Source organism: Gadus chalcogrammus, chromosome 8, assembly GCF_026213295.1.
Source record: "Gadus chalcogrammus isolate NIFS_2021 chromosome 8, NIFS_Gcha_1.0, whole genome shotgun sequence".
Classification (NCBI taxonomy): domain Eukaryota; kingdom Metazoa; phylum Chordata; class Actinopteri; order Gadiformes; family Gadidae; genus Gadus; species Gadus chalcogrammus.
In genome coordinates this window covers 8,260,386-8,312,936 of record NC_079419.1, presented here as the reverse complement: position 1 = coordinate 8,312,936, position 52,551 = coordinate 8,260,386, and the positions used below count along the sequence as shown (strand labels likewise).

Below are 52,551 nucleotides of genomic sequence, written 5' to 3'. Positions count from 1 at the left end.
AAAGTGTTTGTGGAGAACGATGAAAGTCTACAGCTCTATGGGTTAGCCTCCATCTGTGGTTCCCTAGACACGCGAAAAAGACATTGCTGCGTTTGCCTCTTTCATAGATGATGCAGTCTTACTGCTCAGCACAAATAGGCAGATCCTGCTTGGACTGATTAATGAATTGGGGACATCTTTCAAAATACCAGTACAGTGGTAAAAACTAAAGAAGCACTAAGCAGGTTTTCAAAAACGTGGAATATAATTTGTTAACAGGTTTGTCCAATCTACCATAGTCCAATGGATCCAAAACGTATTGCAGAACTATCACTTGGCACAGACTATACACAAAACAAGTTATTGGTAAAGTGCAAAGACGTGGGTGGGTGGGAGGGGATGGGCGAAGGCTCATTCACAATACAGTGTGGCGGGGAAATTTGTAAGCAGAGAGGTCTGTATAAACCCGTGGTTTTATTCGCCGGTGTTGCAACCAGAGACTTCATATAGCTTGCCAAAACAATTAATCGCACAATAGATAATTACAACACTAAAGGTTTTAGGGCATGCCATCATTTATACTGCACACCACAATAATGTAGCACGCAATGATATTCAAGCACGCAAGAGGTTGGTGGCAATACTGACACGCTTACCTGTAGATACTTCTGTCTGACCTACGTGGTACATTAAGGAAGGGAGAGGATTTTCTAATGCTTGGAATGTTGTTTTCAGTGAACAAAACTAGTGAAATACTGGAATAAGGCTAGGTGTCATGTGACCTGTCAATTATTTTTTACACGCATTAACCATATTTTTATTGCATTCCCCCATGTTTGGTCCCATTCAACGGTTACAAGGAAATTACTGCAAACCAAAAGCATGAAAAAAGTGCTGAGGAAGCGAACAATAAGTCTTAAAACCCGCGGCCATTGTTGCAAGACTGCATTACTTTTGAAAGCGATTCACTACTTGAACAAGCCGATCAGTCTCTGGTTGACCCCACAAGAGGCAAGGGACGACCATTAAAAACAAGTTTCATCACGCTTGTAAATACCAATCCCAAAACCGTTGGGATTGATTCAACTCCACTGAACAACATTTGAAGAGCTGCTGTGAAACTAGTTGGGAACCAAACGATGAACGTAGTACTACCGAAGGGACGGAAGAGTGTCTTTGCAATACAATATATTGGACTATTAATTTTTTTATAATCCTGCTCCTCAGGATTCAGTCACTCTCTGTCCTACAGAGGGGAGAAGGGGGGGGGACAGCAAGTGAGGAAGTGTGTATGAACAAAAAGGAAAAGATAAAGGATCCAACGACGGACGCCTTCAGCAGACAAGGACAAAAGAGAGAGGGAAACATGTCGATCCGCCTGCAGCTGAATGATACAGATTTCATGTGTGTCGACTTAGGAGGAAGGGAAACTGAAAGGGAGGGGGGGAGAGAGGGAGGCAGGAAGTGCTGAAAAGGAAGCACAGTCCGGTTGAGTCCAGTATCCTTAAAAAAAAAAAAAAATACGGAGACCTTTGCCCCCTCAGAGCAGAGAGCAGCGGAAGAAGCTGGTCTTTTTTTGGGGCTCGGAGATCTTGACGCCGTGGCCGCCTCCCTGAGCCGTGTTGCCCTCCTGCAACAAGTGGGAGAAGGGAGGCATGCTCAGTGTGTTGCTAGGGACAGATACGGTCATCAGGGTATTATTCACCATAATGGGGGCGGTTGGTAAGTAAATGGTAAGAAATATGAACAATTGCAGCTCTGCCAATTATTGTATGGGGGACAAAATGAATCATCCTGTAAAAAGCGTTTTGTGGTTATCCAGTGGCCGTTTAACACTCACACACTTATAAGGATGCAATGGTACAGGTAGGGCAATGTTTCTAAACTTGTCAGAGAGCACTTCCTCCTTCATCACTAACCAAGTACAGGAAGGATATGAATCAGATAAAGACAAAACGGTTCTGCTCACCAATTTTGTGTCCATCTTTGACTTGATGTCTCTCGCAAGCGTCAAAAATGCCTTTTGAGAAAAGCAATAACACACGTGTTACAAAACAATATAAAACACCCAAGTTCGATTATTATGTGACAAAGACAATAATAGCGCCAACTCACATTTTCCACGTTTATGTTGGCCTTTGCACTGGTCTCCATGAACTTGATGCCATACTCCAGCGCCACTGGAGAAGGAAGAACAACCAGTTACCTCTTAGGAAGTCCACTAAGGTCCCTCCAAAGACATACAATGTTTAGCATGTTAGGTCAACCACTCAACTACTGTTCCACAATGACAAACCAAAAACGAATAATACATAAAGCAATACCTCCAGGTTTATATTAACCTTGTTACCCGTGTCTCAATCATTGTCTGTGTATTGTCTTGGCCGTACATGTTTTATTTGTGAGGCTGGAGGTTTCAGTGAAGCCATTGTAACAGTAAATGCTCACCTTCTCTCCCCTCTCTTTGGATACTTGACGCTTGTCGTTGATGTCACACTTGTTTCCCAGTACCATCTTTTCAACGTCCGAGGATGCATGCTGAGGCGACAGAAAGGATTAATACAAATGAAAGGATACATGTTGCTTCCCATTATGTATGGTTTAATCTGTAAGCCTAGTCAGGAAGTCTTTTTTGTAGAACACACCTCCTCGATGTTCCTTATCCAATTTTTGATGTTTTCAAATGATTTTTCGTTGGTTATGTCGTAGACCAGCATGATGCCCTGGAAAGGAAAAATACTTTAAATACAATATAATAAAGGTACTAGCACAGGCTGGGCTCACTGCCTTACTAGTATGTGTCATTGTCAACATAGTGAAACAGGAACAGAAATTACATGACAAAATTCACCAAACGAAGTAGGCTGTGCGGATTACACGCAGAAATGATAGTAGGCGTCCATTTTTTGCCATAAAATCAGAAGTTAACATTGCTGATAAAAGAGAACAAGTCAGACTATTATCAAAAACATTGCGTGTGTAAAGACGAGGCTATATGATCAAAGTGACATGTCTGCGTGGGGAGGGTTTGCTCGGGTAGAGTCTGCAGGTTTCAAAGGAGGTGACCCAGAACTTGAAGAGCTGCAGACGCCTACCATTGCTCCTCTGTAGTAGGCGGTGGTGATGGTTCGGAAACGCTCCTGACCCGGTGTCCCTGGAAAGGATCAAGATCACTTTTGTTAAGACATGTAAACCATCCAGATATTGATCTCCAACAGTTCCTATCAAAACCAATGCCTTTACGTGGTACAATGGGGATAACTTACCATATTTGTAACTTGATCTTCTTCCCGTCTAGTTCTATCGTTCTTATTTTGAAGTCAATTCCTGAAAAGACGAAAAAGCAGAGAAACTAACGTCACCAGTTTACTCTCCATGAAACGGTATGAATACTGCGTCTTTAACACTGCACAAACACTGAAAACGTGGTTAGTGCTTTATTTGGGACGTGCCTGTGTGGTGCGATCCTAAACAATATAGAGAGCTACACATCTAACGGATATGTGAGGTTGTACATGACGATGCTAGCTAGCCGTTAGCTACCGGCCACTCATGTGGACGGAGGGGAAGGCTAACGGCTATCTAGTTACACCGCGATACAGCAGACCAGATAACAAATTAAATAAACCACATACAAGTTACGTGTTGATCGCATACACACGATCAGCGGTTCAAACTCTCTTGACAGACGGCTTAAGCGACAGTGGTTGAACCCAAGTCGTCTGGCGTCCGCCAGCAAGTAGACATACCCAATGTGACTTGTGTTGTCAACACAAGACACAATAACCCGTTCAGAAGAAGACAATCGTACCTATGGTGGAAATAAACGTGGAGTTAAAAGGCATCTTCTGAGAACCTGAATAACACACAGTCTTTCCGACACCGGAGTCCCCGATTAACAGTAATTTAAACAAATAGTCGTATGTCTTCGCCATACTTGATATTGCGGAAATCCCGCCCGGCAAACAGAGCAAGCGAAACTGAATATAAGGAAATGACGCCCCCTGTCAAGTGGGCTCTGGACGTCACCGGGCCAGCCCATTGTCCTGTAGTTAACGGGTTAAAGTTTAAATCAAGGGCCTTATTTGTGGATTTTTTACTCATGAATTTTATTATTAGTTAATGATTAGTTTATTTATAGCGCAGTAAAAAATATTAATCTAGTACTGTGTATGTATTAAATGTGTATGTGATAACATTAATTATCCAGGAGGTGGCAGTAACTTACTCTTAGAATAAAAAACGAACTAAAAAACAACTTGCACAGGGTTGGTTATGTTTTGTTTTTTTGGTGGCCAATCCCAGGCATCATGGAAAGAGCCTGGACCAAAGGCGGGGGCCTAGACTTGTCTTCCTGATGTACCAATTGAATCTGCTAGATCGAACGATAGTTGCAACAAGGCCAACAAACGGTAGCTATTTACCAATCACGACCCCAAGATATCTAACAGACTGGTTCTTATCATGACAAATCTGAAGTTGTGGTGTGCGGGGTCTGACTGGGATGAGATTCATCTGAAGTGGCACGCCTTAATCCAGAATGAGATATCTGAGAGAAACTCTCATTTATTTAAAACTGTTATGGTTCCCTATGCGCCCATTAGAGGGCAGTGTTGGTTTATTAACAGGCAGCTTGATACTAATACATCCAAATCATAAAGCATATCTTAATGATGCAGTGCATCGAACAATTTCACATTGTCTTATATTATCCTAAAATAACTTTTTGTACGAGGAAAAAAATCTAGATTGTATCTATAGTTATATTACGATATATACACCAAAACAAATATATCACAAAAAGCCCACACAATGCGTACAATTTGTGCATTGTTTGCCCAATATTCCGCAGGTGTGCAGCCTCACCCACCCATGATTTCAATCAGTATGACTCAGGCTGTGTGAGGCTGCTGAAACCAACCATCAAAAACACACCAAAACACACAATCCACAGAGAGGTAAAGAAAGCATGGTTTTGCTCTACTAGAGCATCCTTGTCATGAATCAAATTAGAAAATTGAACACACAAATAACAGCAAGAATACAAACTGCGATCCCTGAAGAACAAAGAGGTGTGTACAGACACACACACACACACACACACACACACACACACACACACACACACACACACACACACACCACACACACACACACACACACACACACACACACACACACACACACACACATAAACATACACACACAGACTATCTTTCTCTCTCTCTCTCAGTAGTACTGGCTAGATCAGACCTCTGCCTTGTGCATACAGAGAAACTGAAAGAGAATGGACACAATAGGGCAGCCGGCCAGTGAATTCAGATAACATTTTTGATGAACAGTACACGTTTAATTAATTGGGCACTAGAAGAGGCTAAAGCTTTAGCAAGTTCAGGATACCAAAGGATACTTTCACTTCCTTTTGTGCGTACTGTCTTAGGGGCGGTAGAATATAAACAAAAGATGACATCTTCAAGCAGAAATGTTTGTAAATGGTGTAAGGGGAATGACGTTGATAGTGGACACTCCAGTTGCGTAGGAGCTCCTAAATAAGGGCTTCCTGCTTTTGTATAAAGATTTATTTCAAGAGTTTCACTATTGCCATGGTGGTTCCTTCTATTGATGCAAGATTTCCTTTCAGTCGGCACTGGTGTCCCAAGTGTCATCCTGCTTCGAGCTAGGTTTAGCTCCCAAGAGCGGGAATGATTGGAGAAAGAGGAATGATTTGTTTTATTTTACCTACTTTTAATTTGTCTACATGGAAATCAGACTTCTTTCTGACGCTGCATAATCACAGATATTGAACTCGTCTTTGGTCATTAAATAAAATGGCATTTATTCAGAGACACAGAACCAAGTAGTTATTCAGTATTAAAGCAGTAAACAATCTGCTTAATATAAGAAGATAATGTAACACCACTTAAGAATGTATACATCGTAGTTGTCAAAGTCCTTAATTAAAAGCATTATTGTGTGCATTACTAATCTTACATTGATATAGCATTGTCAATTTCCTTTCTTTATTCAACAGAGGTTGCCTTTGCATGTGTTCATGAAATGCATCCAGTCATCAATAATACACACCGGATGGAAAGAATTTCATCAGTTTTATTTGTGCAAAGAGTTTTTTTACAACACAATTTCTATAGCACTGAAACTGAAATTGACCCAGACAAATAAAAAATAAAAAGGGTTGGGGAGGGGGTGGGAGGTTCGTGAAGGGCGGTTGCATAACCTCTCACTACTAAGCATAGAATAGTAGAAACCCAATTACACCTAATAGTTTAAATTTGCTTTTTAAAATTCAGTATGAGGGACTGTTTCTGAGTTCTCTTTTTCTTTGCTTTGTTGACATTTTACAAACTGTTCAGCTCCTGGAGTGTTTGGTCCAGGACTTTGTGAGTCTCTGCGTTCTGCTCCATTTCAGCTCTTAGGTTCTCTGAAAAATTTATTTTACCAAACAATAATCAACCACTGCGCATGTAAAAAATACGATATTCCTTTCAACAACAATTTTCTATTGCTTATTAAACATTTACTACAATTTACTAAACAATGCAAATTAAGGTAAATGTAAATGCTCACAATTCAAATGCTAAGCTAGCTACTAGCTTGACCACTACCAAGACTGCAAGAGAACATTAAGCAGAATGCTAGCAGATTGAGAACAGAAAGAGAGAACCAAAGACTGAGTAAAATAGAAACTTTATTGAGCTTCAGTTGAAAGAATCAAAGGGTTAACAAAAACTAAGTGAGAACAAAAGAGAGATTAAGACATTGATGGAGAAGGAAGAAAAGGGGGGAAAAGACTCAGAAGATGGCAAGCTAACCGAAAGTCTACATGGTGTTCATGTCATTGAGGGCATTATCCAGTTCCTCGCTGATCGCCTTGTATCTCAACTTCTGAGTGTACAGTTCGTCTGAAAGGCCAAAGGTCGGCAGACGAGTAGAGGAGAAGCAGATGGTGCATAGACAAAGGGAATGCCGAAAACAAGGCGCACGTCAGAGAAGAAGAAGAAGGAATGAAAACAGGGAAAGTTAAGGAACACCAGTAAAAGAGAAATTCAAAAATGGTCAAAGAGTGTAAGTAACTGCAGGAATAATAAAAGATAGAAGATTGAAATCAGGGAAGTAAATAAAAGCGTACCTTCTAGGTCATCTATGCTCTTTTCCAGTTTGGTCACCGTTCTTTCTGAAAACTCTGCGCGAGTTTCGGCCTTGGAAAGGAATAACATTAAACCCCATTAAATACTATTCAGAGGTGTAGCTAGATATATTTTTTTTTTATGGATTCGAACATGTGATACCTCCTTACGTTGTCACTCGGACCTTGATCTCCTCCTCATATTGTCCTCTTTACTTGCATACTATAGTGGAACAGAAGAAAAAATCAGTTGCTTGTTTTAACGTGCATGGAACTTCGCATTGCAGAATATTATCTCTGAATCGAGGACACTGGTTGGACTTATGAACCACACCTCTTTGCTAGATAATAAACTCCTGGGAGTCTTAATTTACGATGTCTTGTCATAAACATACATCAGAATGTGTGTTTATGTGAAACTGTACATTTCAAACCAGCCTGGGAGTGTAGTAAAGCTGGGATAAATGAAATATGGAACAAAAACAACGTACCTGTCAGACTGTGCCTCTAGAGATTTCAGATCGTGGTAGAGGTCTTGATTGCCTCTTCCAGATCACCACACTTGCGTGTAGAATTGTAAAAAGAATAACATGTTTAGAATACAACGAGCTAAGGTTATCTCACTTGGAAAGAAGGCTAACGCTCCACAGCATTATTACAAATGTCACTATGTGTCAAGGACAACCTTTGGTAAGTTCACAACAAAACATGTCATTGGTGCTTACAGTTCAGACACTTCGGCGCGCTCCTCGGCTCTCTCCAGCTCCCCCTCAAGGATGACCAGTTTACGGGCCACCTAAAAGATCATACATTGATGTTATTAACCGCAACGTCTCCACCGCCTGTATATGACTCGTTTCCCACTGGAGACCAACTAGACACAAATCATTTTTCTTAGTCGGTACCTCTTCATATTTGCGGTTCTGCCTCCTCAGCGATGTGTTGGGCTTCTTTGAGTTGCATCTCCTGGATCTCCATTCCTCCTCGTACCTTCATGGCTCTGTTCTCGATGACCTTCATCGCTCTGTGGATGAGACGCAGAACATCAGCCCCAACACATGTCAAGACCTCCTCCGGGTTCATTGGACGGTCAGGGTTTACACTAACACAACCCTTGGTGAATGCTTGCCATCAAAAATAGGCATGTTTAAATTCAACTTATTTCTGAGGAATTTATATATGAACTTGAATATTTATCTTATTAATTCATATACCATGCCCATACTATCCTACATATTTCTTTTAAAAAAACTAATATAAACAAATATATAAAAATAAATACAGTACATTTGGAGCAATGAAATAACTTAATCCTAAATCCTCTTCAAACTTTTTTCCTCCACATCTAATCCACCGAACAAACACTGTCATCAGAGATGTCTTTAACTGTCACCTTTCGCTCTCGTCGGCAGCCTTCTCGGCTTCCTCTAGTTTCTGCAGGGCAGTGGCCAGCCTCTCCTGGGCCCGGTCCAACTCTTCCTCGACCAGCTGGATCCTGCGGTTCAGAGAGGCTACATCCCCTTCGGCCTAGGAGCACAAAGAGGGAGGTCAGAGGTCACCCTAAAGGTTTAGTGCTGCCAACCACACCCTCCCTCACCACCCTTTCTTAACGCTGAACAATGCCCCCATGAGAGATCTATCATACATGATGTTACTCCTCTAATTATAAGTGGGAGGTTGCATTAAGGCATTGAAGTTCAAATAGTTAAGTGAATTTCAATTTACAAAGAATCCCTCTTCTTTTTCAACTTTTAACTTTTTTTTCTCTGTTGTTGATAGGAAAGGGCAGAACTAAGGAACAACCCTAACCATATAATTGTTAAATAAACAATCTAAGTGCAAACTCTTTTTCCCGGAGTATGAGGCTAAGGCAGTGTGTTGGTGGGTGATTGCGAATTGTCCAACAGCTTCCTGTGAGACCTAGTACCACGTCTGCTCTTCCTGTGTGTAGCCGAAAAGGAAGGAGGATGGGAGCTCCCTTTTTTTCTTTACTCCGGCGACATTACAATGAAAGGCAAAGCCTGCGCTCTGACTCACAAGAGTGAACGTATCCAAAGTATCCAAACCCCCAAAACATGAAAGCATTACAACATTTAGAAATACTCAAGTTCCATATTCTCCCCAAACAACAAATTATGTCTTGTTTAAAGTTGGATTGAGTGGGCTTGTCGATCTCAGAAGATTCAGGGAGGCTACGCCGAGAAAAGTCATTGTATGACTCCTGAGGGCGCAGCAGCATAGCCTACCTGTCCAGACTTGAACCGATAGTCTGTGCAACTATTGTATATCGTTCCCTTAAGAAACACCGTGAAATGGAAAGTGTCCAGTAAAAGCATCAAAAGTGATAAATGCCGAATTATCTCACGTTTTCGCGTAGTTCTACTTCTGTTTCCAACTCCTTTTGTAAAACCAAGGCACGATCTTCTGCATCGTCCGCCTGCTGCTGAAGAGCCTGGATTTTCTTCTTCACACCCTCCATATTAGCCAAACTTTGGTTGAAGAACGTTGAAAAAAATGCCCTTGTTGGATCTCTTCGTTAAATATCGATATGGAGGTGTCTATACTTTGGAGATAATGCTAACTATATCATCCGCTTAGCGCCAAAGTTGCGCCCTACTATTTCGTCAGAGGAAATTTTTGTCAGGGAGGAATTCAAGGAAGTGGGAGTTTTCAGGAAATTTATGGCCAGATCCTCCAATCGTGAAAGAAGCTTCGCTTAAATGACATCATAGCGACGGGGGAAGGCTTCTAACTTTTTTTTTACCCTCAGAAGAGGGTGTGTACTGGTTTGACTCCACTATTGTGGACTTATATGGCAAGGTGTAATGTGTTGCTTTGTCTTCATCGTAATATGTCGGCTATGCGTGAAGAAGTGAATGAACATGAGTCATAGGAATCCTTATCGAATGTGGGTGCAGTAGGCTAAGCATCAGTTATTAAGTTGGTGTTACAGTCCTATGACTCCTAGTAATTTTGGTTTGTGTGTGAGAGAGAGAGAGAGAGAGAGAGAGAGAGAGAGAGAGAGAGAAGAGAGAGAGAGAGAGAGAGAGAGGAGAGAGAGAGAGAGAGAGAGGAGAGAGAGAGAGAGAGAGAGAGAGAGAGAGAGAGAGAAGGACATATACGCTGACACAGATATCTAAAAGTCCAAAGGTTAGCACTCCTGTGTTGGTTTCCTGGGTTGTTTCAGAATGACTCTCTTTAACAGCAGCTGTAGAATTTTAACTGGTTGGAATGTAAATTGATCAAATTGCATATGTGACCTGTAGCCGGTGGGCGGCGACATTCTTGGGCCCCTAGCGTGTACATAGAATAAATGGACCAATGGAGAATCTGCCCCGTGCCAGCACACATCCATCTGCATTGCCATATTAGATACACCTGGATTGTCGTGTAACCTTTTTGGCAGGGATGTGGGATGCACATCATAAATAAATAAAATAGGGTGTAGGTCTCTTCCTTCGGACACATGGGTAATCTGAGACTGCGATTGTTTCTAAACTGACCTTTGACCCGTGGACCCGTGTCTGAACTGACATAGTTGGATTCATTAGACACCTTTCATTTGACTCAAATACTGAAATGTAGTTGTTATTAAAATATAATTTTTTTAACATGCTAAAAGTTATCTAGATTGAGGATGGGGAAAAGCAATATAATTTGAATGAACATTGTAACTAGCGCTCTAAGCACTTAATTTAATATTGTTTGCTTCCCTCAGAATCTCTGTGTCCCTGGAAGGCAAATGATCTTGCTCCAAGGGACAGTCGTCGCGTTGAGCTCCTTATTAATGAATTACTAGCACCTGGATTTACCAGTTTCACAACAAACAAACATCTGTAGGCCTACCGCAAGGAACATAGAAACCTGTATTATTCACTGTCTGGGAATTTCAATCAAAACAAATGATTAATACACGACTTCAACCAAATGTATGGTGGTTCATGACTGTACTTCCGATGAGTCTGAATAGCTGTAACGTCATGGTTGGAAGGCCACTATAGAACATACAGTATTATTCCTGGTGGGAAAAAGTCCAGTGCATTGATTTCATTACACACAAGAGTATGGGCTTTTGTGTTTGCTTAGGCCACATTCCTGGCATTCTTGGGCGGCTAGAGGCTAGCCATGCTTTGTCTCTGGCTGCTGTTTGAGGCAATTGCTCTGCCAATGGATGCATGCAAGTCCATCAATAAGTCAATGCAGTGGTGGTAAAAGTGCCTTTTAACTTGTACTTTTATGATAGGTTTACAATAAGATACTTAGATCAGAACTAGAGAGAGATGTCCCCCATTAAACGCGCAACTCAAGTAAGGGTGTTGAAATCCTTGATGTATAATGCATGATACATGAGTATCAAAAGTAGTAGCACTTGTTAATCCTTGTTACTTCATATGTTTACGTGAAGACACATGCATCAGTAGTGTATGGTCCTGTTTGTTCAAGAAAAGTGTTATAGGCGTTGTTAGTGATTTCAGTAGGTCTATGTATATAATTGTATGATACAGCTTCTTTTTTTATGAAACCTACTCACTTACATAATTTGGAATGGAAAAATACCATTCCCTCAATAGTCTCCAAAAATATGGCATTACTTTATTATTTAAAATGTGTATTTATTGTGTACAATTGTGTTAATAGTCTGCAGCATGAATGTTAACTATCTGATATGAAGAACAGACATATGGAGTTGAACCGTAAGGGATTAGGAAAGGGGCAGCAGGATAGTATCTGCTCTTTGGTTTTCTAATCCTAGCCATCCCAAACCCAAATCAAATGTGTTTGATTGTTGATGCCTTTCATCTGGAGTGTTTTAAAAGTATTGTTATTTCTTAGTAACTTTAGTAGATTTGTTGATAAAATAATGTAATGCCATCAGCTAAACCTAAACCTTCTCATTTTATTGTACAGGCCACTATTGGTTTTAAATAAATGGTTTAAACAATGACTATTCAACTATAAACTATTGACACACATCATTTGTTTAAGGCTAATTTTGAGACCTGTGGGGCCCTTCCAAGGCAGAGGCCCAATAGTCCAATCACAGCACTGGGGGGGTTGGTTTAAGCACTGAATTGGAAATAAAATGACCCAATGGACCTTTTGACCTTTGGTCACACTGTACATTAGTTCCTGTACACCGCTTATATATTTGACCTGGTCTGTTCACATTGTGTGTGTTTGTCTCTGTGTGTGTATGTGTGTGTGTGTGTGGGTGCATTTACATCTGCAGCCTTCTTCTCTGACAGCTCCAGTTTCTCCTGGGCGTCCTTCAGGGCCTCGGAGTACTTGTCCAGCTCATCCTCCGCCCCCTTCAGCTTCTTCTGCATGGCCAGAAGCTCATCATCCAGCTGGCACAGAGAAAATAAACAACACACACAAGGATGAGACCACAGGAACCCCTGCATGTATGGTGCTGTTGGGGCAGAACTAGCCGCCTACTGGTATTGTATTTATTTCAAGACAGGGAGAATTCACAATAAGACATTCATCTTGTACAGCAAGAGAATATGCATTGTGCCAGGTTCTAGCAGATTCCTTTTCTCCACCTATAGTCCCTGGCCTGGTAGTATAGTGGTCTCGCAGAGCCGGCATTTCCGTCCGGTAAGTCTGCGACAGAGCGTTGATTAACTGTGTCAAGAACTGCCGAATTTTCTTGAAGAAGAAGTGCATTGATTGACATGCAAGCACATCCTATCACGGACAATGCGTACGCCAGGAACAGTACCTTGATAATGGGAGAAGCAGACGTTGATAATGGGATTAAAGAACATTTCTCAGCGGCCTACTGGTGGATGAATAAAGGGATGGATGTCACCACACAGACAGACCAGATACAGCTGGTTTACGCCAGAGCTATGTCTGCGTTTCTGTGAAGGACGATACTGGTATCTGGAGTTTCTTCATGGCGGCACGACTTGACTTGCACTTCCATGTACTCGGCGTTCAGGGCGAGTCACACCGTTACTCACACGGAAGAGGCTGAGACTTGTTTCATAGTGCTAGCGAGTCGCTCTCAAAGCTTTGCAGGGAATGACTCACAACTGACAGCTGTTTACAGGAGACATTTGAATGTTTGCTGCTACATTGTTTATTTGATGATCCTAACTAGTAGTTAGTGTGAGGTAAGTCTTTTAATCCACTCTCAGAGGCTGTTATGATCAGGGACGTGTCAAACAAGCCCTGTTTCCCTTTGGTTTATGCTGGCTTCTGAAACCCTGTTGCTCTCCTTAGTATGTGCAGTGACGCTAAGACTCACTGGGTTAGCCTGCATATGTTTTCAGTAGCCGTGGGTTCTGTCAGGCATCATGGTCGGCTGTTGACTCTCATCCCGTCCAGCGAGGTCAAGAATAGCAGAGCGAGCATCCCTTAGTGCAAGGCTGGACCTCGCCATGCCACCCAAAGCAAACCCAAAGTCCCAACATGTACTCCTCAGATTTCACGCTGACCATCTCTTGGCCTCTGAGATCATCGCAACTTACTTAACTGTCACACTGTCACCCCAACACACACACACACACACACACACGCACTCTGTCCACGCCAACGCCCATCCCTTCCCACCCCCCTCGCATCCCCCTTTGCGCCATGTTGACCTTTATTTAGACACCTCGGGCCTCACTTCTCGTCTCCGGGGGCTCTGTTTTGTAGCTCTCAAGGGCCAAAAATTAAAAAGGATCGCCAGAGCATCGCTATCATTAAGGCGGCCCTTGGAGTACTAAACTGTCTTAAGTTTCACAACCCCCCCCCCAATCCACCTGCCCCCCAACATGCATAAACACACACATACACACACACGCACGCCCACCTCCTCAACCCTTTATTCCCCTGACGGCCCCTAAATACGGAGACGATGACACTTAAGAGTGTCCGGTTGAGGCATTCTCTCGCTTCACTATGGAACAGTTTGTATTTCCTCCTGTGGTCCAGATAAGGGGTAACCCGGCACCCCCTTTGGCCACCTCCGAGCAGAGCAAGGCAGAGAAACAGCTGCTCAAGATGCTGCGACAGCACTCAGGGTTGTAGGGCCTAATCCCCTTGATGGTTGATGCGGGGAATGTATTGTCACTGTGTGTCTTCAGCCATCCAGCCATCCTCGTGTGTGTGACCGAAGGAGCATCCCTCCAACCTCCTGTTGCCCGGGCCCCAGGGAACCAGGAATCAGCTGTTCTCTGGTTGTATTTCTGGTTTGTAACATGTGGCGGTGCTTGGTGGGGTGAGACACTGCTATGGGATGGAGCCCACACATATTACCGGTACTGTCGTGTTCACGTGGCAGGTATTACCTTCAATGTTTCCTATGCTCCAATCAATGACCAATGTATCATTCAGTTATCCGTTTAGAATCAAATCAACCCGTTTTTTTCCACAATATCTTTGTTGTTTGTTTGCTCATTTAACCGAGAAGACCAAATCATCCACGTGGAGTATAATTACAATGTATTTTTCAATGTGGTTCAGAAGGCAGGGTCAAACCACAGCAATACCTTCTGCGGTTGCGTCTCACATCAGATAAGATCTTTCTCTGTACCTAGTGATATCTGGGAGCGGAAGCCGTACTCATATTTGAGTCCCCCCTCCCTGCGGACCACCCGGAACGCACCCACCTGTTTGCTCTTGTCCTCCGCCGCCTTCTTGTCAGACTCAGCCTGCTCCGCTCGGTCGATGGCGTTCTCCTTGTCCAACTTCAGCATCTGCATCTTCTTCTTGATGGCCTCCATTGTTGTTGATTGGGTTCCGGTTCACAAAAAGCAAAAAAAAAAATAGGGCAAAGTCTGGGGTTCTTCTTCCTTGTTGGAATGAGCAAACGGAGCCTTCTAGCCTGGAGATCGCTTCCCTACAAGGTTGACTGAGAGTGCAGCCAGCAGATGTAGACGGGGAGTAGGAGGAGGAGGAGGAGGAGGAGGAGGAGGAGGAGGAGAGCGAGAGGTAGCGTACAGAGCAGGCGGCGGAGCAGAGACTGGCGAGTTGAGAGGAGAGGAGGAGGAGGAGGATGCAAAGTGAGCCCTGGAAGTCAGGCTCTATGCGCTTTAAACTTTGCCGGCAGCGGGTTTTTTTTGGGAGTCAGCCCTCAGTCCCTTGTGCCTGCCCTTTCCCACTGCTTTACCCTTTCCGCCACTCCCCACTTTTGGCTACCCCTGCTGCAACTGACTGTACCCCCCTCCCCAAACCCCCACACCCCATCCACCCACCCCCTCCAGACACCCCCCCCCCCCACACACACACACACGCAAACACACACTCTCCCTCTTCGACTCCAAACCTCAGCTTCAGAGTCCTCTCTAAGGAATGAAGTGGTTTAGACACCATGGCAATCTTCAGCCAAACTCCTTATTTGGAACATGCTCTTCTCTACCCTTCTGGATTACAAGAGAGGAGCGCATAGAAGTAAACAAGGGGGGAAGCTCGAAGCACACACAGCCCAGAGGAGTTTGTCCTAAAGCAATACGTTGTTGTTATTAATGAAAAACGATGTCAGATGCAAAAGTATTTTGTAATTGATCTTGAGTGTGTGTGTGTGTTTGTGTGTGTGTGTGTGAGTGTGTGTGTGTGTGTGTGTGTGTGTGTGTGTGTGTGTGACACAAATCTAACTTTATATATACACACACACACACACACACACACACACACACACACACACACACACACACACACACACACACACACACACACACACACACACACACACACACACACACACACACACACACACACACACACACTAACACACATGGGGAGATGTCTGTGTGTTTAATGTGGGATTGGTGTGTGTGTTCTTATTGAGGAATGCTCAAATTGATGTTAATACCAGAGTTGGTTAAACTACATAGTTCTCATTCTACGGCTGGATGAAAAAGAATCTGGATGGAAAATATATCCAGCCCTAAGAGAATGAGAGGAAAAGAACCAACTTCATGGATGCTACTTATTTTTAGATTCAAAAGTACAGTGAGACTGACTGTAGCTCCTCCACAATTAGGTCCCACTTAATTACGATGGGTTTCCCAAAGCTACATTTCAATTCTGTCTCCTATAATCAACGAGGTATGAAATATATATCATTTATGACACAGCAGTGGTGCTAGGGCCCTTAAGGCTGATTAACTGGAAATCAATTCCTCAAAAAAAATCCTCGACCCACCAGAACTTGTTATTGTGCATTTCACCCACTAACCCATTGCAGGGACAACAAACAGCAAAACCTGTGAACCAAGGCAGGAAACTGTGTTGATAATTTGTAGCTCAAGAATGGCCGTTGGTATTTCCAAGAAGAGTCAGAACTGCAGGAGGTCGCTGTTGTTTATTTACATCCCGTATTTGCACATCCGTACACATATAAGCCAAACAACATGCACAATGCAACATCATAGCTAAGGAAACACCCCATGAAACTAAGAAAAAACACAGCATGACCTTTAACAGTACTAAAACAGCCCTAAAAGGTTATTGGAAGATCAGACATTTTGGAACCTACATGGACAAGATAAACTAAAGTTTGGTTTTAGTTTTTTGGCAATTAAAAATATTGAAAGGGGTACATAGAGTAAATTATATAGATGTATCTGTGCCTGCTGCACATGGGTACATAGGTGTTTTGTTTGTGTCAAAACTGACAGATGTGTTTGCTTGGTTTGCAGATCTCTCACTGATGACACCAGATACATTTCCCTGACCAAGAGCCAAGGGAGCATGACATCAAAGACCTTCACGGTGAACTGTAAACTAACCCTAACACACACACACAACCCACACACACACAACCCATGCCCTTCCTCAAACATGTCATCTCCAATCATAGCCTTTGTGGTTCCTGGCTTCTTCAACAAACTGAGCCGCTGTCTTAACCAATTATAATCTGTAACATAGACTATAAGGCTGATCTGAATTAAGGGTTGATGGATGTTTGGTAACACCCTGTTCATAGCAGAAGTGGACAGCAGCACATATCCAACATTATATGATGTCCTTCTCAATCATTCAATGAAATCATGAGATCATGAAAACAAGGTGCGTATTTTGTCTTTAGTTTGCTTTATTTCAAATAAAATAGGGCCCAGCCCTCAACTGTTATTCTGTAGCCGGCAGAGGAGTTTGAACCTATTAAGGAGCATGTTTATGAAATTTCTGCAGCCAGAGATTCGCTGGCTCTACAATCCATGGCGTTGACGGCAGTTTTACTGCGTGAGCGGTGCTGTAATGAAAGGCGACTGGCGGTGGACCTTATTTGGTATGTCGGAGCCCTGCTGGGTTCCACATTGTTATGACAGCGCATTTCTCAAATACAATTCCTCTGCCTTCAGAGCTTGAACTTTCTGTGTTTGCTGCCTGTGCGCGCACACACACACACACACACACACACACACACACATACATCCTTAACGTCATTATAAGAAACGTTCGATCTTCTCTGAAGTCAAGATAAACTCCTGGTTGTTGTTTCTCAGGTTGGTGTATATATTGGGAAGCAGACTGTGTGTGCAACAGTGGAGTAGAGGAAGAAGAGAAGGGGGATGGGGGGAGAGGGAGGAAGAGAGAGAGAGAATGAGAGGGAGGAAGAGAGAGAGAGAGAGAGAGAGAGAGAGAGAGAGAGAGAGAGAGAGAGAGAGAGAGAGAGAGAGAGAGAGAGAGAGAGAGAGAGAGAGAGAGAAAGGGAGAGATAGAGGGAGGGAATTGGAGACAGGAGAGAATCAGACAGAGAGTGCGAGAAATCAGAACCCTCCCACAGGAAACTGGGCTAAAGCGCTCTTCTCCTTGTATGGTAAAAAACTCCCCCAAAAGCCTCAGGATCGCCTTGGGAGTTACAGTCAACGAACTGCTAAGTATAAGTCACAGAGCTATGAAGACGGTGGAGTGGCCGACCGTATTTATATTGTGTTCATGACGCTGGTCGACCTAAACAATACCAACTGTACGATTTTGCCCTGCTTGTAAAAGCTTACTCTTCAATGTTACGTTTGCAAGCAAATTCCGTGCTGCTTGGTTGGTATTCACAACAACACTGTATGAAGACCCACTACTTTACATACAATTCTGTCTACCGGTTTGTACATGAGAAAGGCTTGTCTCATTTAACTCACAAATACTCCACTGGAGGGTGCAATAGAATTGAGTTATCGGCTACCTGCCTGCCTATAAGATCAATCAACACAAGCTCTCTCTCTGGTTCTCTTTCTTTTTGTTTTCTTCCTCTTTCTGCATCTATTATGTTCTGTCTGTCGTTCTAAATATAAACAAAAAGGAAGAAAAAAATAGGAAGAGACTAAGGGAGACTGAGAGAAAAAGCATAGACAGATGGATAGATGGAAAGACATACAGATATATATATATATATACAGTATGCATATATATAGAGATATGAAAATATAGATAGACAGAAAGATAGACAGATCCATAGACTGATAGACAGACAGACAGCCAGACAGATTTATATTAAGATTGAGGCTCCTTGTGCAAACATGGAAAGTTCTTAAACTCTGTTTAAAAGAACAGCAACTTGACGTTAGCATTACCAAACACCATAGGCATGGTTTACAGTGTCCCCGCATTGGAAGATGTGTTGGCTGTTATATTTGGATATGCGACTCACTAGGGCTGCGTCTTGTGCCAGTGATTAAACTTTATCCTGCCTCCATCGGCCCTGGGGACCAGACTTCTCTGTATTTGATGGAGCACTCAACCCTCTCCCATTCCACGATGACAACACTCCTCCAGACCTTCTGTTGAAGGAAACAAACAGGCCGTGCTACTGATACTGCTACCGGTGTTTGCGTTTGTTCTTGTTTATAGATCCTTGCTAATTGGAGCAGGGTACATGTTACACATACATAGACATTCGTAAGATGTAGGATGTATGGGGTTAAAAGTGCTAATTGATTACAATGATTGAGATATTGAATTTTGTGTGTGTGTGTGTGTGTGTGTGTGTGTGTGTGTGTGTGTGTGTGTGTGTGTGTGTGTTTGTGTGTGTGTGTGTGTGTGTGTGTGTGTGTGTGTGTGGGTGTGTGTGTGTGTGTTTGCGTGCGTGTGTGCAAGTGTGTCTGTGTGTGCGGGTGTGTGTGTGTGTGTGTGTGTGTGTGTGTGTGTGTGTGTGTGTGTGTGTGTGTGTGTGTGTGTGTGTGGGTGGGTGGGTGGGTGTGTGCGTGTGTGCGTGTGCGTGTGCGAGGCCATGTACATTCATCTCTGTGTGTTGAGTTGATTTAGTTCCCTACAAGTTCATTACATATCCTTTTATAGACCAGTCGAAGAGAGAGGGGATTTGGACTTTGGCTCACATTAATGGACCTTCTATGTGCTCATAATTTGTTCACAGAACATAACAAAGAAACAAATAATGACCTCTTGTGGAACACTACATATTTGCCAGATATGTCTAGTGATTTGTTTTTAAGCAACAACTTGTTCAATGTTTGAAAGCACACACACCCACAAACACACACACACACACACACACACACACACACACACACACACACACACACACACACACACACACACACACACACACACACACACACACACACACACATATACACATGAACACACACTGCGTAAATATAGCCTACTACGTTGTTTTACATACCATTTGCATACAATAAATTGACAGCAAACACACTACTATGTCAGCCATTATTGTATATATTGTGACTGGGTATGTCAACATCTCTTCTAATACTTTTCCATTGGAGTTTCGTTAAGGCCTGGCCAAAGGCCTTCTCTTAAGGACCCTGCTTCAAACTGTTGGACCCCACCAGTGGCCCCTCTCCCTCTAAGCCTGAATTTCTAATAAAGTACGATGACCCATTGCTGAGGCTAAAACACTACTCGGCACTGGCAGCAGAGGGAGACACAACTCAAAGTGTCCCTTGTATGGCCGTTGAACCCAGCCCGGCTGTGGAAATAATGAATAAACAAAGAATATCTGAATATCTTATATTTGCATTTAAAAAATATATGTATATTTTTTTATTAGTTCTCCTCTTTTCTTATTTTACTATATTTGAATGGTTGTCCTTTAAAAGTATTTTTACATGTGATGCCTTCCTTTGCAAAGCACTATGATCTGCCTTGTGTTTGAATGGTGCTATATAAATAAGCTTGCCTTGCCTTCGGGCATCTTAGCCAAAGCAGGGGCACCTTCTGCTGACCTTGCCTAGGGCACAGCAAGGCTATAGGGCCGGCACTGCACCAGGTGCTCTGTCTTGTGCTAGTGTTCTTACTCCAGCCGGCCTGCAGCGGCCCCTGGGACCAGACTTCTCGCTATTTGACCCAGCGTTCAACCCACCCCATTCCGACGGTGACAACACTCATCCAGACTGCCACTGTTGCTACCCAACAGTGGCCGAACATATACCTCTTGTGCATATTACATATAAATGCCACATATATGTAATGATTGAATCTGGATTCAAAATCATACCTGCCGTAAACTTTGAACACAGGCACAAAAGTGTACGCACAAACAAGGACACACACGCACACACACACACACACACACACTCTCACACACACACACACACACACACACACACACACACACACACACACACACACACACACACACACACACACACACACACACACACACACACACACACACACACACACACACATAATATGTCAATGTAGTGCCTTCTTTTAGTTGATCCATAGCCCGCTTGCATGCTTTGAAGGCAAACACACATTTAATATATTGTGAATGGGTTGCATTGGGGTTACGTGAAGGTGAGGCCGAGGGCCTTTTATTCTGGGCCCCTCTGCAGACCATTTGACCCTCTCCCTTGAGGCCAGAAGGTCTAGTAAAATAACATGAGCCAGTGCTGAACACAGGGATAAAACAAAGTGAGAGTCAGACTCAGCAGAGGGATCAACACAAATTGTGCCTTGTTTGACCGTTGAACCCAGCCTGGCAGATCGAAATAGAAGCAGGTGGAACATTTGTCCTATTGATTGATATACAATGTGTCCCAGTTTGGGACCCTTGAAACGCCCTCAACTGATCAAAACACAAAACCATTTCGGGGCAAAAAAGCAATTCACTTATCTTGGAGCAACATCAATGGTAAACATTTTACAATGGACAGCCTCATTATAATATTTTTATGAGCTGTTATCATAATGTTATTGTCGATAAAAAAAAATGTTGGTCCTGGTTTAGTAAATGTTGGCCCCGCCCCGTCCCGTCAATATCAGGTCGCGTGCATGATCATTACCCCACTATAAAGGTAAAAACCGACAGTTGAATTACATCACTTTTTAATCATTATAAAACAGCGTATCAGGATTTATTATATTGGATTATGCAGGTAAAACGTTTGATTTGGTTGTGTTTGCTTGATATTGCAATATTGCTAAAGTCATGTGCGGCTTTGTTTAACACCACCAATTCTAAATCCACAAGTAAGTTGAAAAGTTTATGATTTTTCTTTCAAAATTCTGCAAAACTGGCAACCTTTTAAGCAACCTTGTTTAGAATTTGACCTGAACTACACTTTCTTTCATGATGCTGGTGTTGTGGGCTTGAGGAATGTCTAACAGCGTGCTCATTTATGCACCGTCTTCCCCCTGGTATTCAGGCAATACCACAGGATGGTTCGTGGACTACGGTTCGATTGACACCAAGTTCTCATTGCGCACAGCCGAGGAGCCGGAAGAAGATGTGTGTTACATTCGGCCCGGGAGGCAGGAGTCAATCACCGAGTGTGGTTTCAACATTACAGCGCAAACATTCGCTATCGTCCATGGCTGGACGGTCGGTAACCTTCAAAGCTATTTCTGTTGCAGCAACATAGCTGAAATAGGTCATTTATCCTATTGACAAAGAATATTTATCCTTATCATATTTATCCAAGTTCTTCTAGCTATATCTATAATTTAAGTTCGTTTTTTCTAAAATTATAATGTGCATTTATAAATTGTAATAAGTTGAAAATCCCTCTAAACAAGATATAATTTGGTTTATACAAAGACCCTGTGCTGTCCTTCAGCACTGTCGTCTTGACATTCTTTTTCGTCTTTCAGGTGGCGGGAATATTTGAGGGCTGGGTGTCGCAGCTGGTCTCTGCCCTGCTCGAGAGAGAGCCCAGTGCGAACGTCATCGTGGTGGACTGGCTGAAACGCGCTCAGCACCACTACCCTAACGCCGCTCAGAACACCCATCTGGCAGGGCAAGATTTGGCCGCGCTGATCAACTGGTTAGAGGTGGGTGGGTGAGATCTCATGGGGACCAAACACCCAAATTGATTAGTTTCGGAGACAAATGCAGTGCCTTTTCAAAATTAAGGATTGTGATGGAAACGGCCGACTGAACCTTTTGTTCTATAACACAGTTACATCGCCTATACTTTATGCTAAAAATAAAAATTACATGCTCTTATCTCTGAAAATATACATCTGTATTGTGATCATTTAATAGTTTCCAATGGTCAAATGCACCTTCTTTCTTTACATCTGAGCCTTTGACTTGCCACTGAACCAATGTCACAGACGTAAACATATTGGTGCCTCATTTGTGTGTCCACCCACGTGCAGCTTGATGTGAAGTATGATCTCTCCAAACTCCATCTGCTGGGCTTCAGTCTTGGGGCACATGTGGCTGGGGTCGCAGGAAACCTCGCCTACAGCAAAGTGAACAGGATAACAGGTTGGATGGGTTCATACATAGTAGGGCAACCAGACATCTGATCCAAAATATTGTTGACGTTGTTGTTGTTGGGCTAATAACATGTTGGAAAATGTTACGTTATCTTACTTCTTGAAGCACGGTGAGGTTTGGCTATTGGGATATAGTCAGCGATTTTAACTCATGAAACATTATGTATTTCAAACAAAAGCATTTAGGGTTAGAGATTAAGAAGCCGTTGATTATACAATGTTGAACCAAATCTGTAATCTGAATTGACCTGCTTCGAGAGCTCAGCTTCAACTAGGGTAAAGGTTTAAATTGTTTTGGCTCAGCGACAGCGTGGAGGACGGAGCTGTCCGCTACACCCAGGCCGGGGTCAACTCTTTGGGAATACAACGGCGGCACTGTCCTCACTGACATTGAAATCCCATGATGTTTCAGATTCAGATTCAGATTCAGATTCAACTTTATGGTCATTGACAAATACATGCATTTGGAGATCTAAATAGAAGTGCAAAAGAGAAGTGAAGGTGCAGTTTGAATATGAATTGTCATATAGTGCATTACAGCATCAAAGGTAAAGTGACCTAGTGAGGTAAGAGCAGCATAGACGAAGTTGACCACTTCACAAATCCCATCTCTATCCCTTTGTTGTTGTCGTCGTCCCCCCCCCCCCCCCCCGTGGGTTGCAGGCATGGACCCTGCGGGCCCCCACTTCGAGTATGCAGACGAGCTGCGCCGCCTGTCCCCCGATGACGCCAGCTTCGTGGACGTCGTCCACACCAACACCAAGGGGAGCCCCGACCTCAGCATCGGCATCCAAAGGCCGGTGGGCCACGTGGACATCTACCCCAACGGGGGCATGGACCAGCCCGGCTGCACTCTGCAGCACACCCTGCAGATGATGGCCACCTTCGGCCTCCAGAGTACGTCGAGAGAGGGACCTGTCCTCGTAAGGCTCCCAGCATGCTGTGCTTAATGGATACTCAGGGCCGCCGTCCTGAGCGACCCATAGCAAAAACGTGCACTCCACTCTCTGCTCCATCCCAAGTTTCTCCACCTTTGATTGACATTCAATAGGGATACCCCTGAACCAATCAGGGAAGAGATGCCCCGATAGGTCAGAATTAAGAGAGTTTATTAATTGGGAATTAATTGGGAGCGGACTGAAACTGAAATTCACTCATTGATAGCCAACTGATGGCTATCCCATTTCTAACAAATGACTCGTAATATGTAAATAGTCTTTTACGCTAATAACATATTGTGTATCAGTGTAAAATCTGTCATAATATAGTGATTGACAAATTTGGAAAATGTTCTCAGGATAACCATAGCGTCATAGAGAGTCACAACTTATGTTAAAACATTTTGTCCAAATAGTCCAAAAGTATGTTACTTGCTCTGTTTGCCATTGATAACGTCTTCTATTAACCATTTAATCAGTAGAACAGAATCATCAGTGATCAACAAAAGAAGACAACCACAACCCAGACTGATGACATTGTTTCTTCTTCTTCTTCTTCTTCTTCTTCTTCTTCTTCTTCTTCTTCTTCTTCTTCTTCTTCTTCTTCTTCTTCTTCTTCTTCTTCTTCTTCTTCTTCTTCTTCTTCTTCTTCTTCTTCTTCTTCTTCTTCTTCTTCTTCTTCTTCTTCTTCTTCTTCTTCTTCTTCTTCTCCCTCTTCTTCCTCTTCTTCTTCTTCATCTTCTTCTTCTCCTTCTTCTTCTTCTTCCTCTTCTTCCTCTTCATCTTCTTCTTCTCCTTCTTCTTCTTCTCCCTCCTCATCTTCTTCATCTTCTTCTTCTCCTTCCTCCTCCTCCTCCTCCTTCGTCTTCTCCTCTCTTCTCCTCCCTCCCAGAGGTGGGCCTGATCATGGGCTGTGCTCACGAGCGCTCGGTGCACCTGTTCATCGACTCGCTGGTGAACCGGGAGCGGCAGAGCGTGGCATACCGCTGCAGCTCCAAGGACGCCTTCGACCGAGGTCAGTGTCTGAGCTGCCGCAAGAACCGCTGCAACACTCTGGGCTACGGTGCCCACCAGCAGCGCACCACCAGGGCCGCCAAGATGTACCTGAAGACCACGGACCGGACGCCCTTCAAAGGTATTGCTGCCCCGGCGCAGCTTAAGGTGCAGCGGGTCAGATTTGAAATGAATGAGCATGAAAAATAACCTTGAAGAATAACCTAAAAAACTAACTTCTCGTGGGCTGCTCCCTCTCAACCTCCTGCTAAGCCCCCTCCCTCCCAAAGCCGTTCTGCCTTTTGTGGAGCTATGATTACGGTGTGGGCGCAAATTGGATGTCCCCAATATAAGCTACACACGTATTAAGGAAAATGGTTAATCATTATTAAAGGGGACCTATTATGCTTTTTCGACTTTTATGACCTATAAACGATTGATAGTCATGTTTAACCATACTAAAGTGTCAAATAATGACGTACATGCATTTCGACGTATTCCCTGCTGACAGTCTGAGGTGGCTGTGCAGAGCGCTAAACACTCGGGACATCGTTTGCGATTCACTTGTTCACATTTCCAGGAAATCATCTACGTAGGTAGAGGCACTCCTGCCGCCATATGCCTGGTCAAATCTGCCCGCGCGCGTGCGCTTCAAGGAAGGTAACCAATCACAACGGAGTTGGGTTGGCAGGAGGGGGGCTAGGGGGCGGAGAAGGACGAAACCGAGCGTTGACAGAGAATGCTGAAAGCGCCCAGATGAGAGGAAGAGTTTCCCGAAAATCTACATCGTTTTTTGTGTACGGTTAAACATGACTATCAATCATTATAACAACGTTTATAGGTCATAAAAGTCGAAAAAGCATAATAGGTCCCCTTTAAACTATGATGCTTAAAGAAGGCTAATTGAAAGGTCCACAGTGTATCTAGACTAGCCAAGTAACTCATTTGGTGTACAGCCGAAGCGAATGCAGTTTGACGATATCAATTGTGAGAATTGAATCTAAGGAGAAGGGTTTCCCCAGTGTTTCACTACCAGATCAAGGTCCATCTGCGCAGCTGGAAGAGCTTGACCTTCAGCCAGCAGTCTCTGCTCGTGTCCCTCCATGGAACGCTCGGGGACAAGGAGAACATCTTCGTAATTCTGTAAGAGGACCCTCTGAAACCTTGATGCATTCACAAATAAATGCTATGATTTAGATTTCCTTTTTTTATGTGTTCTGTATCACATGCTTTTGGAGCCCATCATGTTTATCTGTATAAACATGTTTATCTGTCATCTTGAAGTTCTTAATTTCCTACAATGCATACTGAGTTAAAATGTGCTAATAGTATAAATAAAGAAGAAGGTTAAGGTTACCACAACAACTAGCCATCGCCCAGCTGCTTGAATTAATTCACATTACCACTTAATGTATGCATCACGTCCCTTAAAGTGACGTGATGCATGTCACAGGAATAAAGTCTATAGGATTTCTTTGTTTTTGAGACATCGGAACAGCATTCTTTGTGTTTGGTCTGCCCTCTCAGGGAAGAGTTGAGCGCCAACCACACGGCATCCTTTCTAGTCACCTCGGACGTGGAGGTGGGCGAGCTGCTCAGGGTGAACCTGCAGTGGGAGAGCGACTCAGTGTTCTCCTTCTTCAACACCAACCAGTTCACCGTCCACAGGATGCGCGTTAAAGCCGGGGAAACCCAGGCAAAGTACTGACATTTTTCCTAAACAGATTTAAAGTTTTTTTGAATTTTGTCTTTTTATACTCTCAGTACGATTATAAGCGCCATTCAGATGTGTAGATTCAAATTATATACATTCAATTCTGTGTTTTATAACTGGGTTTTTTCACCCGAACAAGAAAGTCCAGGATTGTGTTTGGTGCGCTAGGCACCTAAGAGTGTGTTCTGAATTGTATGCAGGGGGAGATTTATACAATATGTGTCGAGCATTTTCTATGAAAAACTGTCCAAATAAAACCTTCAAAAAGGCCCAAAAGTAAGAGACTGAACAGACTTAACAGCTTCCGCAAGGTGCTGAAGCTGTTGAGAATGAGCGCACAAGACCAGAAAATATTGATAGTGTACCAGAGTTATCCTGCCCTGCTTTTTTAACTCATGCTCTTATTTCTTCCTCAGGATCAAATTCACAGCAAGAGGCGCAGACCTTGCCCAGCTGGTTCAGGGAGGCGAAGCTGCTGTATTTGTTCGTACAAAAGAGAACCAGACCAATAGGCGTCATAAAAGGTGAGGCTGTTTGGATATTGTGCTGCCACATGAATAGAAGGGTCTGCCAATAAGTGACTTCAGCCAACCCCAGCTGCCTCACATCATAATGTGTTGATACTTCTTTGCAGGTTGCACCTGCCGAAAGGTCAGCTACCTTGAATAAGGCATGAATGAGACCACTCTCAGTGAAACCTCACCATCATCCCCACCCACCATCCTCTCCCTGAACCACTGACATCAGCACCAGCATCAGCACCACGTCATCCCCATGGCAGCCATCGTCATTTTGGAAACTGTCATCGCCATCACCATGGCGATCAACATTATCACCCAGCCATAATAATCCTTATGATGAGAGACTTGGATGAATTGACAGAGCACATCTTCATACATTACTATTATGAAAATTTTATTTTTGCACATGAACGCTAAACACCGATTACATATATTTATTTACAAATTACTTTAAGCTATACTTGAGGAGTTGAGGTGGCCCTTGTTGAGGATTTATAAACATTAAGCAAGATCTGAATAAAGATGACCTGACCCAGGTTCAGCTTGTCATGTTTAATGTATGCACATTAAGAGAGGTATACAATCAGTAAGACATCCTGTAGTCCTCTAAGGTGCTCAAAGTTGAAACTTTATGCAACATAAACCTACCAAGTTGAACGGCAAATAAATCTAACATTAGACAAGATAAGGTTATTTGATTTGTACCTTAACTGGGAAAAGTGTCTACTTTGCATTATTCTACTTTGCATTATTATAAAAACCTGTGAATTTCAACCCCTTTTCCAGCTTTGGGAGCTCTAAGAGTTGCAAATAAAAGACAAATTGTTGAAAAGCGCTTTCTCAGAATTTCTCTTATTTGGTAAAAATCCTGAACATCCCTCATTGCCAGTACTAGGGTCAGGCCAGGGCATGACATGTTCAGACTATAGAGACTTTGGTTAATGGACTCGGATGAGACAGAAGTGGTGAAACATTAGTTGGATTGCACAAAAGGTCACTCAGGTAATCCAAACATGTTTTAACTTACAAATAATTTCTACAGTTTCTCTGTTTCTATTACATTACTAACCAAGAGTAGACATAACAAATATGTATGGTTTTGGAGTGTAACAATGTTGTGATTAGCTATCTTTTTCTTTAATTCTTCATGCACTATGATACACGTGACGACACGCTACAGCTGCCAATAAATGGGCGAACAAATGAGCTGATTTGCTTTTGCAATCGGCCTACATTGTGACGACCTTGATTCTTATGTTTGTGGAACAGAGAGAACGACCATGAAAACGATAGATTACTAAATAAACATATGCAGACCCTGAGCATACACATTGGTAACAAGTTATACAGCAGCAGATACTGGTTGCCGCACCTAAAGGGGCAGTGAGACAAGAGCACACGGGTTGGACATGGTGACGCATAGGGACACACTGACGAAATCTGCTGGCCAAGCAGAGAAGCACACTTGCTTTTGACTTCAGGAAATCAACTCAAGGATTTTTTTCTTCTTTTGTTTTTTCCTGTAATATTTAATTGGTTATGAGCTCTGAGGGCTACCTATGAATTAATGTAAGTCGATTTGACCCTTGGCATTTAACGTCAATGCATTTAACGTCTAAGCAATAGTAAATGTTTTAACACACACACACACACACACACACACACACACACACACACACACACACACACACACACACACACACACACACACACACACGTACACACACACACACACACACACACACACACACACACACACACACACACACACACACACACACACACACACACATATTTATATATATATTGAATAAAGAAATCTGGAAAATGCCTTCTCTGCTTGTGGCCGACTATGGTGTTTAGTGGACTGTGGTCAGTGACTCATGTTGCTTTGCTTATCCTGCTTGCATGAAACCATGGCCTTGGTTTTGTATCCATTTCCTCCCCTGTTCCAAATTATAAGAATAGACTCCACTGCAGACAACCTGTACTTCACTCCTCACTGGACACTGTGGCAGTCAAGACATGGGCAAACAACAGACTCACACATTTATTCAACACAAACAAAGTACAACCACACACATACTTCTCAGTTCAACCTCAAGAGGGATTTGTCTTGGCGGATCTGTGTGACTTTTCCATATTTACATAACATCTGTCAGCGATTACTCGTCCTTAAGTCCAGAAGTACAAGACAGACTTTTCGTTCCGTGGCGGAGCTGAGGCAAGTTGAGCAGTATTGTCCCTCAGTGACAATGCTGAGGCCACTGCTTCTTTTAACCCTGAGACTGGTCCCATATGTGTGTGTGTGTGTGTGTGTGTGTGTGTGTGTGTGTGTGTGTGTGTGTGTGTGTGTGTGTGTGTGTGTGTGTGTGTGTGTGTGTGTGTGTGTGTGTGTGTGTGTGTGTGTGTGTGTGTGTGTGTGTGTGTGTGTGTGTGTGTGTGTGTGTGTGTGTGTGTGTGTGTGTGTGTGTGTGTGGGGGGTGTGTGTGTGTGTGTGTGTGTGTGTGTGTGTGTGTGTGTGTGTGTGTGTGTGTGAGTGTGTGTGTTTGTGTGTGTGTGTGTGTGTGTGTGTGTGTGTGTGTGTGTGTGTGTGTGTGTGTGTGTGTGTGTGTGTGTGTGTGTGTGTGTGTGGGCGTGCGTGTGTGCGTGTGTGTGTGTGTGTGTGTGTGTTTGTGTGTGTGTGTGTGTGTGTGTGTGTGTGTAAGCCTGTAACTAAGCCTGTAACTATTTCAATGCATTTTGAATCTGGGCATGTAGTCCCTCAAGAGTGTCATAATATTCAACAGTACACATAGTTACTCACTGGCACTGGTGGCACCATTATGAGAAATACATTCTCATTAGAAATTCTATGCAAAAAAAATCGAATTTGTTACAGCTGGCCAACATAAAGGTCCTGATAATAATAAGAAAACATGCAATGTGGAAAATGCTGCAAAGTATTTTTTTGCGGTTAGTTTCTAACCGTCTGATGTATCTCCATTGACTCATGGGTCTGATTTCACAGTTCTGGGCTGCAGGGTTATTGAATGGAGACCGGCGAAGCCTTGAGCACGGGGCCTCATAAGTCACCATAGGCCTGATTCATCAGCATGACCTTAATCTGCTTAGCGGAGGCATTTGAACAAGAGTCCTGCGGTCTATCCACAGGTCTTACAATGGAATGAGGAAGGGGGTGTTCACAGCCGCTCCATAGACATAATGAAATGATCAGAATCAGAATCAGAATCAGAAAAGGTTTATTGCCAAATACATTTACAAATACTAGGAATTTGTCTTGGTATTCGTATTCGTTGCGGACAGCACAGAGACACACAGACACACACAAAGACACACACACACACACACACACAAACACACACACACACACACACACACACACACACACACACACACACACACACACACACACACACACACACACACATAAACACACACATCCACACACAACAAATATATGTATGCATCTGTTTATATATATACACAGACATGTGTATATGAATATATATATGTATACACAGTATATATATATATATATATACATACATACAATGCATATATGTATCAATAGACAAATGATGAAACAGCCCCTCCTGTCCCATAGGGGGCGCCAACGGCACATTCAGGTAGTTTGTTGCAAAAAAAGGGAAGGGTCTCTTGCCTCAGTTCTCATTACAATACTATGTCAGAATAAGTGTTACGCTCTACAAGCACCATTTGTTGAATTTTAAAACGCTTACTGATACGCCGCTTTGGCGGTATAAGTGTTGAAGATGTCTGCAAGTGCGGTGTACGTGTTGGATTTAAAAGGAAAGGTAATGTATTGTTACGAACTGCCTTCTGATCATGCTAACTCCTTGCTACCGATAAGCTAGCTTATGCATTCCTTGTTGACAGCTGTTGCAATGAAAGACTACTTAATCAAGTGACGTGGACGCACCAAAGATGTTGTTTAGATCAAGGATTGGCAGAAAATACGCTTATTTGCCTGACCAGTTAGATTTTAGAATGATTGTCCCATTGTTTATGTTTTCCAAGATGAGCATAACATAGTAAGTTAGACAACCGCCCTTACTAGCTGGTCCGACAATTGAGCCATCATGTCACATTGTCATATCTCTGGATGTGTTGATTATTGGGGTAAACTAGGTTCTGGTGTGCCGCAACTACCGAGGAGATGTGGACATGTCAGAGATCGAGCACTTCATGACACTTCTGATGGACAAGGAAGAGGAGGGGACTCTCTCCCCCATCCTATCCCACGGCGGAGTCCGCTTCATGTGGATCAAACACAACAACCTCTATCGTATCCTTCAGCAGCGGGTCGTTTCTAGTGTGTCCGTCAAAATGAATTTATGTTTGCTGCTGTGCGACTTCACTACACGTTCGTTTATATGATTTTACTTAACACTCCCCTCAAGTGGTTGCAACGTCGAAGAAGAATGCTAGCGTATCCCTGGTTTTCTCCTTCCTGTACAAGATTATCCAGGTACCTATGTTGATCAAATAAAACCAGCTTTTATAAGGCACAGAATAAACCCAGTGAAATTGGAACACAGCAGTTGTTGGAGAAGCTTTAACATGCATGTTTTAATATTCCTCAAGGTGTTCTCTGAGTACTTCAAGGAGCTGGAAGAGGAGAGCATCAGAGATAACTTTGTCATCATTTACGAGCTCATGGATGAGCTCATGGACTTTGGCTATCCTCAAACCACAGACAGCAAAATCCTACAGGAGTGAGTAATCTTTACACAATGTATTATTCCAGAGTCAGTCACAGTGAAATATGAGCAGTTCTTCTACCCCTTGATCAAACATAACCTCTTTATTGACTCAATCTCTAATATTATAATATAATATTATCTCGATATTAAGATTGCGTTTTTGTACAAACAAAAAAAGCACACTTTAAGAAAGTGTTACTTGCAGACGATGCTATGCTGATAGCAACATTTGCAATAACCCACATCCAAATATTATAACAAATACAGGGATGAGCACATGATGAAGACATTGCAAAAGTCTCCGTTGCTTTACCTATAAGATATCTATGCCCAGCCTGTCACTTGTATGCACAGCCTTTCCACATGTCTCTAGGACTCTCATTGTCCCTGGGAGCCTGTCTTTTGCTGGTCTGGTGTTCATTTGTGTGCATGTGACCTGCCAGGTACATCACCCAGGAGGGACACAAGCTGGACACCGGCGCCCCCAGGCCCCCTGCCACCGTCACCAACGCCGTGTCGTGGCGTTCTGAGGGCATCAAGTACCGGAAGAACGAGGTGTTCTTGGACGTGATTGAGTCGGTCAACCTCCTGGTAAGTACCAAGCTTTCCTGTACTGGGTCACCTTTCAGAGACTTCGACCTATGGTTTGGCGTTCACAAACACACTTTTTTACCCGGAATTCGTAAGGGTGTTGTCTTGCTCAGCTCACTTTCAGCCCTCACTCTCGGCCTACGTCTTAAGGCTCAGTTATTGTTCCACGTCGACCCAACGTAATGACAACACGTCACGGACGCTTCGACGCAGTCGTAAACCTGTTTTGGTTCTGCATCGCGTTTTTAGTGAGAGGAACAATCACAGCCCTTGCTGCTGTGTCGCCTGGACGCAAGGTTACACATTTTGGGAGGCGCACGTCAGGCCGTTGCGATGGATGCTAGGAGTGTCCACAAGGACGTGATGGGTCCGTAACCCCCTTGTGACGTGGAACCATAACTAAGCCTGTAGTTCATTTGGATGGTGACTTCTGACTCTCTCTGTCTGTGTTTCTCAGGTTAGTGCCAATGGTAATGTCCTGCGGAGTGAGATTGTGGGCTCTATCAAGATGCGTGTCTTCCTCTCTGGAATGCCAGAGCTGCGCCTGGGGCTCAACGACAAGGTTCTGTTTGAAAACACCGGACGTGAGTTCACTCTACCTTGTTCACAGACTACCTTGTTCGCATTTGCGGACACATGTTGTGTGAAGGCCAGGTGATTCTTTGTTATTGTTGTTGTTAAAATAAAATGAAAAGATTAAAGCAGAATAGTTGATAGTAGCAGATATTACTTTGGATATGTTGGTATGCCACTGGCAGAAAATAAAAAGTTCAGAGCACTGCAGCTGATTAGTCCTTGCTATCTGCTTGTGTATTTGTGTGAGAATGGTTGGTTATCATTTGATGTGTACAATTCCAATTTCATTACAAACAGTAAAAGTATGAAATGTACGTTACGAATGTAACATTAAATTGACAAATAACTCTCTGCTGATGAATGCATATCCCCTGGTTTAAGAATGTAAAATATTATATTTATCTGAAAATCTGACTTCCTATTTGGCTGCGAATATAACTTTGGTACTTTTAAACCTGGACCCCTTTTACCATTATTTTTCGTTTCAAGGGACTAATGTCCCTTGGCCGTTCTAAAAATGGCTCCAGGTTTGAGTGAGAGCTCTGCTGCAGTAATCTGCGAAACAGGCTGCAATATTCAGAATCTTTTGGTGACTTTACCCAACACTCCACAAAGTTGTATGAAACAATACGATCAAAATGTCATGTTGACTAAGCAATCGATCCATGCTCAAACAGTATACAAACACAGTATGACAACTGTACTGTGTGTACAGCAGCAGTACAATATAATAACGTCTCACAAAGAACATTTCACCAAATAAAAAAAAAACGCCAAGGATACACTGGTTGTGTTTCTCTGATTGGCTGTCTAATTCTTCTTCTGCAGGAGGGAAGAGTAAATCCGTGGAGCTGGAGGACGTGAAGTTCCACCAGTGCGTGCGTCTGTCGCGCTTCGAGAACGACCGCACCATCTCCTTCATCCCCCCCGACGGAGAGTTTGAGCTCATGTCCTACCGCCTCAACACTCACGTGAGTGGGTCACGGGGTCCGCCCCAACCCCTTCCCGGGGGGCCAGTCCTGACTGATTAGGGCTTAGTGCTCTCTCCCACACCGGTCTTGTGGGGACACGGGCCCTGGCCACTCGTGCTACTTTTGTTGAAGGGCTTTGTTCCATGGGTCTGTGTGTATGAACACTCATGACAATGATGCTTCTGGCTACTAATCCTCTGCTTCCACACAGTCGATTTGATTCGGTTTTTAGGCAGATTCACAGAGTCATTAGATCAGTCTACCAGACAACCTGGTGTACAATAGCAACTGTAAAGCTTATTCATCCATCACACATATAGGTGGACACTTCCACTTGTGATGTCACCTAGTCAAAGAGGGGCAGTTTTTTCAATGGCTTGTAATGGCTCATCAAACTCGCACCTGGTGATTAAAGAGGCCTTTTTAAGCTCCTTACATAAAACTGATGTCATGCGTTTCTTGGAATGTATTTTGACACATTGTCCACTAGGGGGCGACGATGTTCTATGTCCTTTGCTGTAAAAGGCGGAATGCTGGATGGACCGTTTCATGTTGCTGGATGTCTGTTGCAGGTGAAGCCACTCATCTGGATCGAGTCCGTCATTGAGAAGCACTCGCACAGTCGAATCGAGTACATGATCAAGGTTGGTTGCGTCGATTTACAAAGGACATAACATGTCTTCTCTATTTGAGGAAGGTATACACTGCACCGTGACCGTATAGTGTATTCAAATCCTTCTGCCTGAAGCAGCAGCTGTGCCATCAAGTGAGGCTATCTGAGGCCAACCCTGCGTTTCCTGATGCGTCTGGCCTATTTGTTGCATGAGCTGCAACACAAGCTGAAAGGAATTCCATTGAACGCCTCAATTAATTAAAAAAAAAAAGAACAACGTTAGATCTTCCCGCCGCAGATCAAGTTCAACCTGACCGGCCCATCCCCCTTTGTCTGGCCTTGTGTTCTGCTCTGTGTTTTTGTCTCGTCTCAGGCCAAGAGCCAATTCAAAAGGCGGTCGACAGCCAACAACGTGGAGATCCACATTCCTGTGCCAACGGACGCAGACTCGCCCAAATTCAAGACCACGGTGGGAAGCGTCAAGTGGGTGCCGGAGAACAGCGAGATAGTGTGGTCCATCAAGTCCTTCCCCGTGAGTCGCCTAGTCCCGCAGCGCACCCCCAGCGCCCCCCCAGCGCCCCGTCCTGTGTGGCACTACATCAGGCCCGTCACTCTTAAAGTGACGGGTCACTTTAAGAGTGTGCCGCAGGGACTCTCTGACCGAGTGCGGCGTGTGTGCTCCTCTCTCTTCCCGGCAGGGCGGGAAGGAGTATCTGATGCGCGCCCACTTCGGCCTGCCCAGCGTGGAGGCCGAGGACAAGGAGGGCAAGCCGCCCATCAGCGTCAAGTTTGAGATTCCGTACTTCACCACGTCAGGCATCCAGGTCAGCTCTCTCGTCCTCACACCCACATGCGCACAAACACATGCACACCCCCTCACACGGGCGCACACAGACAGCACACCCGTTCGCACACGTACTCACACGCCCACACTTGCGCACGTAAACAGCACACCCGTTTTGCACGCACGCACAAACAAACAAACAAACGTTCACAAACAGGCCGTCCCAGGACATGCCGAACCTTGTTGCACAAGTATGTTGCCTCTGACGATTTTTGAGGAACTCGGTAGATGGCAAGAGCAGCGGGTATTGCAGCGCTAAAGTAGTACTCATCCCTGTGTGACGCAGGGCGAATTCAGCCGTGGGCATCAGGCCTCTACCTGCCGGGTACGGCCTCAGCCACGTGGGCCACTGATGTGTGGCCCGTGCTGGAAAGCAGGTTAGGGGAGCCGCAATGTACGACTGCGTGCACCGCATAAGGGTTTAATCCACGATCATTTATCGTGGATTGCAACAGTGGTCGCTTACAAGGAGAAGTGGATGCATAACAGGTTGGAGTGTGGCAAGAGGTTGCCGTGGAGGCTTTCTGCGGTGCACCAAGACTATACTACAGTATTTATGTTACTGCATCGTTGTCAAATTACACAACATTGAAGTGGGGAAAGGAGACGTTGCATATGGAGTTAATGCGGAGGATTGTTGTGTGCCGGTACAAGGGCATGGTGATGCGCGATAGTTGGGCACATGCTGTTTTTGCTATTTGTATTACGTGTAGTTCCCATGGGTTCATCGAAGCGTTCACAAATTTGGATGAATAAATTCCTAGCAAGTAATGTGTAGAACATTTAGGAGGTTTCTGAAGGCTTATAGTGGAGATTGTGTTATTTGAGATTCAAGTTTGTTAAGGCACGCCATACCAATGATAAAGAATACATGCAGAAACATATTCTTAATGTCGTATATTTAACAATTATTTGCCGAAGGCGAAGTGAAATGTGGGGAATAGGGCTATTCCCCACAATTCACGGACCCTGAGGTGAATAATTGTTTTAGTATATACTACACGTGAACGCTCAAGACAAAAATAAAAAAAGATTAAACTTTTTGCCAGGATTTATTTGTTTTTATTAGCTGTTTATTTTTCTCAGCGTGACGACTTGCATAATGGGACAGTTTGCAAAGAAAACAATATCCCGAGTTTGAGTTCTCAATCATGGGATATTGCCCAATGTCCCGAGATAGCGAGTCAAGCAAATTGCGCCATCTTAGAAGGTTCATGTGTAGCATATACTGAAGTATAATATTTATTGGTAGAAAATATATAATGTAAACTATGATAAAGTTTTAAGTATGATAAAGTAGTCATTGGTGCAGGCGTGGGTGTGGATTACTCAAGCAGAACTGGCTGTGACCCGGGCTAATTAGGGAGCTTAACTTGTCAGGCAATGCCAGCTAGGTTTCCTCTGTGCAATTAATCCTTATGCTCAAACATTCAAGATATCAATGACTTATCATCAGACTTGAAAATCCAGTTTTCTAGAACAGGTCCCAGCTGTACCAAGCCCACACAACTTCAGGTAAACGACATGTTTGAACATATTCTTGTGTTGGCCAGAAGGGGCAACAGATCTTCAAAGATCAGTATCTAGTCGTTGGAGGGCAGTTGTTTGATTTAGTCTTGAATCATTTCTACTCCTAATAAACTGTTCTGTTTTTAATTTATAGGCGACACCAGTATCATCTTTAGAGCTTTAAGAATCCTAAGGTCTTTTCAATACCAAAAGGTTATTTAGTAATAAAGAAGCACCTGTTAACTGGCGGACGGGGTCTGGATGGCTATGGGATGTACAACTGATGTGCTAACCATTTCACCACGTCCTATCGTTATATTTGCAGCACATGGATTCATGTGAATGTGGAGGAACTGGCTGCCAGTAAACGGTGGAGCCTCAAAAGAAAAGGGGAAGCCTTTCTTGTCTCTTTTTCTTCTTCTTTGCTGACTTTGCAGAGATGGAGAAGGTCGAAAAAGCAATGAAGAGTGAATTGGATTTGCATATACGCTGTATAAAATACGGCAAAATGTTTCCCAGTTTTTCATACCTGATAACATTTCACCTCAGAATACTTTTTTTTTTGAATAAATATCAGCCGATGTGGGTAAAAGTAATTGAGGTATATCATTTATTTTGTTAAATACTACAACATTGCTTGAGAAATGAGCTACACCGTGCCATTTTGTGAACTTTGTCTGCGACTACCATTTTAAATGTCACCAGAATATGAGACTTTGAGGGACGGTCGTTTCCACCGTCATTTCCCTGGACGGGTCGTGAAAACCGGATTAAGGCGGAGCGAGGACGCTGCACAGCCCACTCGGAAAGGAGCGGCCCCCGTCCCGGAGCTAATTGAAACGTACGCCGGTTGTCCTAGGGGCGTTTTTACTGGCGTATCAGAATGCTGCTCATCACTCACGCTAAATGGGCAGCTGACAGAGCGTAATCTACTTTTCGTTTGATTTTCTCCCTTTTTATTTCTTCCTTCCTGTTTTTTTTTTTTTTTTTTTCATCTTCGCATTTTTTCCCAAACCGAATCAACCAGATGCTTTCGGAAAGCACATACCGCGTCGTGGGCTGGGATCCGTCGGCCGGCGAGATGTTCTTGCGAATAAATACGGCGGTTACATTCTAGCAGGTGGTCAGAGCGGGCCCAGCGTCTGAACGTCGGATCTTTTTAAAGAAAGTATCTCAGGGGCTGGAAGGCATTCTTTAAGAAGTGGTGCGCGAGGGACGAGGTGGCCACATTGTTTCCACACAATGCAGAGGAAATAGACCCTGTGGTCCACCGTCCCCCGGAGGGGGGGGGGGGGGGGGGGGGGGGGGGGGGGGGGGGGGGTCTACACTTCACGGCCTGCGCTGGCGTCTTGTTGTGGTGCTGCTGTGGCTCCCTTTTTATTTGTACGTGCACCGAGGTTCCCTTTGGATGCAAGCCCTCAAGGTCCATTCACGTTGAGGTCAAGTCCCCGGTGTCTCCGGGGAAACCGGCGACACACACACACACACACACACACACACACACACACACACACACACCGGGTTCCCATGGAAACCTCCCGTGGAGTCGAGCGGTCGCCTCATGTCGGAGCGGTGGTGGCGGACTAGGGGGACGGACGGGGGGGAGAGCCGACGGTACCACCACACTGTACGTGAGAGCCGGGGGGGGGGAGTGGCTGGGGGTCTCGTTAGTTTAATTAAACGCATGCAAATATCAAAGCCTGAGAAAGTCGCTCTTAACGGCCACCACTAAGTGTAGGGGTGCGCGTCTACGAAAGCGCGTGTGAGACGGAGGCTTAGCTCCCGCCCTCAAGAATTTAACAAGGAGATGGGAAGTTTTAAAGCGTAATGAACTTTTAAACACTGCCCACTCGGTAATGAAAGCGCTCCAACTTCTTATTCGATTTTTCTTTTTTAGGAGAGGGGGGGGGGACAAGTCGGCATCATGTACTCCATTGGTGGAGGGGGGGGGGAGGGGGGATCGCTAACTGTGAGATAAGCCCACGCAGGCCACAGCTGTAGTCTGTAGTTAGCGCAGATACACGCTAGCATCCTTTACTTACCCTTCTCCCCTCGGCCAGCCGTAATTTATATTTTGCGGCGGTTGCTGCGTTTGATGGCGTTGTGCTGACTCGGGCCCTCATTGCCAGGGCCCTCCTGCATGTTTAACTGCCGGGGCTGAGCACGGGGAAAATGCTGATCCCACGTCTGTGTGTAGTTGTTTTCTTTCTATTTTTCAAAGTTGTTTTTTTTCGTGCGCGTGCGTTTTTTCTGTCGTCATACGTCTGGTGGCTGTGGTCTGTCTCTCTTTCGCTCACGTTCTCTCTCTCTCTCCCTGACTCTCTCCCCCATCACAAGCCCTCTCTCTTTCTCGCTCTCTCTCACTCTCTCTCTCCCTTGCTCTCTCTCTCTTCCCTTCTTTTGCTCTCTCTCTGTCTCTCTGTGTGTGTGTGTGTGTGTGTGTGTGTGTGTGTGTGTGTGTGTGTGTGTGTGTGTGTGTGTGTGTGTGTGTGTGTGTGTGTGTGTGTGTGTGTGTGTGTGTGTGTGTGTGTGTGTGTGTGTGTGTGTGTGTGTGTGTAGTGGAAGGTAATAACAAGGTAGTGGACCAGCAAGGACTCACCAGGGAACTGGCCTCGGGATAGGGCCAGCACTTCCCATCCATTTCCAACGGTTACCGCAAAGCCGTCCCCTTCTGTCATTATAAACCCACCGGGAATAAAAAAAAAAAACGAAGCAAATAATGCTTTCAGGGAATACTTGGAAATTATTAATAAGAAGGCAGCTTTTTAACATCGCCTCATTATTAACATCAACTACGACGAGATGTCACAGATCCTCTAACGGAGACCAAACTGTGGCGCCAAAGGGCGTTGCGACAGCGGTTCCTGAGCACCAGGTTCTCACAGTCAGGATGGGGAAACGCACTCGGAGCCTGCTGGCACCAGGCCTCCACTAGTTCATATTCTCGGAGCGTATTTCTCGTATTCCCCGCGATGTGCTCACACTATCGGTTAATGGCTTGCGAAAGTGCCAGGTTGGTTGTGCTGACACAGGCTTTCTCTTCTTCTGCGGCGAGTACAGTTATGTAAATGAGTTGCAGGCAGGCGCTCGGTGAAGGCGTCTGTTTTGGGGGAAGTTGAGCTTTTTTTATTTTCACGGCTCCTACGCTGGAGCTTCCTCCCCCGCGCTACTACGCTGGCTGTACAATTCGTGGAACGTGTCTTGCTTCACACGGCTGGAGTTCCCCATTGGGACTAGCGGCCGAACAATAGCCGCTCCGTTAGCCGTAGTGCAGCGCCTTCGTGTCTGGATGGAGCTCTGAGAAACGCAGCGAGAGGGCCAGAGGGGCCGTTGATATAAGGTGCTGAGTACCCAGTCACATGTGTTGACCTCGGGTTGAAGTTGCACTACCTGACTCGAAGTTGTGAGTTGAAATTCTGTGTTTTTGAAGATTCCCGCCCCCCCCCCCCCCCCCCCCCCCCCCCCCTCCCCTCCCATGGAGAACGATGGCGGGAATATCGTGGAAAAGAAACAACTATTTTATTTAGGGGTGGACACGTCTTATTGCCAAACACATCATTGCAAATATTTTCAATCAAAAGACATTGATGCAAATATAAAATCATTTTAGTGTACATTTTGTGAATTTATTGATGTCACGGTGCCTGTATGCATGCACTTTTTCACCATTAAAAAAACCCAGATGAAGCAGAAGCTAAGAAAGACGAAACAAAGTACTGATCCAGATGTTCCCTCCCACTTTGTACTGACTAACAGATGCTTCCCCCCCCCCCCCCCTCTCCCTTGGTCAGGTGCGCTACCTGAAGATCATTGAGAAGAGTGGCTACCAGGCCCTGCCCTGGGTGCGCTACATCACCCAGAACGGAGGTAGGTCAACAGTTCACTAGGTACCCCTAGGTTAGGCAACCATTGGGCAACGCAGTGCGCAATGTGCTGGGAACTCAACTCCATTGGAGAGGGACACGTGCCAGCAGCCCGCTGTGGCAACGTCCTACAAGGTGCAAGGATGCCAACTGATTTTAATATTTTTTTATTTACATTTCTATTGTGATCAAAATATGACTACATTATGCAGATCAATATGTCGTCATAGTGCATCGTTTTAGTTTTTTGTTCAAAATAAAAATAAAATAAAAAATAGTAATAAAAACGACAACATCTGAGTAGCCTAAACATTACCGGGAAGTTAGCGTATAAATCAGAAGATCTCAAATCAAGTAAAGTCTGATCTAAGTGTGTGATATGGACAACCCACTCAACCCAGGATGCCCAACAGTTTCCAAACTTTTCTTGTTCTGTTTTTTTCTTTTTGTACTACTGATTGTAATATCAGCAGTGTTGCACATGTAAGGTCTTTTTTTTTTGTGCTAATGCCAGTAATTGCTCAAACATCCTCCTCTCATTTCCCTTGTCCTCGGCTCATTCTGGGCGTGAATCCTCAGCTGCACTCACCACTCAATCTGTCCCTCCGTCCTCTCCCTCTCCCTCCCTCTCCCTCTCCCTCTCCCTCCCCCTCGCTTTTCTTTTCTTTTCGGTCCATTTGATTAAATCTGTCAATTTCCTCTGCAGATTATCAACTCCGGACCCAGTAGGCGGGGCATGCCCGCCCCTCAGCAGGTGGAAGTCAGAGGGGGCGGAGTCTCCTCGCTAACGAGCCTAGAAAAAAAAAAAAAAAAGCAAGTGTCCGTCAACCACAGACACGGTGAACCGTCAGTATCCTGTTTCTTTTTGTTTTGTTTTTCTTATAGTCGTGTTTATTTCAAATCAATGAGAGTTTGAGACGTTGTGAACTGGCCCATGCGCTCCGTTCAGCCGGGTTGGACCCCCCCCCCCCCCCCCCCCCCCCCTGGGATGGGAGAGCGGTGTGTGGGATATGTTTACGTCAACTCCACACTCCCACCTCCCTAAAGGGTCTGACCGTCGGAAAACCCTCATGTTACAACGGTGTTTCATTTCTACAGGTTTACTGTGATGTCACGCATCCTTGGTCAAAAATGATGATTTAGCTTTCATATATATATATAAATAAAACAGTATTTTGTTTTGTTAACGGCTGATTATCTGTATATATTTGTTACGCGTTTTGTTTATTTAGTGGATTCCGTGGTCATGAACGGTTACTGTCATTTAAACCAACGCTCCCTTCTATGGTCAACAGCCAATGTGCAGCGCTGTAATAAACGTCGCTCGCTTGCCTGCTTATCCATTTTGCCTTTTAGGTTTTGGCCCTTTTGTCCGCATGATATCTAGATAGCCAACGAAGAGTACAGTGTTATTCCGCACATTCTAAACGAAATGAAAGGTAGGTCAGAAAAGTAGCCCTCTATCCAAGGACACAGCCGTCTCCATGTATTTCCTTGGCTGTGTCACCCTAGGTCTGTAACAACATTGTTTTAAATCATTAAATATCTATTTAGAGAAACCCGTCATCTCGTGGTCATTCCATGCCTGATGTCATTTGGTTATTATTGTGTCTGTGACGTTGGCTACATGACATGATGTCATCCTCTCACTGTAAGGTCGGGGGGGTTGGTGTGCCTAACGTCTAGCCCTGGACGGGTCTTCTTCTTCCCACTGAATCCTGGAGGTCTTTCACCATTGTGGCTTTCCTTTTTCTTTTCTTTTTTTTTTTTTAATATAATGCCAAGGTGCTATGATGTCATGGGCCATTGAGCACCAGCATTCCATAGCGAACACACTGGCGACCTCAGGAAGGATGTGACTCAACCTTTCGGTCAGCGGTACACACACACACACACACACACACACACACACACACACACACACACACACACACACACACACACACACACACTATTCTAGAAACGGCCCGGCTGACACAGACCTGCTATTGTTCGTGTCCAGTCAGACCATGGAGGTCCCGGATGAAGTCATTGGTCTAAGTGTGTCTTGTGGGTTGAGACTTTAACGGTAACAATCTCTCAGGCCTGGAAAGTTGTTAGCAAACAGGTGCCAGAGTGATGTATAAGTCAATTTCATGATCTGGAATGATTACAAAAGTGTCTAATCATTGACCACAAATATTCAGTTTGAACAGGCGCTTTGACGTTTTCGTTTTCGTAGAAGAGTGCGCGTGTGTGTGTGTGTGTGTGTGTGTGTGTGTGTGTGTGTGTGTGTGTGTGTGTGTGTGTGTGTGTGTGTGTGTGTGTGTGTGTGTGTGTGTGTGTGTGTGTGTGTGTGTGTGTGTGTAAGGTTTCTCCGAAGAGCCACCTGTTGTGTTGAGACAGAGAGGAAGAAGTGGGCTGCAGCAGCAGGTGTCCGTAATGATGACTTGACAGCCTGTTGCTCTTGCTACAGAGGTATGCTGCCTCTTAAAACCCGCAAAAGATGCTTGTCAGGAACACCACTGACTCACGTCTTATCTGAGATCTTATTCTTCCCAGCCCTTGTCGCCCCTCCTCCAAGCCATTTTTTATAGTTCGCACGCCAAAATAAAGCAGCGACAAACCAGACGCTCGTCGGATAGCGAACGGATTAAAGATGATGATTTATCGACGATTGCTCGTCTGTCATTAAGCGCAGCCATCTACTGTAGCCGCAAAGAAAATGCATGTCCCACGGGTATTATGGGCTCCATCAACACGCAGGTGGCAGTCGTTGAGCTGTGAGGCGCTCGTGGGCTTATAGGGGTGGCTGAGAGCTGCTCTCTTGCTCTACGAGGAATTCCTGCGTTGCTTATCAGTCGCCCTGTCTGTCATCAGGAGGGATGCGGTATGAAGCCTCTGAAAGACAATCACTTTGGGCCGAATCATACCGGTCTCGTCCTACCCTCTGTGGTGTCTTTGCTGTCACAGGAACTGGTTTTTATGTAGTCCTTCAACGATATGTTTGTGGGGGGGATTCTGCGTCTTCAGACGTGTTATATGCAGGTTATATTCCTTATTAAGATCTGGGAGACGCATGGAGGGAGAAAATGCATGAAATAATACTCCTACAATAATCCCCCAAAAAAACATCCAATTTCAACATTTTAAACAGTCAAACCTTTTCGAGTCGACCACAAGACTTCTATCTGATAATTACACACATAAATACATGTCACGACATTACATACACACATTTACATTAAAGGCAAATACCAAATTGCTTTTCATAAAGGCAAACACGGATCAGCTTACCACACATGTGTGTATACCTGGAGTGAGGTGGGTATAAAGCGCAGGGCTCAGCAGTCTGAAGCACACTTAACCCGTGGCCAGGCGGTGCCTGGAAGGGCCAGCCTTCCCTGTGATGCTTGGCAGGAGATGTGAACGCAGGCTCTGGCCCGCGATGAGGAGGTCACATTCATAGAGTCCATTTCATCCTCTCGCGGACGCGTCACATATTTCATGTTTGTGAAATTGCTTACAGAGGATATGGTTGCTGCCCGCACGGCCTCCTGGGTATTTGAGGAGGCCTTTACTCTCGCTCTCGCTCTCTTGCTCCCACGCTTCGTCTCTCTCTCTCTCTCTCTCTCTCTCTCTCTCTCTCTCTCTCTCTCTCTCTCTCTCTCTCTCTCTCTCTCTCTCTCTCTCTCTCTCGTTCTCATTTGCGCTCCCAAGATTAATTTGAGTATAGTCATGCTGACTCTATTCATAGTGCTTTTTTTTTTTATCCTGACAATTTATATCTAATCCATTGTTTGTTTCCAGCAGTAGTACATTGTTTAGCTCAATGGGTCTGTCTGTGTAATGTGCCTCATACTATCAGGGTTAAAGTTCCCACTATCCCTGTGCATTTCATCACACTAAAATAGCACCGGAATAGCAACAAACTATCAAGTATCCGAAATAATTTAAGTTTCTATGGCAACCCCAGTGTTTGGGTGCGTGTGTCATCTTCGCCGTCAGTGGAAAATAACTATGGTTACTGAATGGTGGTGTGACTGTGTGTGTGTGTGGGTGTGTGTGTGTGTGTGTTGGATGAGGCAACAGATTGCATTCAGGCAATCCGCCGGAACAGCGTGGCACCCTAGACTTCACACACAGGTGTGCCACGAGGAATCTCCGTGTTTATCCACACACACGGAACCCCGGCGCCTAGCAACCAGAGGGAAGCCCTCGGTCATTCCAGGACTCTGGCGAGGCGCGTGACGTCGGAGTGGCCCCGGCGCCGCCCTCGCGATAACCCGCCCGGTATTATCTCTCCCCGGGAGAAGTCTTTTTCACCCTTCACTTGCGAAAGACCAAACATAAAAAACCAAACCTTGATGAGTCACTTGGCAGTAGTTAACTGGAGAAAAGGTGGCTGGTGGAGCTATAGGTGGAACCGCAGGGCTCTAAGTGAGATATGTCCTGTCCACCCCCCCCCCCCCCCCCACACCCACCCCCACCCCCCTGCTTCTCCTCTCTCTCCACCACAGAAACCTGCTGCTCCGGTAGGAAAACAGAAGCATTGTAAAGCTCTGTGTGTGGGCCGTGTTGACTTTACCGAAAAGGTATTCCTCGAGCCTAAAAAAAAAGAAAAAAAAATCCCTGGCCTGCCCCCCCCTCTCAATTCTCTACTGTAGACATTAGGAAAATATTGGTTTTAAGGGGCATATATAGCTGAGTATTCATCTTAGCCGGCCTTGAGAACCGCCGTATTATGTCTCAACGTGCAGCCCACCCATTGCTGAGGGGCTCGGCCGTGCGTTGATGTATAGCTCAGTGCTTCAGTGTGCGCCCCGGTAGGCCGCAGTGGGAAGCAAGCGCCACTTGGGGGTAGGAGACCAACTTATTTGGGTCAATTGCTTCAGTGAGACGGGGGTCAAGGAGCAGCAGCAGGATATAGAACGGCCGTTATAGCCGTATATACTTCCCCGTGGGCAGTAAATGTTTTGTTATGTTTTGCTATGGAAACCCTGGTAGGAGAAGGGTCAAAGTCGAGTGCGAGTGGCGTTGAGTCAGTCACGATGCCGCGGCGGTTGCATCACACCGACTAGGATGTTGGTTCTTTTGAATAAAGGTTGACAATGGATTGTATGAAATACTTTATATTTTTAATATACAGTGTATATATTGGTTGTTTCATTTATATTTGAATGTTGTGAGATAGATAAACCTTTATTGCCCCAAAGGGAATTGGTCTTTCACCTGGGAGCATAAAAAAACATATGAGCATAAACAGCACATCCACAAAGCCGTACACATACAGACTCGGACAATGAATGGCAGAAAGACAGACTAATAAAAGCAGACAATATAAAAAAGATAAAGACTATATCCAGACTAATGTCCACTATCAACAAGTTAAAGTATCACCAGCAATTGCTCTTGATCTGAATAATCTGAAAGAGGATCCATGAAAACACTAAGTAGGGTACTTGTTTTTGTGTTTTGCAGTAAGGGCCAAAGTTCATCACATCATTGTCAACTGTAAGGCGAATGGTTCCAGGGCACTGTGTTATGATGGTTTTTACCTTAATGCCTGAGGTTTGTAGTAAGGACACACTGTTTGCTAGTCATGGATTTAGGTGAAAATGGCCCCTCTATAGTGCATATGCTGTACTGCCCAGGGCAGGACCCACAGTGCATAATGACAAATGTTTTTGTCAGTGGACAGGTGTAGGAATCCATAAGGTTAGCGGCATTAGCTACTTGTTGTGTTAGCTTGTACGAGAGGGAAGCATAATGTCCTACCATGACGTCATCCAATAAATAAATATGTATTTTTATACATTCACATACCATTTAGCGGCGTATCCGCTTTTCTAACAAATAAAAAGGAAGTCTTTTGCTCTCTTTTTTTTGTCTTGGAACAAAACTGTCAAAATAAACGTCGCTCGGGGCTGCATTGAAACTGAGAAGTCTTTTCTTGTGACACAATGGGGGAGAAAGGCCTTGTCTGTCCTTTTTTCTTTTTGGAGACAGTGCAGGACACCTGGTAAGATGAAAAAAAATTACTTCAAAGACTTGAATGTAGAAGAGCTTTAGAACACTCCAGTTCATGTTCCACTTCCCGTAATGACAAGTGCACACACACACCCACACACACATGCGCACACACACACACACACACACACACGCACACACAGAGACACCTTGCACTCTGGGTAATGACAATTGCAGAGCCTTGCTTGTAGCCAAATAGACCAAAAAACCACCATTAACGAAGCCCTCAATTATCCTTTCTTTTTCTACCATTCATAACTCTACTCTGGATAAACATCTGGACGGTATTGGGATGGCAGCAGCTGTAATAAACATAGAGGGCCTCACCAGAAAGCCCCTAATTCATTTTGATTGTCCACTAGAGTACTCTCTTGGGCTTTTTCGGCTACTGAAAATATTTGTGTTTTTCCTTCTCGCCCGCGTCTCCGGACATTTGATAGCCCCTGGCAGACGCCCCGCGCATACTTTCCTGCTGTCTTTAATGCCGTCCCTCCGGCTACCCAACGATATTTTAGCGCAAGTGCATGGCAACAGCAAAACAAAGAGGAATTCTTGGGGTCGACCACTTTCTGTGAATTACTGATCATGTAAAAACCCGCTATGCGGCTCCCAGATTGCAAACATCAGTCCTTGGAGCCTGCATGCAAACCATTCCTCTAAATAGGGCCTGTCTATTTCTGTTGGGGTTGTGGGGGGAAACATGTGTTTGACATCAGCGTCATTCTCTGCAGCGGGGGCCCGCATTGTCCTCGCACGGTGGATGGGGGGGGGGGGCAAAGACAAGTGGGCAAAATACAGTAGCTAGGATGACAGAGATTAGGGGTGGGGGGGGGGGGGGGCAGGGGCCGGGGGGACTCTGAGGTGAGTGGTGTTTGATCCAGCAACATGTTTCAAATTCTGGGTATTTCTTTGGGTCTGCTGTTTACGCCACCACTTTCAATCGAGTCCTCGCAGGAGAGACGGCAGCAATGGAAACACGGAAAGTATACGGCTTGTGCCATGTCCACAACCAGAGCGTTCCGGGGGCCGTGGAGGCCCTTCAAACACATGAAAGGCTGCGTTTCCCAGCGCTGAAAGTGACTGCTCCGAATCATAACAGTGGCCTGGTCTTTCTGTTGGGCTGTGGAGCATCAGCGTTGGCCTGCTGATAGAGGGTGATGGGGCGACAAAAGAGAATCCAGGAGGGGCCGTAGAGCAAGGCACCAAGTCCGGCTCAGGCCCGAGTTTCTGCCGACCGATTCAGTATTGTAGGTTAAGGTGTGTGGTGAACATACGGATAAGTCATGCAAATGGTTGATTTCAATTCCTTCCGCTTCCTATCGCTTCCTATCTGTCAATCCTAAAGTTATCCAACCCCCCCCCCCCCACACACACACACACACACACACACACACACACACACACACACACACACACACACACACACACACACACAACCCCTCTCTCCTCAAGCAAGGGCTGGGGGTGGATTGGGAGGGAGGAGTGGTGAAAAGGGGGGATCAGAGGCCTGTGTGACACCATCTCTCTTTCTCTCTCCAGTTCGCTCTCTGTGTATCTCACTCACTCTCTCTCTCTATATCTATAATTTTGGTCCCCATTTTTCCGGGACCACTCCATCAGACAGAGCCGCGAGGCGGTTTCCCTGAAGATTTAACTGTTCACAGCTGAACTAAAATAAAGGGGAGGGGAGGGGGGGAAGGGGGGGGGGGATGCAAGAGCCAATTGGCTTTATTTTGCGGGTTGCGATAACCTACGATGATTCATGTCTGTATCTGCGGGATGAGCCCCTTGGTGTAATTAAGGCTGAGGGCTACGGTCAGGGGGGAACGGGGCCAGGGTATACGGTATCATTCAGCCAGAGCTCCAGAGCCAGGGCGAAAAATAGGCATCCTACCACATGAAGACTTTGAAAAGCAGAAGGAGCTTATTTGAGAGGGTATCTATTTCAGGAGCGCACGTTTTGGGGTCGCTCCAGCTTTTAAAAGACCCTCATTTGAGAGTGACAATAGAAACATTGGTTCGCCCTACCGTTCTCCATAACACATGAGGAAACGGCAGGTTTCTAATTTAAATAGTATATATCTCCTCCCATCTGAACGAAGGAATAGAAAATGACTTGTTCAAACACTTACACACATTTAAAAAGAATCTGCCATTGTTATAGACGGGGGCTGAGAATGTGTCGAGGTTGAATGTATGACGTTATAGGTTTAATATGTGTGTAAAACCTGTTTTAACACATTTCTGTTCCCTTACCTTTGTGAAGCTAATATTTTTTTCTGAAGAGTAATGACGCAAGTAACTAATTATCATTGTTTGTCAAACCACGCACATTCAACAGAAGTCATACTCTATCACCTGAGACAATGATACCATGGCAACAGTGTGTTTATTTGGAGGTGTGGCCCTGCCCACTTCTTCCGGCGTGAAGCAACCCCTAGCTATCTTCGCCGTTGCTTGGTGGGTTTTTTTGACGGCACCGTTTTTCAGTTGGAGTCAGTCGTATAACCCTTGTCCCCCACAAAGTCATTACAGAGATTACACTCTGTGCCAAGAATGATTAACTAATGACTTATAACTTTGGCAATTGAGAGCTTGAATCCTTTCACAATGAAATGAGCCAACCATTTCGTCAGCAACTCCTTCCGGAAGGATTATAAAGTTGACGGCAAAAGAAAACAATTAGATATTTGAATTTTTTTTTTTCAAGTTTTGAAATCGTAGAAATGAAATGTAGACATGCGATCTGGAAATAAAAGGATTATTTATCAAAGCATTGAAGGCTACCACTTATTTATTTATCCATAAAAATAAAATATTCCGTAGCTGTATTAAATGGGATGAAAGGAGAGAGTTTCATTGAAAGGTAATTGGAAAATAGTTTCAAAGCATGAAAGATTACAAAGCGTCAGAGAGCAACAACACAACATTACCAAATAAACGACCTTTTCAACCTATCCGCTTAATTGACCTCCCTGCGTCTCCTCTCTCCATGGCCCACGAGTGTCTGAACAGCGTTAGCCTCCAGTTATCAACACACACACACACGCACACACACACACACACGCACACACACACAAAGAAGCAAGAGCGTTTCTCGCAGCGTTGCGATCGCTATCTCCAATCTCAACGCAGGCCTGCTATTTAATCTCATGCCCACAGGAGATAACAAAGCCAAGGGAAGAGGAAGAAGAGGAAGAAAGAATTAAAAAAAAACACACACTCACACACACAAAAAACCAAACTTCCACAACCCTGAATTAAAGTGTGGTTTCTTACAAGCATGTCAACAACAACAAAGACCTTGGTCAACAGCGACCTTATTGCAGCTTTCACTTGCCTCTTGACGTAGGGCTTCTTGATTGAGGAGCTGTTCACAGGTTCTTCAATGGCGTGTGAGTCGGTGTATTAAAAAGCCCAGTGGCTCCTCGGTTCAACGCAGTGCTTCTGGCCTCTTGTTCTGCCCGCAGTCCTCCAGGGACGGCGTGAATAGCTCGCTCTCCCGGGGGGAGTCATGATGACCGGTAATGCAAATAAGTCATTAGTGAAATATTTGGTGAATAGTACTTAGATGTCCATGGTTTCCTCACAATCACCAACTGGCCATGGAGCATGGCACTTCTTTAGTGAAGTGAAGCTTTTCATCAAATATCTTGTAGTAACATAGTAGAGCACAGTCAAGTGTGTTGCACGGAGCCATGACTGTGTGTGTGTGTGTGTGTGTGTGTGTGTGTGTGTGTGTGTGTGTGTGTGTGTGTGTGAGTGTGTGTGTGTGTGTGTGTGTGTGTGCGCTTGTTTGCCTGTGTGTGTCTATGTGCGTGTGTGTGCGTGTGTGAACGCACGTCTCTGTGCGTGTGTGTGTGTGTTTGCGCGTGTGTGCATATGTGCATGTATACCTGTGTATGTGGGTGTTTGTGTGTGTCTGTTTGTATTGAAGTGAGAGATGTGGTTTGGAGATGTGTTCTCAACCCTAACACCTCAAACGGGGGTTGGTAGATTCTATCAAGGTATAAGGACACCCCCATATTACCCCCTCCCCCCCCTACACACACACACATCCTCTGCCTTTGTCTCTCTTTCTCCATCTCCCATCTGTTTCTCTATCGTGGTTTCTCTGCTCTCTCTCCTTTAAGATGGACTATGTTTGAGATGGACTGTCTATCTGTCCGCCCGTCTGTCTGTCTGTCTGTCTTTCTATCCATCTAATGTAGGATGTGCCTTAACGGCATACAGCCATCAATCAAGTCCGCAGTAACATCTTCGCCGTGTCTGCTGATGACTCACTCACAGGCGCACACACACACACACACACACACACACACACACACACACACACACACACACACACACACACACACACACACACACACACACACACACACACACACACACACACACACACACATACACGCACACACAGTACATAGAGAGCCTGCCTCAGGGCCCCCCTGGGACCCCCTTCTTCTTCTTCTTTGATCTTCCACATCAGATTATGTTCATCCAGGGGTACCTGCTCAATGTTCCCCTCGACCACCCCCATCACACACACACACACACACACACACACACACACACACACACACACACACACACACACACACACACACACACACACACACACCCGGCTTCATCTCACTGACCTTTATCTTCACACACTAACCAGGGACCCCTTAATACCTGTTGCTGGAGGTGTCAGGATTCAGCAGCAGTGTCCCCCCCCTCCTGAAGCCTAATGACAAGTTCCACCGCCACTCAAGCGGGAGCCTGGGGCCGGCCCTGGCTCCGCTCCCCTCTGCCACCTGCTCCCCGACCCGCTAAAGCTCTCCACTGGCTCACCCGGTGGAGGGGAGGAGGGGGAGGGGTTGGGGGGAGGAGGGGGGGGGCGTAGCTTTTAAACAGATGCCGGGGCATCACTGCAAGCCAAACCCGACTCTAGTTTTTAGTGTTGACCCATGCGGTGAGTCTATTTAGCTCTCTGCAGACCCCATTAAACTCAACCCAAACGGCCAGGAGCCAACTATATCGAGCGATTTCACCGTTTATATGGTGGGGGGTGGGGGGGAGAGAGAGAGACTGCGGGAGAGAGGAGAGAGCGGAGGGGGAGAGAGGAAGTGGGGGGGGAGGGAGTCACTTTTGGGTTTACCAGCATGCAACAAGCGTCTTCCAGGAGATTTTTTAATGTCCTCTCCCAGAGTTTGACGTGTCTTCCAGAAGGGGCTGTTGCTCGGTGGAGTTTTATTGTTAGCCGCTCTGCAGCCACGGTGGGAAACAGAGGGCTGCTCCGTGAAGACGTCTACATCTGCTGCCGCATCGGGGCAGGAGCCGGGATACTGAGACGGGTGCGGGGGCCACCCTTGCCGAGGGACGCGTAGTGCTCGAAGGCCGCCCGCAGCGCCGTTGAGTGACGGATGAGTTTGACATTGCGGCGGCGGCAGTGGCGGGAAATTGAGGGTGAGTGAGTGGGCGGGACGGTTAGCGAGGAAGTCGTTGCTCCGAATGTGCTGTACAGCGGCCCCACCAGAAGCCATCAGGACACCCCTCCCTGGTCGTCCATTAGCCACCTACACACGGACACACGCGCATGCAGACGCAGAGGCGCACGCACACACGCACACAGACACACACACAGACACACACACAGACACACACACATGCGACACACACACGTACACGAAAACACACAGGATCTGCGCCGTACACACACACACACAGCCACATGCAGACACAGATGCACGCGCAGATACACACACACACACACACACACACGCACAAGACGCACGGCACACACACGCACACACACACACACACACACACACACACACACACACACACACAAACTCACAAAATATAAATAATTATCAAACTAATTTCCCATTTCCCCTGTGGTCACTGCGGCTTACAGAGGAAGGGC

The 52,551-nt window shown here is 45.0% G+C and overlaps 3 protein-coding genes, 1 long non-coding RNA gene and 1 pseudogene across 4 annotated transcripts; 2 read left to right on the top strand and 3 right to left on the bottom strand.

The window, feature by feature from the left end:
• Positions 1–387: 387 nt before the first annotated feature.
• Positions 388–2,160, bottom strand: LOC130386946 (uncharacterized). The gene is made up of 3 exons (XR_008896262.1): positions 2,095–2,160; positions 1,949–1,999; positions 388–1,609 (listed from the first exon to the last, which is right to left on the bottom strand). It is a non-coding gene; the product is annotated as an uncharacterized LOC130386946 (long non-coding RNA).
• Positions 2,161–2,200: 40 nt separating this feature from the next.
• LOC130387236 (ras-related protein Rab-8B-like) lies at positions 2,201–3,914 on the bottom strand (annotated as a pseudogene).
• Positions 3,915–8,028: 4,114 nt separating this feature from the next.
• Positions 8,029–15,203, bottom strand: LOC130386943 (tropomyosin alpha-1 chain-like). Its single transcript, XM_056595819.1, has 4 exons — positions 14,728–15,203; positions 12,346–12,471; positions 8,517–8,650; positions 8,029–8,147 (listed from the first exon to the last, which is right to left on the bottom strand). Exons 1-4 carry the CDS (start codon positions 14,839–14,841, stop codon positions 8,033–8,035), a joined length of 489 nt encoding a protein of 162 aa, XP_056451794.1. The 5' UTR covers positions 14,842–15,203; the 3' UTR covers positions 8,029–8,032.
• A 6,149-nt stretch (positions 15,204–21,352) lies between these two features.
• LOC130386934 (lipoprotein lipase-like) lies at positions 21,353–27,790 on the top strand. The gene is made up of 10 exons (XM_056595807.1): positions 21,353–21,517; positions 21,694–21,869; positions 22,139–22,318; positions 22,649–22,760; positions 23,435–23,668; positions 24,602–24,844; positions 25,725–25,845; positions 26,230–26,403; positions 26,833–26,940; positions 27,051–27,790. Exons 1-10 carry the CDS (start codon positions 21,418–21,420, stop codon positions 27,079–27,081), a joined length of 1,479 nt encoding a protein of 492 aa, XP_056451782.1. The 5' UTR covers positions 21,353–21,417; the 3' UTR covers positions 27,082–27,790.
• A 2,739-nt stretch (positions 27,791–30,529) lies between these two features.
• Positions 30,530–42,218, top strand: LOC130386935 (AP-1 complex subunit mu-1-like). The gene is made up of 12 exons (XM_056595808.1): positions 30,530–30,755; positions 31,090–31,246; positions 31,362–31,429; positions 31,546–31,676; positions 32,108–32,255; positions 32,713–32,839; positions 33,660–33,802; positions 34,375–34,446; positions 34,789–34,947; positions 35,114–35,239; positions 40,560–40,635; positions 41,338–42,218. Exons 1-12 carry the CDS (start codon positions 30,714–30,716, stop codon positions 41,358–41,360), a joined length of 1,272 nt encoding a protein of 423 aa, XP_056451783.1. The 5' UTR covers positions 30,530–30,713; the 3' UTR covers positions 41,361–42,218.
• The last annotated feature ends 10,333 nt before the right edge of the window (positions 42,219–52,551 follow it).

Coding starts and splice junctions, on each gene's coding strand:
- LOC130386934 (XM_056595807.1), top strand. CDS start 21,418: ATGCAGGTAAAACGTTTGATTTGGTTGTGTTTGCTTGATATTGCAATA. Junction 25,846..26,229: donor GAGAACATCTTCGTAATTCT/GTAAGAGGACCC, acceptor CTGCCCTCTCAG/GGAAGAGTTGAGCGCCAACC. Junction 26,404..26,832: donor GCCGGGGAAACCCAGGCAAA/GTACTGACATTT, acceptor TTTCTTCCTCAG/GATCAAATTCACAGCAAGAG.
- LOC130386943 (XM_056595819.1), bottom strand. CDS start 14,841: ATGGAGGCCATCAAGAAGAAGATGCAGATGCTGAAGTTGGACAAGGAG. Junction 12,472..14,727: donor CGGAGGACAAGAGCAAACAG/GTGGGTGCGTTC, acceptor TCTCTGTGCCAG/CTGGATGATGAGCTTCTGGC. Junction 8,651..12,345: donor CAGAGAAGAAGGCTGCAGAT/GTAAATGCACCC, acceptor TTGTGCTCCTAG/GCCGAAGGGGATGTAGCCTC.
- LOC130386935 (XM_056595808.1), top strand. CDS start 30,714: ATGTCTGCAAGTGCGGTGTACGTGTTGGATTTAAAAGGAAAG. Junction 32,840..33,659: donor TCTGTTTGAAAACACCGGAC/GTGAGTTCACTC, acceptor CTTCTTCTGCAG/GAGGGAAGAGTAAATCCGTG. Junction 34,447..34,788: donor GAATCGAGTACATGATCAAG/GTTGGTTGCGTC, acceptor GTCTCGTCTCAG/GCCAAGAGCCAATTCAAAAG.